This window comes from Saccoglossus kowalevskii, chromosome 3 (genome assembly GCF_978046115.1).
Source record: "Saccoglossus kowalevskii chromosome 3, keSacKowa6.1, whole genome shotgun sequence".
NCBI classification, from domain to species: Eukaryota; Metazoa; Hemichordata; class Enteropneusta; family Harrimaniidae; genus Saccoglossus; species Saccoglossus kowalevskii.
In genome coordinates this window covers 21362254-21434342 of record NC_140643.1, presented here as the reverse complement: position 1 = coordinate 21434342, position 72089 = coordinate 21362254, and the positions used below count along the sequence as shown (strand labels likewise).

The 72089-nt window shown below is 35.8% G+C and overlaps 3 protein-coding genes across 6 annotated transcripts; 1 reads left to right on the top strand and 2 right to left on the bottom strand.

Moving 5' to 3' along the window:
• Positions 1-19844: 19844 nt before the first annotated feature.
• LOC100375641 (uncharacterized) lies at positions 19845-32151 on the bottom strand. 4 transcript variants are annotated; one of them, XM_006823430.3, is made up of 11 exons: positions 31992-32151; positions 30517-30774; positions 28398-28615; positions 27579-27746; positions 25338-26207; positions 24692-24828; positions 24140-24292; positions 23157-23256; positions 22528-22704; positions 21908-22291; positions 19845-21771 (listed from the first exon to the last, which is right to left on the bottom strand). In XM_006823430.3, exons 2-11 carry the CDS (start codon positions 30749-30751, stop codon positions 21649-21651), a joined length of 2565 nt encoding a protein of 854 aa, XP_006823493.1. In that variant the 5' UTR covers positions 30752-30774; positions 31992-32151; the 3' UTR covers positions 19845-21648. The 4 variants fall into 4 exon arrangements, with proteins under 4 accessions (XP_006823493.1, XP_077870081.1, XP_077870082.1 ...); XM_078013955.2 differs by having other exon boundaries at positions 30517-30771; XM_078013956.2 differs by having other exon boundaries at positions 32002-32151.
• A 13942-nt stretch (positions 32152-46093) lies between these two features.
• On the bottom strand, positions 46094-49517 carry LOC102804990 (histamine N-methyltransferase-like). Its single transcript, XM_006823458.1, has 3 exons — positions 49313-49517; positions 47114-47458; positions 46094-46443 (listed from the first exon to the last, which is right to left on the bottom strand). The coding sequence occupies exons 1-3, from the start codon at positions 49515-49517 to the stop codon at positions 46094-46096; spliced, it is 900 nt and encodes a 299-aa protein (XP_006823521.1).
• An 8181-nt stretch (positions 49518-57698) lies between these two features.
• On the top strand, positions 57699-71869 carry LOC100376081 (ubiquitin carboxyl-terminal hydrolase 15-like). The gene is made up of 20 exons (XM_006823429.3): positions 57699-57827; positions 59271-59398; positions 59580-59840; positions 60084-60229; positions 60689-60843; positions 61652-61839; positions 62168-62301; positions 62434-62592; positions 62764-62988; positions 63100-63183; positions 63607-63701; positions 64607-64672; positions 65195-65323; positions 65679-65755; positions 65848-66096; positions 66361-66431; positions 68555-68670; positions 68780-68929; positions 69609-69807; positions 69944-71869. Exons 1-20 carry the CDS (start codon positions 57700-57702, stop codon positions 70094-70096), a joined length of 2913 nt encoding a protein of 970 aa, XP_006823492.3. The 5' UTR covers position 57699; the 3' UTR covers positions 70097-71869.
• Positions 71870-72089: the final 220 nt, after the last annotated feature.

Below are 72089 nucleotides of genomic sequence, written 5' to 3'. Positions count from 1 at the left end.
AAAATGTCACACATGCAAAGAATTTCACTCCCAAGTGCCCACAAACCTTAATGCCAGTGAAAATAAATGGTTTAATAGCATTTTTTATTTCTCAATCACAGGGAGCGAATTATTGTAAAGATGTTTAATGTAAGAAATGTTATCATGCAGTGCAATAAACTTTTTCTACATCTTCTGAAATGAAAACATACTAAAGACATCAAGCCATGCATGGCAAAGTCCCTGTTAGTTATCAAATTTAAGATATAAATATATATATAATTTTGTTTATAGTAATATAGTTGGAACATAAACATGTCAGAAGTATGGATCTAGAAGATGATGCTTGATTATGATGATTTATTTATTTATTTATTTATGAACAATTAACAGTTACACAGAAAGCATGGCACAGTTGGAGGCGTGGCTTGTTCAGAATTTGTCAAGAGCCAATCACATGACCACGCGAATTTCACCCACCCCTCCCCTTCCAGGCTGAAGTAACTGACTACATATGGTCAAAAAATTCACATGTCAAAAAAAATAGATGACAATTCACCTTTATTTTCGATCAAATGAAAAATTTCAAAATTTAGTTGTGTTCTTATTTGAGGTACCTACCCTTTGATTGGTGCAGCAGATGACGTTGATCTATCCTCAATGCTACAGTACTGGACTGTTTGGAACACGGTTAGCGCCGTTGGTGGATTTGCTATATGCTCCTTATATTCTTGCAAGGTCTTGACCCGGTGAGCGGAGGAAACTTTGATTTTTGTGTGTGCTTTAATGCAAGTCTCGCAAAAATACTGTGGACAGTCTAAACATACGTGGGACACAATTTTCGTTTTACATACGTCACAGTTACAGGCATTGGGAGAGCTGAATTTACTTCTTTCGTTGACAAGATCTATGACAGACACCATGAAATGATTCGCCTTGAAATCGTTGATGTCAAAGTTGCATCTTGATTGACATATCGGACAGCAAATAATTTTAGTATCCGTTTTTTTCACCAGATCAACTAAACACTGCTTACAGAATGTGTGCAGACATGGTAGTTGCGTTGGTATTCTATATTGCTCAAGGCATATTGCGCAGGAGATGTATTCTTCGTTGATTTTCGCCAGGAACTCGCTCATTTCGGTCGAGACCGCCATATTGTACACTATACTACCGGCCTCGTCCCAAGTTTTAGACGCGAACTAAACTTGGATACAGTTTTTTAGTTGTTTTTGGTGGTTTTTTTTCAATAAAATATAATATTATATCGGAGCGGTTTTTCACAAACTATCGAAAAGAATATTTGCGTTGTGTCGTCACCGTAAGACGCCGAACTGCAGCGTCAATGGAATATTTGCTTCAATCTCCTTCCCAGAGGCCTTTGCGCTTTTCGTATTTGCTTATGAAGTTTTGATCTTGACGCTGATTGGTTAAATATTGCATCATGCACTGAACCCTTCGCTTGTTCCCGGCGTCCCTTGCGAATGGCAAGTATAACGCATTTTGTGGCTTGTACGCCGTGACACTTGAGGCGGAAACCAGCCAAACTGAACCCCAGATCAGTGTCGCAAGAGGGCGTCTACAAAGAACAAAAGTCTCCTGACTCTTGTTTGTTGCACAGTAATCTCGTGCGGACATCCGGGCATTTTCACCGCCTGGCAACCATCACGGTGAAAACAAAGACTAAAACTGTACTTTGGAATGGTTGTTACGAATCCCCTGAACAGTAAAACAAGATCAACCTTAATAATAATAATAATAATAATAATAATAATAATAATAATAATAATTGTATTAATTGTATAATGGCCTCCGGCCCATTACAATCATACAAATTAATTATTGACAAGAAATAAATTTATGTTACAAAATATGTATGAAAATATAGATGTAGAGGGTGTCAATAGATAATATAAGCACTATATAATGTGATGGGGATATTAATATATATATATATATATATAAAGATTCCTCTCATTAGTAAATAGCGCCCTCACTCAACAAATTTTAGAATGAGTGGTTGGTCAAAAGTTTGATGAGTCAGGTGACATCTTTATAAATACTTTGTAAAATTACATACACTTTTCCGTTGATACCATTATTGACCAGTCTAATCAATAAAAAATCCCTGTTAACCGAGTCGAATGTCTTCTGGAAATCTATATAGAGGCAATACAATTTCCCCCCTTTCCTGGCTAACTGTTTCTGAATTATGGCATATAATGTAAATATTTGATCAATAGTTGAATAGCCCTCCCTAAATCCAGCCTGTGTCTCTGGAATTATATCAAAAACCCTTGCCCATTTTGATAGTCGTGCTTCAATGATACTGGTGAAGATTTTTCCAAATATACTCATGAGTGATATAGCTCTATAGTTACCGGGATCATTTCGACTGTTTTTCTTGTTGATAGGAATAATAATACCTTTTGACCAACCTTCTGGAAAAATACCAGTTTTAAAAAATTAAGTTAAAAAGAGCATTCAAAAATGTTATCGACACATCACATGAAAATTTAAAAAATCAGCGATTAAAAGGTCAGGACCTGCAGATTTGCCATTTTAACTTCAGTAAGATGCTCTCGATCTATGTTATTGTTACATGAATCCTGGTTATACAGTTTTTCAAAGTACATGACCCAATCTTGTAATGGGATTATAGATGTCTGATTTTTACTCTTATTCTTTCTAATAGTGTTTCAGATACATTTTTCACTTGTTATGTTTTCTATAATTGTATCCTGCAATTTTTCGTTATATGTATGTTTCTTTTTTCTCACCAGTGAGCGAACTGAATTACGGGCACTTCTGTAGTTATTAGTTATTGTACTTGCATAATTTCTCCCGATTCTTTTAAAATATCTGTAAATTGGGTAACTGTTTCGTTTAAATTATGAGCCCCCCGTTTAACATACATACAGACATGTGTTTGCACATAGACAGAAGTGAAAATTATTACGGAAAATGTCCCTAGAATGGCGTGGAATATCAAAATCATACTGCATATAATTAGGATCGATTCCAATGCTATAACGAGCATCATCATGTAACATATAATCAGGGTCAGATGCGGTTCTAGCATTGAAATCCCCAGCCATTATTATGCTAATATCACCAGCATTACATTGTAACAAAGAATTGATACCATCCATTACGTCATCATTCTGTAAATACCACTTTGAGCCTTCTGGAGGGATATATGTAGAAACAAGCAAAATGTAATTTTCAAAACCAAAAAATAGACTATCTAATAACAAAATCACCGCCCCCGTGGTTTCAGGAAGCATTCGTTTAACCCCCTTTGAATAACTTTTTTTAACTTAAGTGACGACACCACACTTGCTTTTCCCCTGTTCTTAAATTTCACAGCGGGGCAATTAAATGCTACATAACCAGAAAACAAATTTACATCATCTATATCAATACACCATGTTTCAAGTAAACTAAATACATCAAAAGTATTACAAAAACAATGAAAATCTGTGTCATCTAGTTTACATAACAGACCATGCACATTCCATGACATAAAATACATTGCTGCATGTGCACCTCGTAAGTTTGAGCCTTGGCCACATTCTTAGTTATTGTGTTGGCGTAGTTGTTTAACAGCTTGGCTAGCTTCGTCATAGATGTAAACCAATCGAACACCGGATGGTTTGTATACAATTAACTTATCATAGCGTACGGAAACTTTATTACTCCGGTCATCTTAAAAAGTAACAACGAGTCGCGATATGCAAATAGTTTCTTTTCATGCGAATTCGTTTCGAAAAGTCTTCCTGAATAAAAATATCAGACCCTTTCAGTTTGTATGCGTTTTTCCTTATTTCTTCTTTATCTTTATAATCATTAAACTTAGTTGCAATTAGCTTTGCTAACAATACGATGCTCTCTTTCAATTCCTATCTCCCTGTCTATTCCCAACCTGTCTTTTATAATTTTCCTCATCTTTATCTCGGATTGTTCCCATGTTTCATTTCTCTCATCTTGCTTAACACCAGAGAAAATCAAATTACATCTTCTTGTTTTGTTATCCAAATCATCGTAGTCATCTCCCATTTCCTTCATCATGTCGTGCATCTGTTTTAACTCCGACCCTAAATTTCTGCTCATTTCATGGCCACTGTTCCTCCTTAATCTATCAATATCTTCACGCATAGTAACCATGTCATCTTCTATATTATTCATTCTCCCTTCAAACAGCTCAAAGCGCTTATTTATGTTTTCTAATACATTGGAAATGCCCCGCAATTGAACTTCCATTGTGTCCTTTAGTTGTTTAATGTCCTGTCGTACTGGGTCGTCTAAATTCGATTTACTTCTCAAATTTCTGGGCACAGATCTAGAAGCAGTACCTACACACGAATTGGTGACGTCATAAAATACATGACCTTCAATCGGGGTCGTTTCCTCGGTATATACGAATTGGTATATACAAATTACAATAAAGATACTTAAGACATTACACATAAGGTAAAACAAATCACGTGACAATATAATGATAATAACGGTAATAAATCCTAGCTTAACAGTTGAAGAGAACGCTCATATAGTCAGTCGGGTGACGCCGAGGGTCACGAACTGTGTTGCAAAATGGCCGTGTGGTTGAAACTGGGTCATGGCGTGACGGGTGAGGAAGACATCATTAAACACTCAAAATCACAATAAAACGGGGAAGTGATTGCATATTACGGCGTAGCTACCATGAGAAATAAAAAAACGCCCAATACAAACGACATGGGTTCGAATCACACTAGATACACACTCACCAGAACCGAAGCAATCAGAAACCAGCAATCGTTTTGGCTTTTCCGTTCAACTCATCGGAGCACTAGAGTAGTTAGAAAAATGAACACCACTTAACGACCAACGTCGTAGCGTGGTACACAAGCGTGCCATCAAAATAAAACAAAATTAGCTTGAAAAGACAGTGGGTTCGAGTCCCGCTCAGAGCTACCGTAAAAACGTAAATCAAATAAACTGAAATCTCTCAAACCGTAAACAAGTAAACAAAGAACGTCGCAAAAAATAATAAACCTCACAAAACTGCACCATACAAAACTGAATGAATAAATAATAAAATAACTAACGTCTTAAACTGGACGACGCGCAATTTGTTCAACAGTTTCCAGATTGTGACAAGAGATAAACAAGACCCAAGTCAAGGTAAGTTTTGTTAAAGTGTCGATGGCGTTCCCTATATTACGAAAACAATTCAGGCAACAGACGAATATCTTCTGTGGTGTTGTTGAATTTATACCGTGTCTGCGGAATTGTTGATTGAGGGTTCGAAGCCAGCAGTTAACGTTTTGTTAGAAAGTTTCACAATTAAATCAAATATCCAATGATACCAGTATATTTATTTCATTATTTTAACAACTTGCAATGGTGGAAGTTGGTCAAACACGAGTTCTTACACCTAAATAAGTATCAAATATTTGTCGACACATTTATTCTCTCAACCTTGTAGAGGTGGAAATTAATTAAACAACAGGTATTTACTCACAAATATAATGGTCAATATTTGTCCATACATTCATTCTGTCAATTTAAGAACTAGTAATTGTTGGAATTAATCAAATGAGAGTTGTCTACACCAAAATAAGTTTCAAATACTTGTCCATACATTTATTCTCTCAATTTAACAACTTGTAATGGTGTAAAATAATTAAACGAGAGTTGTCTACACCAAAATAAGTCTAAAATATTTGTCCGCACATTTATTCTCTCAATTTAACAACTTGTAATGGTGTAAAATAATTAAACGAGAGCTGTCTACACCAAAATAAGTCTAAAATATTTGTCCGCACATTTATTCTCTCAATTTAACAACTTGTAATGGTGTAAAATAATTAAACGAGAGCTGTCTACACCAAAATAAGTCTAGAATATTTGTCCGCACATTTATTCTCTCAATTTAACAACTTGTAATTGTGGGAATTAATCAAACGAGAGCTGTCTACACCAAAATAAGTCTAAAATATTTGTCCGCACACTTATTCTCTCAACCTTGTAGAGGTGGAAATTAATTAAACAACAGGTATTTACTCACAAATATAATGGTCAATATTTGTCCATACATTCATTCTGTCAATTTAAGAACTTGTAATTGTTGGAATTAATCAAATGAGAGTTGTCTACACCAAAATAAGTTTCAAATACTTGTCCATACATTTATTCTCTCAATTTAACAACTTGTAATGGTGTAAAATTATTAAATGAGAGTTGTCTACACCAAAATCAGTCTAAAATATTTGTCCATACATTTATTCTCTCAATTTAACAACTTGTAATGGTGTAAAATAATTAAACGAGAGCTGTCTACACCAAAATAAGTCTAAAATATTTGTCCGCACATTTAGTCTCTCAATTTAACAACATGTAATTGTGGGAATTAATCAAACGAGAGCTGTCTACACCAAAATAAGTCTAAAATATTTGTCTGCACACTTATTCTCTCAATTTAACAACTTGTAATGGTGTAAAATAATTAAACGAGAGCTGTCTACACCAAAATAAGTCTAAAATATTTGTCCGCACATTTATTCTTTCAATTTAACAACCTGTAATTGTGGGAATTAATCAAACGTGAGTTGTTTACATCAAACTAAGTATTAAATATTTGTTGAGACATTTATTCTCTCAATTTAACAACTTGTAATGGTGTAAAATAATTAAACGAGAGTTGTCTACACCAAAATTAATCTCAAATATTTGTCCACACATTTATTGTCACAATTTAACCACTTGTTAATAGTGGAAATTACTTAAACGCGACTTGTTTAATCAGTTGACATCAATGCAACTTACTCGCAGACAGTGCACAACAGAGTATCATTGTTGAGCAATTATAAACAGGAACGTGTCTTGGCATTAGGGTAAGGGTCGGGTCAGGTATGGGCAACGGAATTATTAACAGGAACGTGTCTTGGCATTAGGGTTAGGGTCGAGTCAGGTATGGGCAACGCAAATGGCAAACACCCAATTGGCAAGATGTACACTAACGGGTTATGGCATGCATATAGTTTACACAAGTAAAAACACAAAATTGGCAATTTTTTGGACAATTGTAACTCAATAATAGAAATATGTTGTATTTCTATATATATACACACTATATAGTCTTATCAAATGCAAATACATCCAGTCAATCCATTGTGGTCTTGTGGGTCAGTTCTCTACATAGTGATCAGGAGGACCTGGGTTCAATTCCCTTGCCTGCCCATCTTTTTTTCGCAAACACCATTTGGCAATAAAGCTAAATATGACAACAAATTATTTAATTTGCATGACTACCCACATAGCTCAGTTGATTTATACTATGTCAGCAATGTGAGCGATCGCTGGTTCGAATCCAGTATGTTTAGTTAGATTTTTGAATGCTAGTGAAGACAGTGTCCTATGAATAGGACTTAAATCCTAACTCCTGTGTGAAGACACTCGTGGTACAGTGGACAAGACAGTGCGCTGGGAACTCAAAGATCGCAAGTTCGAATCACGGATTGGACACTCCTACAAAAGACATGAAAGACGTTAAAATCATAAACAGCGGATTCAAAAACTCAAGTCAGGAAAACAGAACACAAGAATACTACCCCACGTGGAAGCCAGCCGAAGTCGTCGAAGAACGAACACAGTTGACAGCTGTAGGTCACGTGCAACAACAGACACGATGAGCATGGCTGCTCTCCAAATGGGTCCCTTCTTTTGTATTGACCCCCTAAGGATTGCTAATCCCCCTTTCTAACTCTTCCCCCAAAAATAATATATCGCCCCTTTTAAAATGTAATGACCCACAAATTAATGAATATTCATGAGCACAGAAACTGCTACGTCATGAATAAATTAGCATAATTTTTAAAAAAATTTGCATAAAGTGTAGGTACTCCTTCTGGAGCTCTGCCAATTTCTGCGTGTACCCCCACCGACCTCATCCGAGTCACCATAGTTTGGACCAGGGTTCACTTCCACATTACCAATTACTAAGAGACAGAATAGGCATGTCCGAACTGCTAATGTTGTTTTACCACATAACAATAGAGAACAATAGGTCACTGCCAATATGGCGAAAGTACCGTCACCTTTACTCAGTTTCCCGCCACTAAATCTGCCTATTCTTGTTCTATAGGTAATCACATCCACACCCATCATCAAAACATGTCACTATATACCTCGTTAGACGGAAACGTTGTCAGATCCTACCGATCGTGTCTCAAATTCGGCAAAATTCAGGAAAGATGCGGAGCTCCAACGTAAACGATGCACTGCCACTCACGCCCTCAACACCAACCCAGATCAACCTTATTACATGTAATAGTACAGTAATAATATCTTTATTACACCATGTAATGAGAAAACAATGTTAACTTTATCTTAGGCACCAAAAGTAATAGAGGAATACTTAAAACAACAAGTAACATGTAGAATGCTGTGTGGGTAATATTTTTATATTGATTTTTGTTGCATTTACAGCAAATAGTTACCAAACAATGAGAAATCTATAGGATTGGATATACTTCTGTACTGGCATACTTCAAGCCTGCCTTACCGGTGCTTATACCATGATTTAGTTACAGCTTTATTAAGAATTATCATTACAATAGAAAACAACAGACTGGCACTCACATGTTAATACAGAGTGCAATTCCTGGGATTGAAATATTTGGTTAACATATATTTTGAAGTCACTTATGTAGGCAATGAATAACTTGGAATAAAGACAAGGGAGTTAATTTAATTTTTTATTTCAATTACTCTTGAAGTTACATAGAATATTTGGGGTGGGGATATAGTGTATATAGTGGGCAGGTGTTGGTGTCATGTGATTTGTTTATTTAAATTTCTCATGAATATCTGAGTTACCAAATAAAACTATAAAAACGTTAGGCAGAATTTAACACAATTAAAGGGCCGCGGTGGCCGTAGCACTGCGCGTGTTCGAATTTCATATACACTATGAATTTTACACGCGTTGTGTGCGTCGCTATGAACCCGATATCGAACAGGACGCGGCGCGACGACCACCGCCCGTTAAGGTAGTTTGCTACCGTCTACCGAATATTCAGAATATATGGTCACCGAACTAGGCTTTCTGCAAAACGACCACGAAAAATGCGTTTTTAAAAAGTTTACAATTGATTCCTATGGCTGAACCATTCATCATATCTTAAAATTTTGTTCGGGGACCTATGCTAAAAATGATATTTAGGGTTATGAGAATTCCGAATATTAGTATAAGTTATCCATGGAATAATGTGTTTATGTGGAAGATGTTCCAAAATGGCAGCTTTTTAGATTATTGTCGGAGTAATTTCTTAATCATTTATCTGTGAAGCATTGTAATTGAAACATACAATATTTGTTAATCGCTGTATTCATTTTGTTTTATACAAGTTCAATAATACTGTATTGTGACTTATACATTGTTTCAAAATACGGATTCTGAGGTGAGACGACGACATGAATACGAACGTGGTAGAAACCACTGCAGTGTGTTCTTTTGTTTCAATTGTTTACACGGCCAAGAGTTTATCGATGTATATCAAGGGCATACTGCCAGTTCTGTATTATTTTTACAATTTGTGTTATATCGTTGATATCAAGTTGTAAGTCTCCGGATTGCCAGCGGGTTTTCCGTTAGTGAATAAATTCTGAGTTTTTATTAAGTCGTTCCTCTGTGGTGATTGGTGCTGGTTGTGTAGCAGATAATTGTGCATACTATATTTCGTTATATTTCCATAACCGCAACGTATCGTCCACTACAATTATTTTGTATATGTGTTCTTGGAAACACGTCCTTCTTTCTCCATAAAAACGTTATGAGTGATGTGAACCATCACACACTTTCTACAATCTATTTCGGGTGCAGATATGGTGTATTGATAACAATTTTTGTAGAAACGCATTTTAAAGCGTGTCTCTGATACAAACAATTTTCAATATGTAGATTGTGCTGTGATAGTAAATACTTCATTAAAACATGTTTCCAGTTGAATTGCAATCTAAATAATAATTGTGTAGACAGATTGGAATAGTTTTAGTACTCTTCATGATATGAAAAACACATTTCATATATTTTGACCCGCATTTTGCCCCACCCACCAAACAAGCCAAAAGTTATATTAGTTACACTAATTAAATCACACCCAGACGTGCTGTGACTGCTAGATACGACAACACTTGGCGATTTTAATTGAGAAACATTATTGAATGGTCAAGATTAAGATGAAAATTAGCAAAGTATTTTGACGAAGTCAGACAACCAAGGCTAAATACAATAGTACTAGCTATGCTGTGTAAACACGACAGATTTTCTGCATAGAAGGAATATATTACTGTCATTAAATGTAGTGAGTGGAAAACACTGACTTTATTTCTAATTCATTCACCATACACAGATATAGCTAGTTTACACGATGCAAGGTGAAAACAATTTAATCGAGAGTTGCCTAGATCCGCAGCAAAGCTTCGCAGATGCATGAACTAACATAAGTACGCCCTCACACACTGGGTTTCAGATAAAACTCGATGATTCGGGTTACGAACGCGTTATAGGGTAATTGACAGTATAAGACCATCAGATGCTAATGTCGCTCCAAGTGATACTTATATATATATATATCATAGGATGAAATCATCCTCGTTGTATTCTACATTAATCTTAACCAATTTCTTTCAACAGATGCCAAGAGCGTTATTTAAACTATGACAAATGTAAATCGATTATTGGACAGCTGCGATTACTGTCGAACTATACACCAGTCATTTTGAAATCAGTTGCCAGTATTATGAGGTCACATGATCTGGAATGTCTGTATGTCGCATACCACCGACGAACAGGTGAGAACACACATTGTCTACTGAAACAATATTACAAATGATCTGTGTAATAAACGCACTATACTGCTTGGGTTATATATCATTTTCAGCACAAAACGATGGCGTGCCTATGTAACAGTACATAAACACTGCTCAGTACGACTCGAATAATAACACAATCAATGTGGTGCATTAATATGTGGTATATTAACATATGGTATATTACTATGTGATATATAACATATGCTGATTGTCCCAAGTTGCCATGATCACTTGCGGATCCAGAAATTCTGTAAGGGGCGCTCCTATTGACGTGGCTGGGCTCGTCGATTTTTTTTTGCGGGCTGAAAGGGAAGCCTGGCGCGCCTCCCCCTAAATCCGCGCGTGATGATATCTTTTGTTAGATGTCATATCATTTGTTGATTCCGTTTCATGTGTCTACAGGGGATTCTGCCACTTTTGCGAACAACAATTCGTTTGTATACTCGAGATGATATTATTCCAGTAAAAAGAAGATACTACAAAGGAGATACCTATATATGGTCATTGATTGAACATTACATTACATTACATTACATAATTATTCTAGTATCATGAACATGTGTGTATGTATTGCTGGGTTTTACTACACGTATGTTCGTCTCTCATACAGGGGCGCAGTTGTTTTTTGCTTGTGCCATATCGAATTGGTCTCAGTTTGTAAAGTACTGTCGATCAGATGGAACAATTGACATACGAGACTTAAAGGGACTACTGATGAATTTTCGCCTACCAGTGTGAACTACCAGGATGACGTTCAAGTTATCCACTAAAGTAATTATATGTCAAACACTGCATTTTTGAACAATTTGGCAGACTTTGACATTCGACGTCAGTGTAGTATATATACATAGCAATAATTATACAATCAATGTTCTTACAATTCGATACACCAGTTTTAAATTTGGATGCACCATGTTGAATGATATATGTTGAGATATCCCTGAGTTTTATCACGTTTACAATATGTGCATCCAGACCTTATATAGCCATTAAATGCTCTGATACATTATCTGGGGCAATCTTTAATAATTCTTTAGTACAATTAACTGGTATGTTGATTTGATACGTTTGTATGTGCCATCAATCAAACTAGAACGTCTTTGCTAGGGACATTAAACAAGTGCTCCAAATAACAATAGTGGAATCCTGTTTGGCTGTCTTGTGTACGACAGTGATAAACAATGGTGTTAGTATGAATAAAACGTGATGTTATAGTCATATTAATTTACTTTCTTTTCTATGAGAAGACATGTTGTCAGCTTACATAATGGTTTAATTTATTTCTGATATAGTAGTATCAAAAACCATAAAACTGCCAACACAAAATGGTTACCAAGTATGGATATATTCATTCCAGAGTAATATGTTGCTAACATGTCGATTTTCCAATGCGTAGAATGTCAATAATTTTGTGAGCGACTACTTACCCCACGCTGACCATACATAAGTTGGTATAATAGTCGTTATGAATTGAAATGTACGACTTTTCAGGTTAAATTTGGGTATTTACATACTCAGTGATACAGATCGATTTCACTGACTATTTCAAGTCATTGAAGTGATGGTGATGGTGGTGTCTTCGATAGGTTTGCTATGTATGTATGATTTTAAATACTTGTATTTTTTCGATTTTGTTAATAAAATCAATTGTATCTTTGATGTACATGTGATAGATCAATTGTGACACTTTATATGTGGGACCAGAACATCCATTGAGTAATCATTTGGTCTTCCAACGACTATATCGCCCTCTAGTGGCGGTTTATGGATTTTACAGCTAATGAACAGTTGTGCTAACTCTGTAGTTATTAATAACACCGTGTTCACGTTTGTTGTCACATTAGTAGGACACAGAACAATGAATATACTAAATGTGTTAATTACTGTATTTTTTATACATAACCCGTGTTGAGTCATATTAAGTGTGGCAATGTCTGTCATTACGTGTGATACGTACATTTCTCAATGCATTATACATTAATAATCAGAGCGCAATAGTATTTAGGTTCATTTTTACTGTTCGACATAATGAGAGCAACATACGCAGCCAGTAGTGTGAACTTATAGTGGAAGGAAAAAGTAGTAATACATATAGCAGTGAAATGAAAATAGTAGTGACATGCATGACAGGAAGAGTAATTTAATTCTGTCAAACATACTTCCTTCGGTAAGGAAATTTAATTGCATAACATTTTACAATATGCTTACACCCAGACACCATTTTTCACATGTCACTGAATGTAGGACTTTGTCCCCCGCCATTAGAGGGGGGTATTGGTAGCTACTTTTCAAATTGTAATTTTTGAGATACAGAACAATAACCCGCCACAGATAAACTATGACAGCATTATAAAACACACAGTGATGGGTTAAATTAAAAAGAAACAAGAAATATAAAGTGTCTCCTACCTTTGAAGGAGTGCATTCCCATACCTGTACATGCAGCAAAACATGTTACCGGGAGCCTTTTTTCTGAGTTCCCCTCAGAAAAAAAAAAAACTGTGAGGGCGGCCGACTTAAGAAAATTATTTATTGTCATAACACAATTATTGGTCAATGAATAATATAATTAACTACATTGGCCACTGTTTTGTGTTACAAATAGGACAATCCATGCAAGATTATTACATATTGATAAATGTATATTGTATATCAGTGTTTAAAGTCTTCAAAATTTGATATTCTCTAAAATGCAATGAATTTTACGTTATTAACCGTGAAAGTGTTTATATTTGTATGTCTACTTTGCGATATTCCAGCTGTAATGATAGAGGTACTCATAATATACACACTTGCACCATTGGTAACTTAATAACCCAAATAGTTAAGAAGATAACTCGGTTGGCTATGATATTAAAGGGCAGTGTTCGTCGCACAGCGCGTGACAGCGTTTCGTGTAAACAATGTATTTTAAATGCGCTGTATAGGTCGCAATGAGTCATATATCAGCACGACGTGGTGTGACGACCACAGCCTTTTAATTAGAAGCTATCCACATTTCAAAATTGCATTCCAATGATGTCTCTGTATACACACAAAAACAAACGATTTATAAAATCAGCCTGTGGTGGCACAACTCTCGTGCTAAGAAGCCATTCCTTTGCAGACAAGTTGCGGTATTTGTCCATTCTATTAACGCAAGGTTAACCTTTCAAAACGTATGCACGAATGCTTGCAATGAGACAATGCCCAGTACAGCAGCATTATAGAAATTTGTCTTCGGTCACCAAAATAAATCTCATTGTAAACATTTGCCTGTACTATAAGCGGTGAGTGGGATTTTAATATAGTATACCCACAGGCCATGGCGATCTATTCTTGTCAATAGCGGAACGACTATGTCCCAGTACAGGACCTTACCATTGCTCAAAATACTAGAAATTATATATATAAATATAATACAGTTAGTAATGTAAAGCAAGAATATGTCATTAATTTTGAGTATTCACGCTCAGAAACCCTGAAAAATCGCTAATACTTGTTTCAGAGTCCTAATGAGTAAAACCACGAAAAAGCACAAGTGTTGATATTGGGTCACATATATTCTTAGTTCAACAAAGAAAAAATTTAGTTATGTGTATACGCGCATGTTGAAATCCCGTTGGCTCTCATCCCTTAATATACATTACGACAACGCAAGATGAGATATGCCTTAAGTGGATTAAATCATTAGCCCAATATGATCTCATAGTTCAGGAGCACACGCCATTGGTGGGAGAATGATGATTAGACTTGAGAGAATATGATTGACTCTGTATGATGTTGTACTACATTAATTCAGTGAAGTTGAAAATATTTCCAACTTGTTCTTCCCGGGGCGACTAAAACACATATTGAGGTTGGCCATGATAGAACTTTTTTCTTGGTATGAGCTAGATTACATTTTAAAATGCTCAGTAGTGATGTTTGATTGTCACAGTGCAAGGCCTGCTTATCGCAATGGAGAGGGCCACCCACAGAACTCACTGGACAGGGTTTCTTTCACTGCTAGAATAGGGTGACAGGGCAATAGTACTGGAAATGAAATGCATCAAAATATAGAGTTAAAGCTCCTGGCTTTAATACATCTCAAAATAATTACAAGAAATAAAGCACAGAAAAATACAATGAATAAAGTCATTGGGGGGTTGCTTAGGAAAGTGTGCATTGGTGGGCGACAGTCAATGGCTTCGGCAACACAACGACGAAGAAATACAGTCTTGCTTGCAGAGACACGCTGCTATTCTGAAGGGCACCGCTGAAAGCAGGAGATCGCAGAGCAGTTCATACAAGTCTCACAGAATGATGGTTGTAGCCTGTATCACTTGTCACACAATATCGTAGCAGCACACACAGGATACCAAGTTGAAATGATGGACTCCAACTGTCCTGAGTCTGTCCAATTTATAGGCACGATTCAGTGTCACCACCTGGGTTTCCACATGAGCCAATCAGAATGTGATCTTGCTAGCAGCTGTGTCACGTAGGCAACTCAGTAGATCATAAACATCATTTGTTATTCAAATAACAGCACACCCGGTAGATTCATATTCTGCTTCGAAAGTTGTAAACATCCTTTGTTATGAATATCACAAGCACACCTGGTAGATTCCAACTGTTCAATCAGTTCAATCACCTTTATCACACAACAATGCACATCGTTTCTTCTTATGATTCCATGCACACTTCCATTTGCAGGGTTTGAGGTAATGTGACAAAAACATAAAATAAAGGATGCTGACAGGGATGTAGGGTCATAGGATGAGAATGGTACGAGTGGACCATTGCAACAGGTGTGCATGGATTCCCTGTCACTGAAAACAAGGGTATCCCAACCAGAAATCTAACTGTCAAATTAACAGTGAATCATTTTTTGAGGGATTAACGTTTTGGCTAAATGTTAATCAGGGACCTAACTCTGAATCAGAAACTTTTCAAGATCATCAGATTTGAGGATACCACCTAAAGCAAATAGAAGTTTAAAAGATTCAACTAAATCCTTCTAAATAAACATGGTACACTAGTCTAGAAGAGGAAGGATTGAGCAAAAGGAAACTACACAGGTATGAATAGACACAAAGCAACTAGGCATATCCATGCGAATGATCACAAAATTGACAGTTTGATGTTGCGGCAGATAGATACAGGGAAGGAATATTTGGAAGATCACTGCTAAAGCTTACTGGTGCCTACCAGCGTAAATTATGCATTTCCCATGGAGTTCAGAATATTAGCTGTGTTTCTGCGAGTTCGAGTATACATGTGGTGGGTGCCTCCAGTTTTAATAAATTTCAGTTTCCTGATGAGAAAGTATATTGATTTGAAACAGATCAATTGAGAATATTTTTGGACAGGGAAAAACACAACACAACACAAACAACCTATAGTGTTTAACTATACACATATATGCCTTGTATTCACGGTTCAGTGTAGCTACTTGTCTTATTGTTCTCAGGAACCAGCAGAGACAATAAACTGAGGAATTGTAAATCATTACACGCAACAAGTAATGTCAGACAGCTTAAATCAATTGCAGCAGCACAGTCTATTCTACCAATCGTTAACTTGTTTTACTGCGATTGTTGTACATTTTCCACAAATTTTCTTTCGTGGCTCGATGCAGTGCCGTACGTACATGGTTAATGTTGTAAAACATGAAGAGACTCGGAAGGCATACCAGCAACTATCATTTACCATTCTCGCAGTTCTGCTGACCAATCATCACAAAACATTTTAATAAAGTATTTCAAGTAATTCACCCTAATTGCTGCAATGCTGCCATTTCAATATTTAAAGCAATATCGAAATTTTGAAATTCCACCTGCTGCACGTAAATGTGTCAGTAAAATTACCATCGTTTCTACACTTGTCTTCATATTCAACTTACAGCATTGTCAGTTATATTTCTGTCACAAAATAACAATTATTTCTCTAAAGTTAATGGTTATTCTAGAATATATATATATTACTAGGAAAGTTGAGGCCAACAATTATTTATGAGTTATAAAACACTATAGAAGCATATATTTTACACTGACATTTAACTTCACTTTTTTGGTATTTCGCAAATTTATATTGTTATAATACATGTTCACATGAATTTAATTTAGCGGTTTTACTTAGCGAAAAATATAATTAAAAAACAAACAAACAAGAAATAAATAGTTTTGTTTGCTGTTGACATCCTGTTCCCATTGTTTATTTACGAATTGGAACTTGGTGGGGGTCTTTACATTGTGCTTGATGTGTCATGAATTTGTTTTTGCGTATCTGTTGGTCGACTTAATTAGCTGATTATTAGCGAATTGCTGTGTTATGTCTGTCATCGTTTAGGTCTATTTGAAGTTTTGGACGGAACTTAGCTCAGTGATTTGGAACTAATTACCAGATAACCGCCGCTTTTTAGACTACTCATTTTGACAGTTTATATCCGTAGTTATTAATGTAGTGAACGATTAATCAAAAGATATGACGTATGCAGTACTTAGTGTGATTGGCTTTATGATTGAAGGTTACGCCCTAGAGTCTTTTACTGTTTTGTAATTGGTTAGAGTTTTGAAAATGAATAAAGAGAGTTTGAGTTGGTCTTGGCGAATACTCCACGACAGACGCAGTCCGAGAGAGTCCAGGGGCGAGCCTTGAGGCAGTCCAGTCTTGGGCGAGTCTTGGTTCAGCCTTATGAGAGTCTTGGGGACTTTTCCCCAGGGCGCTGTGTCTTATAGAGTGCTCCAAAAGATCGACTAAGACGAGAGTTGAAACGTATTTCGTTTTGTGTGTCTTATTTGACTGTAAAGTATAAGTGACTTTCCCGATCCCGTACCTCAAGGGGACGAGATATAGAGACGAGACGAGTTTTCCCCCTGACAAGTGTGGAGACCCCGAGAGAGAGATTACCCCCGTGATAGATGCATCAACAAAGAAACGTGGTAGTTGTGTGTGGTGATTTGTGGACAAACTATATTGTGTGTGCTGCGCTTTAGTTCAAATATTGAACTGGATGGGATTGCTTGAACTATTATTATTTGTATACAGATATTTGAAGAATGATATGACGATATGTTCTAATAGATATACCCTGTATGTATATAAGATGAGATACAGTATATTTTAAAGGGCAGTGGTCGTCGTGCCGCGTCCTGTTTGATATGGGACTCATAGCGACGTATACAACGCGTGTAAAATACATTGTTTATTTACATGAAATTCGAACACGCGCTGCGCGACGACCACCAGGCTTTAATATAATATATTCGTTTTACTTTATTCATGTATCCGTTGCTGGGATAAGCATATAGAAGAGAAAATGAAATGACTTCACAATTGTATGATAAAAATATGATGTAATTAGAAACTGAATGACGTACTGATATCAAATAATAAAATGTTGTTGTTTCTATACACATAAATACAAGCGTCCATATGTTTTGAATGGGAAAGTCTGACCAATGCTACATATGTAAAACCATCCAGCACAACAGTACAATCACGTGACTCACCCCGCCTGATATCTATTAATAACCATAGTTCACAGAATTCGTGACACATTTCTACCTAGAATTCATCAATCATTGATGCTTACAATATAGAGTTGACGAATCTTGTCATGTATTATAGTTCAATGACACGGGATTTGTATTTTCAAAAGTCGGCAACTCTTTCGTTCAAACCATAGCATTCATTTTACCAGCATGTCACCGGGAATGTTCTCCAACGTTTTTTTTATCAGCTTGCATACTAGCTTGTTGGCATTTTCGAAACAATTCTCTTCAAGGAAGCAACACATGTGAACCTCATAATCACATTGACCTTCAACACCAGTATTACTGCATATATTTACTGAATGCTGTAACTGGATATGTTTGTTTAACGGATTATGCTATCATTGATAACGTCATAATGGGCGTGTAAGATGGCGAACTAATGAACTATGCCCTGCTGGCATTATATTATCTGTATTTGGTTTCAAAAAAAAAGCAGAACAATATAACAAAACTACTCTAATCGGAATTGAATCTTGAAAGTGAATTCATAAAACAATTCTCGTGACGTAATTTGTTTGTTTGTCATATTGAAGAACAATTGTGGACATTCCAGTGCCCTAGCTTGGGTATGCGATACGTTCACGAAGACTCCTTTCTTGTTGACAAATACTGCGTGACATATTCCGATAACCGAATAATGTTACAATATATGCAGTGAAGTACAGCAACTAGAGTTTGACATAATCAATTAAACACGACGTGGTTAGTAATTAGTCTCTCTGGGCTATGGTTCCTAACCAGGGCTACCATGACGCTGTATATATTGCAAAGTATTCCTAGTTCATTTTTGAAAAGGGGCACTGAAGATCTTTCAGAAATACGTACATATACAATTTCACAGAAATACACAAGGATAGTTAATGCAAGACTCTACTTATTTTAAGATAAATTTTAACACACAATGTAAATGAATGCAAATTGTTAGCTACTTACTAGTATCTTGCAGTTTGCTGGCCAATTACGCATAAAACAAGCAGAATGTAAAATTTTTCCAAATATTACAATCATTGAGCTCTTTAAGCCGAAATAATGCACCACTAACGCTTGAAAATTTGTTGTGATGCAGCTTGTGCTAAATTATAGGTGCTCAACATAAAGTCGTACATTGATATAGCGATATTGAAAAAAACATCTTACTGTAATTATGTAAATTGTAATTTGGTAAAATGAAATTCCCACTTTACAAATAAAATAAATTTAATTTATTTATATTACTAATTTAATTAGTAGTAAATACAATAAGTAATATTGGTTACAATAATTAAATCACACCCATCATTTCATGCTCAGACGTTTCGTGACTGCTAGGCACGACAACATTTGGCGATTTTTATTTGAAGCATTATTGAATGGTCAAGATTTGTAGTATACAACTATTTTTGACAAAATCAGACAACCAAGGCTAAATACAACAGTACTAGCTATGCTGTGTGAAAACGACAGACTTTCTGCATAGAAGGAATATAATACTGTCATTAAATGTAGTGCGTGGAAAACATTGACTTTATTTCCAATTCATTCGTCATACAGATATAGCTAGTTTGCAAGATGCAAAAATAAACATGCCTTACAAATTGTAAATGATATAGAAATATAGACATGTTGCGTTTTTTGCATACCCACATCATGAATTGAATCCTTCTCGGTTGGCAGTAGATGGTATAGACTAAATGTAAGTTGTACATTCTGCAGATTTACCTTAGTACAGAATGGTGGAACAGTGTTCATTTGGAATGAATCATAAAATGACTATTATTCGATTTTATTACCAATGTACAAGTAGGAAATAAATGCCTTTCCAATGTTTACAGCTTCTGACATTTGTTAAGTAAACACTTAACATACACCCATCTAGGCTAGTAGGGTTACTGCTACTTTACTTTTAAAATTACTTTTGAAACTGTCTTTTTTTCGTAATTCACAAGAATTATGTGTGTTTTTTAATAAAATAAAACAAATAACTGATTACAAAACTTTATGAATGACAATATCACTATTTACATCAACTAACTTTAAATCATTTGTAACTCAACTATTTTACACACGAAATATTTAAATAGTTGTGACACAAGAAATCAAGCTAAAACATAATTTTCTCACCAATTAACTGCAATTGAATATAATGCATATCTAATTTGAACTACATTCAGTACAACTTGATTACTATGAATAACACCCTTATATGACTATGAACTATGGTATGTTTTCTACAATGCTAAACTTTCTTTTGCAAAAATCACACGTGTATAATCTTACTCAAATATAATTTATATTAGATGTATCATTGTGAAGTGACCTAATTACTGATAGAAAGTTTTTGCAGGAACCAAGGCTTTATTGAAATGTATTAAACCTTGATATTTAGCAATTGATTCTAACAGTGCAATGTCACATGTTATAACACATATACACTTACAAAATACACTTCACTAGGTTAAGTTCTCATAAATTCCTATATCAATGTGTAAGCCAAAGAGTAAAAACACTATGATTACAATCAAAGTCAATTCAGCTGGAAGGAAAAAACTCCAACAACAGTAATTTGAATTATGTATTAAAACGTTTTATGCTACACCAGTTTTTCGTTTTGAATATTTAAGCATTTACCACTTATCAACAACACATGTATCAAGAACGTTAACGCATTGCACCAAACTTTCAGAGCAATGCATTCATGCTGCTCTAATGACTTTGATTGTAAATACACATAGGATTTTCTCACATTCTCCCTAAACCAAATGCCATGACAGTTTTTAGGTACCACAAATAACATTAAATATATGTTGCATGCTGGGAACAGGTGTAAGATTTAATGTGTTAACACACATGTCTACTTGTAATGTGACATATTGCTCAAATATGTTGATATCTCATTGTTAAGATAACAGGGTACAAAGATCCATTGCACACACTTGTATAACTTGTAACTTTATTGGGGCATGCAGTGTTTCGCAATTCATGTCAACCTTTCCTATTGACAACCGCTTTCATACCAGACATGTCACTTATAACTAAAAATTAATTAATTTCTATTCGTCTTGTGTGCCAATGAAGACGCCAATGAAAACGTTGTCCATACTGTTCTATTCAATATAATATTGATGTGCCTTCCTTGTGGTTATTTTTTACTTGCCTGTGTACATTTTTATAATATTATAAATAAAGTCCCAAATATAAGATATTTATAAAACAACATAAGATTCAGTTTGTTACACTTGCTGGAAGGTCTGCTGAGATGATTAGATAATAATCTTCGGAAACAGGTCTTTCCCTTCCTGTTATCCACTGTTTAGTTAATACAATCAAGTATGTGTATCTGCAGCGTGTCCAAGTCTGGGAAGCCAGCTTCACACTTAGGACATGTAAACTGGTGTGGTACTGGTGATGCTGATCTATCAGTGCCGCTGGAAATCTAGAAGAAATACAAATTTGGTGATCAACTAGAAGTTGTTTTATTTTATGTTGATTTCATGTTATACACACACAATAGGTATAAAGATAGTGCACTTGTGATTTATTTCAACAATTTTATTGGTATTTGTTTTTACCTGTTCTGCAGAATCTCCTCTGGCTAGTAATCTATCGCCCTGGCTACCTCCCATGCCATCTACAATACCCTGTGGTGCGGGTTCGTTCTTTCTCTCATCAGCGTTGTTACCATCAGCATAATATCGTGGATAATAAGGACCAGGGTATGGATATCCTCTCCCTGGCTGTGTATACCCTGCGGCACCAGCTGGCCTTGGTTCATGTTTACCATGGCGTTTCTGCATTTCAGCGATCTGCGTTTTAGATAATGTATTTAAGTCATCTTGAAGTTGCTGGTTCTCCAACTGTAGATCCTGGATATCCTGCACCAGCTTCTCCTTTTCACCATGAGCCTTCTCTCTAGCTTCTCTCTCAGCCTGGAAGTCAGCTTGGTAGATGTCAGCCTACACATACAATTTCAGATTGTTATTTTTGGTAACAATATACCCACACAAAGAAACAATGAAACGATGTGGTTGAAAAAATAGGATAGAAACTTATAAATGATTACACAGTAGATAATGATTACTTTAAATGCTTGAGAAAATTCTAGATATTTGAACTGATAAACTTATAAGCATAAACATTTTGAATTTTGCTGTTTATCATGAAAAGAGAACTAGTTCTTTCTAATACTCGCCTGTGCCTTTAGTACTGGCACAGTCTCCAGTTCATTTTTCATTTCTCGGATTTTGTTTCTTAATTCTTTGACCTCATCTTCCTTGGCAGCAATTGCTTCATCAGCTGACACTAACTGAGCTGTCAAGTTGTCTATCTCGTTATCTTTCTCTTTTAGAACTCTTGGATCAACATCTCTCTGAAATGGCAAATTTTATTCGACATACATTATATCAAAAAGAAACCATTTTACTGATTACACAAGTACATATATTTAACTGCAAGTGATGTGTAGTAAACAAAACTCAAATCGAGACATATTTATTACATCTTTATATCATACGTCAAGTGTATATTTCACCCTTGATCGTTCATGATGCCCACTGCAAATGCAATCTGATCAACAATATCAGAAAACGTGACATACATATCAAAAGATATTTGATTTGAAAACCAGTTAATCATAATATTTTCCCTATATATTTATTGTATACATGCTTGCAACCACATTTAGTTCCTATGGAACAGCGAGTCCTATCACTACATGCAACACTCATCTCACTTTCTAAAAATAAACAACAAAAATATTTCTGGAACCATAGTATCTAGAATGACTACACTAGCTTGCTTGTATTTTTGATTAGCACTCACCTGTCCACCCTTTCCACTGAGATTGTTGTACATTTTCCACAAATTATCATATTCAGCACACAATTTCTCATGGCTTTCAGCAGTTTCCTTCAAGTTTGATCTGCAATACATTAAATGACATTGGTCAACGTTTGTAAAGTACCGGTATACAATATTTGCTCTATTAGAAATGCATCTCCAATAGATGCGCCTATGAACTGAATACTGTATGTGATTAATATTGAATCATTAAAATTAATACTATTGCCTGTCCACCCTTCTTAGTAAATATTGCCCATCCAGCCCTTAACTCACCCTTCTTGGTAAATATTGCCCATTCAGCCCTCAACTGATATACTATTGCTCAACTCTTAACTCATCCTTCTTGGTAAATATTGCCCTTCCAACCCTTAACTTACCATTCTTGATAAATATTGCCTGTCAAGCCCTTACATCACCTTTCTTGGTGTAACATTACCCTTCCAGCCCTTAACTCACTGTTCTTGGTGTAATATTACCCTTCCAGCCCTTAACTCACTGTTCTTGGTGTAATATTACCCTTCCAGCCCTTAACTCACTGTTCTTGGTGTAATATTACCCTTTCAGCCCTTAACTCACTGTTCTTGGTGTAATATTGCCCTTCCAGCCCTTAACTCACTGTTCTTGGTGTAATATTGCCCTTCCAGCCCTTAACTCACTGTTCTTGGTGTAATATTGCCCTTCCAGCTCTTACCTCACTGTTCTTGGTGTAATATTGCCCTTCCAGCCCTTAACTCACTGTTCTTGGTGTAATATTGCCCTTCCAGCTCTTATCTCACTGTTCTTGGTGTAATAAAGCCCTTCCAGCCCTTAACTCACTGTTCTTGGTGTAATATTGCCCTTCCAGCTCTTAACTCACTACCTTTCATGTACTATATATTGGCGTTATACCAATTACCTAGGTCTTCTTGGTTTATAAAAAAAATTTACTACATGTATTGCCCCTTCAATCTAACTAAACTCACCTTTCTTGCTGCAATGCTGCCATTTCAGTGTTCAATGCAGCATCGTAATTTTGTAATTCCACCCTCAATGTGTCTATAATATGACCATCTTTTTTACACCTGTCCTCATATTCATCTTGCAGCATTGTCAATTTATTCTCAGCAGTGATACACCTATGGTAAAAGAAAAACGAGAATAATAAATAACAGTTCCATTTTCAGAGAGACCTCAACAAGGAAGCTGAAATAGATATTGAATAACAATTATGTAGTATTCAAAGTGTTGTGTAACATGTCCATGCTCCATTGACGCGGAGCAGTGTTTCGGTAGCCACCTGAGATGCCAGTTCTGATTGAATATTTATACGTAGTTTTTTAAGTAATCCAATGCTCTAAATGTTCTGCAGTCAGCGCATATAAACAATTAGAATATCTCTTTATTTGTAATGTCTGGAACTCTGTGAAAATACATTTCCATTTTTGCATAGACATTTTCTGCATGACGTAGAACTGTAAGACTATAAAATCTGCATAATCTGTGAAAGAGTATACAAAAAAGCACTGATTTATTACCTATTTCTATATTTATTAATATGTTCCCTGGTTGCGTTCAATTTAATTTCAGTGTCTCTCAATTCATTGACGAGTGACATAACTTGAGACTTCAATGCTTGAATATCGTCACCAGTACTTTCCAAACTTTCATTGTGCTGTGGAAGCAAATTTATTATTAGAAACAAGGTTGTAAACCACTTAAGACGCCTCTTTATAAATAATATCTACTTCTTTGTAGGTGTTTTCAAAACCAAGTAACAATGATCAAATACTAAGAAAGCTAAAATTTTTTATTTTGAAACCCAAATATTTGGTAAATTATTTTGGGGGATCTAAACCGAACTGTGTCAAACTACTTGAGAACAAGTCATTGTAAATAAAGCTTCCATCAACAATACATTTATTGAATTAAAGGAGAGGGAAGCTATATCCACCAGGAACTCAACTACATGAAATACAAAATGTAGTTACTTCAAATAGACGAATTGGAATAAATCCAACATAATATTTTGAGGAAGAGAATGAAAACTGAATAGATCACCAATGAAAACAACATTATGTATCAGATTGTTAATCTATTAAACAAGCCTGATCACAATGACTTATCAATTTTTTATTTGCATGTTATTAGATTTATTATGTTGATTTCATGAATGGTATTTACCTGCCGCTCTTGTGCTGCCTGAACCTGGGCTGACATACTATCAAGTTGCTGCATTAGGTTTTTCACTTTATCTTTATGTTCTTGCTGCAGCTGAGAAACAGTGGTATCCAAATGAGAGGTACTGGCTTGTAGTCTCTGCTTGGTGTCTTGCAGATTTTGCTCCAGCCTAGTAACTTTACTTTGTTCAATGTGTAGCTGTTGCTGATATTCTGTCACCTTCTCTCTTTCAGACTGCAGCTGAACTAAAAGATCATGAACAGTTAGCTCGGATTTTGATTTCTTATTTTGGGTATCGCTACTGCTCCGATCTCGCTGATCAAAGAGGATCACTTCACTGTCCTCTCGACTTGCAGTGGCAAGATCACCCTTCTGTTCTTGTGGATGTTCAATTTCCGAGACAGCTTGTTGTCTATTGTCATCCACAGTGGCTACAGGATTGCGTACGGATCTCTCAAGTTCCTTGAAATTGTTCAAACAGCTTTCTGGCCCACTACTACCCGAAGTCATGCTGTAGGACTGTCGGGATTGCAATTCATTATTCATAGCTACCAAATCCTGTTTCTCAATAACCAGTCTGTTGTTTGTTTCGCGAACTCGACTAAGCTCATTCTTCATCGTGGACATAGCTAAATCCAGTTCTTCACATTTCCTTGATAGCTCTTTATTATTCTCTTCAACCTGTGATTTTATCTGTTGTATTTGCTTGAGATCCTCCATCATCTGATCAGACAATGACTTGTACTTCAACACCTCATGACTTAGTTCATCACATTTAGATTTAGATTCTTGTAACTCGTTCATTGAATCAGTGCACTTCTGTTGAAGGTACTTCATCTCTGCCTCTTCAGTAGGGTCTTTACTCACAACAACCTAGCATGAGAAAAAAAAAACATAATTGTTGTTGTTGGAGAGTGTAGTAAAATGTCAAGTACATATGGATATATTAACTAAAACAAAGAACTTCACACACCCTTACCTACCCCGGCACACCATACAGTCGGTTTTGGGGCATAAAACAAGCCATTAAAATTAGAGATGACACTGTGAATTAAACACCATACACAATATACTGATCATATAGCCTATCATGCAGTGTAGTAGCAATAACCAACTCCACACAATGCCGTAGAGGATCTGAGTCGATTCCAATTCTCAAAGAATCAACTACTCATCCAATATGATGCTACAGTTATGTAGCCAAGACAATGTCAGTTTGCAAGTTACCGGTTTGTACAATTATCTGTAGCAATTCCACTCAGCATATAAATAATACTGTATAAATTACATTCTGCATATGAATACAAGTGTGACCAGTTTACAATCTGCTAAGAACAAAATATTCACAGAAATGAACCAAAAGCTAGAACATGTCACATGACCAAGAGTGGCATAATTCCTGTAAACACGCACATGGTCTTTTGTCCTTATGTAGATTAGTAAACTGCCACACTTGCATATTACCGGTAGTACACCCATATTTTTGGCTCATCCATATGTAGATTTAATAATTCAACCATTTCTGATATTAGAGCTCGGCTAAGTTCTACGTCAACTATTGAAAAAGTTGGCTAAGCTCAATTTTTTGGAGTACTCAGCACCTATAACCTGTACACTACAATGGATTTGGTTGGCATAGTTTTATACATTTGCCACCATGTGATATGTATAACAAAGTGAATAGAATAAAGTCTCTGGCACTATTGATGTGAATTACAAGTTTCTGCATTTTTTTTTCATTTTCCTGGTATTTCAGTCTCTATAATTTGTTGCAATGAAAAAAAATTCTGAGAACCAATGACTCGGAATGATAGTGAATTTAGTAAAATTTTTTCTTCACGGATGCCATAAAATTCTGAAATTGTTTCTCCTTGGTGCAGCGATTTTCATCTACTCTGTGAAAAGGACGACTTAGGTGTGGATCAGGGTGTCATACTTAGCAGAGCAGCCACTTTGCTGAGATCTATTGAAAGTAAGCCTCCAAGACCCGTTGGATTCCTTGTTTTAATAAAAATTAATTAAACAGTAACGTCATCTAAGACACTGACATACATGCATGAGGTTCTAATAGGACAGACAGAGTGTATGGTTTGAATCAAATATTGTAACAATTTGTTTTTAAGTCATTATTTTGTTTATTGTTTACATTCTTCATTTACACATTCTTCTGCATTTACACATTACAAGCGATATCAACAAAGACAATTCTACCCACATATATATACGTGTATATACACAATGTACCTGTTCAATTTCACTTTCTTTTTCTAATAACTGTTCTTTTATTTGACAATGTTCTTCTGTTAGTTTCTCAATAGATTTCTGGAGTTTCATATTCAGATCTTCCAGTGATTGCTTATCACCCCTCAGTGTGACTATTTCCATTTCAAGTTGTGAACGTTTCTCCATTTCCTACACAAGGCATAATATCAAGAGTGAAATGAGGTCATAATGCATTATATATCAACAAATTGATGTTTTATTTCAACCTTATTATTACCACACTGGTTACTTTTCGTAACAATCAGCGAAAATTCTCATTCAAACATTTCCATTTGTCAGCTGATATAGCTCCACTGTATAGTAGAAAATAGCATTTTTTTACCAAAAAATGACAAAAATATTCACTAATACTAGAAAATTTAAACAAATCTGTTAGAGCTTCCTCCATTATGTCTACATAAAATATCAAAGCAATTGGCTAAACATTTTGAATAAAAAATTCTAAAATAGTACATCTTAGTAAAAATGACAAAAATAGTCACCCAATGTACGTATATACAAAGTATTAAAACCAGCTGACTCTCCATTTTCAAAATTATGTCACAACAATTTAAAGTTGATGCAGGTGGACAAATCAGTAATATCAACAGCAGAGCTGAAAATGTGTTTCAAAATATTCTGCCATATAATCTAAAAAAAATATTGAACAATCCTGATTCAAAATTAACATCAAATTTTGATAAAATTACAGAAAAATTTAAAGAATTGAAAAGAATTATTAACTTTCTATGATAATATTTATCAAAATGCTAAAAAATAACAATTTGTCAGTATTGTTACCTGCTGCTTCACCTGCTGTATTTTCTCTTCCATATCCATGGCACCTTGATCAATTTTATCCTGCAGTTCTTTTTTTGTCTTTTGCAGACTCAGAATTTCAGTTCTTGTTTGGTTGTATCTTTCGAGATTCTCTTGGAACGTTTCTCTGTGCTTATCTCTGATCTCTGCAAGCTCCTTGCTTTGGTTTTGCATTAATGCATTGGTTTCTGCCAATTTCTCTGTCAAAAGAAAAAGTAGTAGAAATGAGCCTATTGATGGAAATAATGTACATTTCGGGCTAATCTGCACTGGCTCGGAAGGTTGTAAATGATTAGCTAGTTTGAATTTGCATAACAATACTGACAATGAACGTGCATTCAACGCCACAAGTTTTTTTGTTTTTTTAGCCAATCAGAATTCATCTTCCGAGCCAGTGCAGATCAGCCGTACATTTCCAACTAATACAATGCTTCATTTAGTCTCAATTCTGCATTGCTATATTAGCTCCTTTGATAAAAAATAAAATTTTTATGTGACACCCCTCAAGGGTCCTCCCCTGGGCATTGCAAAGTAGGAGTTCCCAACTGTTAAAATTTTGGATAAACTATAGACCCAATTTAGCATAACAATAAATACAATAAAGGTGATTAACATATGTTATTGTAATGTAAATTAACCGATACTGTACGCTATTGTTCTGGGGAGGACGCTGATGCCCATGATGCCAGACACAATCTTAATTACAATTAGTGTTAGTACAGACGTTATTATATCGTCTAAATAATTGTGTATGATCAAAACATACAACATATTTCAACGATATAACATACAATAAATACAATTTCGGGTTTAGGTGTGCTTCTCTTTGTTATAAAGTGATACTGAAAGAGCAAATGTGGTTACCAGTAATATGAAAAGTACCAAAGTCTGATAATGAGATATGCACGTATTCTAGCAAAGCCAATATCTCAATTCCAAATTGTAGTCCATAATGGGATCGTCCAAACAGAATCAAACCATGATCAAAAATGACTCCTCCGATAATCACAAATCACACCAGCTTGTGCAACCTGAACTATAAACTGTCCCACAATGCACTCAAATTTGGAATTGTGATATGGTCTATGCATGGTGGCAAGTGATAAGATTCTATTTGAATGCAATTTTTTTTTATCCTTGTATGGAATCGATACAAGTGACACGTGTATGTTGGTTGAATTTATCACCGTGCATACATTTTTATTAAATTTGGAAAAAAAACAAAAACGAGCAAAATTAGGAATCTACAAATACAGATAATAGGGGAAAAAAATGGGAGAAACCCTAATCATCTGTTCCACAGTCTTGTTCTAGTATATCTAGAAATTTGTGATCAGTGGAATTATCTGGCTCATTAATGAGATGCATATACCCTTTCTCTAACTCACAGAATTTGTCAATTGCATTAAAGCGGATTATAGTATAAAATGTAATTGATAACTGAATCTGAAACCAATCAAGAATTTCCTAACAAAAAAAATATCAACTGCCCATTATATGCAGAAAAGAAAAAAATTGCATAGATTAGTATGAAACATACATGTACAATGAAAAAACACAATATTTATATATCAAAGGAGGAAAAAATCTCTCTTAAAAATATTTAATGTTTAATTATTTTACATACACAGTAAACAGTCACACCCCAACAATGTTGAGGAAATGAATCATACCCCAAAAATTCACTCACATTTTTTTTTTCAAATCATACAATAATTAACTTACCTTATTCCCACGAACAAGCAATAATTTAAAACAATTTGTTAATTCAAATTAAAATTAGTGACTGATATTATACACAATAAATTCACTTGATGTTTTATGAGGAAGACTTTACCGTATATATGTCAACTATTTAACGATTGCTACCTAAAATGGTTCAAAACACAATGCTGGGGAAAACCCAGTGTTGGGTGTCAAAGGTCATTGAAATTCACCAATGACGATCCAGAATCCAGTTTCTATGTAAGTGGTTAATTCCAAACTAAAGATTGGAAATACCCAACAAAAGCAATAAAACTGAGAATGCATTTTCTGATAATTTAAGAAAAAAATACATAATTCAGAAAATTAAAATATTGAAAAATAAACACTGACATACCAGTGAGTTGGTTGTTCTGTAACTGTATACCACGAATAAATGTAATTAGTTCTTCATCCATCACAAACGACATATCATCATTTTGTGGTGATAACAGTGGGTTAGATATGTTACTTCGTAGACTTTGACTCGAAGGCGGTCGAGATAACACAATAAATTCTGATCCAGTTGAAGATCCAGACAACTGGGGGCTTGTTGAAGAAGTGCTCGATCTGTTCGAACTTTGCTGCGACATGACTGATCAGTATTGTAAAACTACTGAATAATAAAGTAAATACGATTACAGTAGTGGAAATAACAATTATCAAAATTGGCCATGACATATTTACTAATTATACTGACCAGTAATAGGGGAAACACGTGTATATGAGTCATGCGCATGTTTAGGGAAGGCAGGATTTACTGACCTACCGCCTCTAGTTTGGTACACATTCAGTGTTTTCGTTTCTTTTAAATTCACCACATATTTCCCAATGGCATATATTTTATTATTTAGTCGCGATCGACCTTCATAAAAATCAATCAACAAATGAATACACAGCAATCATTACTAGTAGAACTTGGTCGGAAATTTGAATAACAAGGAGTGCCAAGTATAAAAAAAATTGGGTTAAAAACTAAATACGACCATGCATGCACATGTATGTGGCAGTAAACAATTACATTTTAACTGTGTTTTAGGTTGCTTGAAATGTCCGACACTGACCACGGACTCAGGTACCAAGTGTATGTTTACGTGAATATATGAAGCGCCCTTTTTTCAGTTATAATACAGGGACTGTGGTTATAGCCTGAGATATTTGCCACACGCCCTGTTACGGCGTCCAATCATGGGTGACCACCGAACTCGGCCAGATTTCTACTCGGCCAGTGACCGTACTCGGCCAGCATATGTGCATAAGGGTGTCAATGATGCAACAGCGAGCGCTGTATTACAGACTGTCAGAGTCATATCACAACAAAATATAAAAAATGTACGGGCGTCAAAGGGTGTCGATTTCAGTGATGCCTATTGTGCTTTGTTAATAAAAAAAGGGTTGTCGATTTCAGTGACGAAACAGCCAGCGCTGTGTCTTTTGTCATATCACAGTAAAATGTAAAAAAAAAATAGACGGTCGCCGATGTGATGTCTGTGATTCGATGTAATGTCTGTGTTTTTCCTTTGAAAAGAAAATTTGCGTCACTGAAATCGACAATGTTCAGCCAATGTTGAAATCAACAACATGTCGGAGAACCAGTAGCGTTTGTGTGTATGTGTGTGTTTGTAAACTTGCGTTGTTGAAATCGACAACAAAGTAGTCAAGGGAGTTGGCGACTGGCCGAGTTGTGCATTTTTCTCCTGGCCGAGTCGAAATCTGGCCGAGTTCGGTTGTATTCCAATCATGGACGTATAACGAAAAAATCATTGAGTAGGAGTCACTCGGTGCTGTCGCCATTTTCCACAGCAAAGTTAAAACATAAAAGTCGTAACCTACCTTCACTCACATTAAAAACTATAGTGATTTTTTGAAAAACCATTACCACGAGACTAAACACAATACTTGACAAAACTAGAACAAAGCGCAGTGACCTTCGTCGTAATAAAGAGTCCTGGGAAAATACGTCGGCAAGACAATGACCCCATATCGGGATTTACAGGGAAATCCCCATATTCAAATAACTCGTTGCTCGTTGCTCGTTGGTGGCGCTGCTTATATTGGTAGGCGCGGCTGACGAAGTGACTAGTTTGCGAAATAATGTCAATACGTTAGTTATATATTATTATACCATTAGTCGTGCAGAAAGAGAACACAGTAACGTCACAGGGATAACAAAAAGATTAAGTGAATTACATTCGAAAATTAAATTATCCCTGTTTTGATTGGTTTCTGTGAATCCATTACTAGAAATTTCGGACTTGGACTGAAAAGTTGAAGTCCGCGTTGTCACTTATATAGAATTCCTAATTTTGTTTCGTGTTCAGTTTATTGTCGTTTTGAGATAGACCCTCGCAAACAAGAGAATACCACATATAATACATGAGTTCCTTTAGCGGAAAATCATTGTTTTGAAACCAAAGCTTTAATGTTTTTTTGTATTTCATTGATTCGATATTTAAACATTTTCAGGAGGAAATAAATGCGCAACTTCTGCCGGGAAGAAAGGGGAAGGGGGGTCTTTAAACATGCTATTTGTGTCAAAAAATCAGATATGATTGTTTTTCTTTTTTTAGATGATGATAGACATTCATCTAAATATCCACGATTATATGGAGGCACTTTTCTTACATGTAGGATGTTGTACCTTGACATTTAAAGATAGTCGAACTGTTATCCTCGAATTAAACACGCATCATACATATTCTAGAGTGTTATTCTGAATTTAGAGGCGGCTCTTCGATCAATGTATCGATTGGAATGTTTTATTTTAACATTATTATGTGATTCTACCAAGTAATCGATTGTACGATGAACCAAGTATGAAGTAGTGTGGCCTTTACTGCAAATAAAAAAAAAATGAGAATAAGAACATTTACTTCAAGATATGTCAATAACAATAATTACTCTGAAGTTTATATTGGAAATAGAACATTTGCCTGAAAAATACTCATAATGGAACCTCTCTCCACCTATGTACAGTTTACATTATTGTCAGTTGGATTTTTTTCCTGGTCGGTGAGTACAATATTCAAGTTAGAGTCGGCAAGGGGTATTTTCGTAAGCTGTAATCAATTGTTTTTATTTACGTACTATGTAATTTAAATAAATAAAAAAATATGTAAAATGTAATCAGCTATTTTATTCGTCCATAATTTGTACAAAGATCTTATTTTTTGTAAGCATATAAAACACTTTCCTTATTAAATGTCGTAATTCTTACGCAATTTCCAATTTTGATTTTTAAACACAAATTATCAAATATATTATAACAATATAAAATGTAATTAGGAATTGCTTTATCTGTAAAGTGTAAAAACCTATTTTTTACTGTAAATGAAACTTTTATTTTTATTTCCTGTAAAACGTAAAATGCCTTTTTTATTTCCTGTAACCTGTACAATGAATCCGCATTCATAAGAAAAAAATACCCGAAGCCGAATCATCCTACAATCACCGGCTGTGCACGAGTACATGCAGATTAACAGGAAGTAGAGTTTGTCACATTCCTCTAGCACGGAAATGATCACATCCGGGAAGAGCCGGACTTGTACTTTGGCTGTAATTGAGGCCAAGTCCAATTGATAATAATGTCTGTACATGGGTTTACCATCTGAGTACGGCGCAATTATATTATTTACTAAAAGTTCATACGTTACATGCACGGTGTAGGTATATTTAATTACTAATAACTCGTACGTTGCAAGTACGACTTAATTTGTTTTCACTCATTTGTAATTATTTACCAATAACGTATGCGTCACAAGTAAATAATAAGAAATACGTCGTGCTTGTTACGCACGAGCTATTAGTAAATAAATAAAAATACGGAACTTCCGTCCGCCGTTCTGAACAGTAACCCTAGGATTTGTCACCAAACTACTTCTCACACTACAATCTCCCCATGCACTCTAAAGTAACACAAACACACAAAACCCAAATGTGAAATAAAACAAGACATGATTTGTATATTTATTTCACCATCTTACATTGTTGAAACAAATAATAACATATAGACGAAACACATTTCATATAAGAATGGCAGGGAACAAGGAAGTAGTTCAAATGCCTGGGCCAATGAAATTACATAGTGGAAAATTAGATATGTATGTAAAAAGCAAAAACAGAAAAGTAATAATTATAAACGATTTGCAACTGAAATTGACAAAATAAAATACAAAAGAAAAAATGCTATTGTAAGCAGTTATTACGAATGTTTTTTCCAGTTTAAAAAATACGAGCTCGCTGGAGCCTTCATCCCTTGTCTATTTCTTACACAAGATACCAGCTAATACCCCCCCCCCCCGCGCTCATAGGGACTTCGTACAGTTGATTATAGTTCCTGGGTTCCCTGTGGAATAAGGCAGATCGTTTCACACGATCATGAATTAATATGTTAAGGAACTCTATTCTGAGATTGACAACATGTACAAAGAATTATCGTTGGATTTTGACCTAGTGCTTAGCCTGACATGTAGACGTGAGTGGCGCCCTCGCCGGCCAAACTGCATTAGACTCCACTAACGCCTGACAGAATAGTGTGTCTCGTCGGCAAGATCAATACTGCGAATTCGCAATGTCTACGCCGAACGGCATCAGACCTCAGACCTTGGCTGCACAGTCAGCTGGCGCACATCTGATATAATAAAATAAATGCCATATTTACTATATGGGGGCCGCCATCTTGAATGACGCATAAAACTAAATAAGAGATATAGTAAATATCGCATTTATTTTATTATATCAGGTGTGCGCCAGCTGACTGTGTTGGCTGGTTCCCGCCTCAAGTATCACAGCGTACCAAGCCATAAGGGGCCTCCTACTTACCATTCGCAAGGGACGCCGGGAACTAGCGAAAACTCAGACCTTGGGTTTAGAGCACCGCCGAGGGCGCGACTCGTCAGGCGACGCCTTCTTGCAATGAGTTCAATGAATATTCATTTTGATGGTATGGTAACACCGTCAATCAAAGTTGTGTTTGCATCTTTGGCAAAAAATCTGTTTTCAACAAGACGATAAACATTGGGCGGCAATTTGCCAGCACCTTATCATACAATATGTCAACAAACAAACACAATCTACCGTGAATGTTTACTCTTTGATGGCTGTCATAACTTAACTTGGTGAATGCAACATATAACTTGGTGAATGGACTACGTAACTTGGTGAATACACTACATAACGTGGTGAATGGACTACGTAACTTGGTGAATACACTACATAACTTGGTGAATGGACTGCGTAACTTGGTGAATACACAACATAACTGGGTGAATACACTACATAACTTGGTGAATACATTACATAACTTGGTGAATATACTACATAACTTGGTGAATACACTACATAACTTGGTGAATACACTACGTAACTTGGTGAATACACTACATAACGTGGTGAATGGACACGTAACTTGGTGAATACACTACATAACTTGGTGAATGGACTGCGTAACTTGGTGAATACACTACATAACTTGGTGAATACATTACATAACTTGGTGAATATACTACATAACTTGGTGAATACACTACATAACTTGGTGAATACACTACATAACTTGGTGAATGGACTACATAACTTGGTGAATACACTACATAACTTGGTGAATGGACTGCGTAACTCGGTGAATGGACTACATAACTTGGTGAATACACTACATAACTTGGTGAATGGACTACATAACTTGGTGAATACACTACATAACTTAGTGAATGGACTACATAACTTGGTGAATACACTACATAACTCGGTGAATGGACTACATAACTTGATGAATACACTACATAGCTTGGTGAATGGACTACATAACTTGGTGAATACACTACATAACTTGGTGAATGGACTACATAACTTGGTGAATACACTACATAACTTGGTGAATGGACTACATAACTTGGTGAATACACTACATAAATTGGTGAATGCAACATATAACTTGGTGAATGGACAACATAACTTGGTGAATACACTACATAACTAGGTAAATGGACTACATAACATGGTGAATGCACTACATGACTTGTGAATACACTGCATAACTTGGTGAATGGACTACATAACTTGGTGGATACACTACATAACTAGGTAAATGAACTACATAACATGGTGAATACACTGCATAACATGGTGAATACACTACAAAACCTGGCAAATGCACTAGATAACATGATGAATACACCAAATGATATAATGAATGCATCGCATACCATGGGCGAATGCACTAGAAACTCGGGGTTGAATAGTTCATCTCTCCAACCATGCTTGCGCTCCATTTTCTGGGGGCTGAGCAAGAGGGTGACTGGCTTCTACAGCAGTACTGTCCGGAGACAATGTTACCATATTTTTGCTGCGGGACATAATCACTGTGCAAGATACATCAGCTGGCACCTGCGTGACATGCAGCATCTACCACATGATGCCAAGAAGGATCTACTTGTTGATACCATGTTGTCACTCACAAGTTTGGAGAACAGACATTCATAAAACAAGGAAATCAGGCAGGGGGTATGAAGGGTAATTCCACCAATCCTGGACAAGTCGCGGTCTCGATTGAGTATTTTGGTGTTTGCTACCATCTTTCCATGGCTATGGATGATATGTCCAGCCATGATGGAGAATCTGCTCATGTGAAACACAAAGAACAAAGGGAAAGAGGTGGGAGTTGGACAAAAATTACAGACAAAAGATCTTGGATAAACTTCAGAGGCATTCTCATCCACTAACTGATCAATCAATGTCTCTGTACAATTATATTAATGGACTAGTGACATTGGAAAAAGATCGACCAGAAAACGCAGAAATCTTTTGCTACATATTTTCCTGGTGGCTTCCACAATCCGATACAGAAGAATGTTAGGACCATGCAGGTGTTGAAGCATGGTGTGAGAGTTAAAGACAAAACTGCCTATAATCTGGAAGCAATATTTGTGGGTCTTCTGGTCATTGGTCAAACAAGGAACCTCGATTTATCTGCTCTCTTCCAACATAAACTGTGTTCAGTACCTCCATCACTTTTTGACAAGTATGGCTGCTTCCGGAAGGAAAACAGTGTGGTGTCCAATGACTTGGTGTCTTCATAAAGAATCACCCTCCTCCCTGTACTCTCCTGGTGGACGCCTCTCGGCTGCTATACCATATTGTCTGGCCATCTTCAGATACAGTCGGTGATGTTGCAAATGGAATGAAATCTCGTCTCCTCAAATGCAGACTACCTGAGACATATGTATTCTTTGATTGGTATGATGGAATCAGTGCAAAGGATCATGAGACAGAAGAGAGCTGGAGAGAGTTCAAACCAGTATCAGGTGTCCCTAAATTCCCTAAATTCACCTCTTCCTGGTCATGATGCCATGATGATCATGAAAAACAAAGATAATAAGCGACAGCTCTCACAATTGCTCTGCACATATGACTTTGGTGGGAACATTGAACTTGTAAGCCGAGCAGACAGTATTGTGCGACATGATGAAGCAGACATATTACTCATCAGCTACATGTTACATGCTACACCAGGAGATCAGATTGTGCGCATTCTTAGTGATGACATAGATGTGTTTGGCCTGCTTGTATATTGGTGCTGGAAAGCATGTACATTGTATATAATATTGTGTTCAAATGGAAAAGTGGGATGGGTCAACAAAACTGTCTCCCAGCATGCGCTATTGTAGTGGAAAGGGGAGAGTGTCTGCCATTAAAGTGCTCAACTGTGCTGAAATACATGTAGCTCGGCTGGATTAAGTTCTGGGAGAGAAAGATGCAACTCATAATGAATTGATGGCACATGGTACTGGCTCTCTATGGCCAGAAGAATAATACATCAATGATTGCAGCAAGGTATGAGATTTCCCGCAAGTGAATAAATCCCCCACCTCTGAAATCCCTTTGGCCAACAGACCAAAACCTAGCATTTCATATCTAGCAGGCACATCTTCATATGTTGTTGTGGAAGGCAGCAGACAAGATTGACCCTCCTTCTGTTCAAATCACTGACTATGGATGGGAAGTTCGCAAAAATGACCAAGTAATGCCAGTTATGACCAAGATGCTGATTGCACCAGATCTTCTCATGGATGTAATTAGTTGTGACTGCAAAGTCAAGGGAAAAGCATGTAGCAGGAAGTGTAGTTGTACAGCAAGTGGTTTATCATGTACCAGTTACTTCATATGTGAAGGAGGGGTGAGTGTTATAACTTGCTGATGCAACAAGAAGATGATGAAGGCGTTAATGAGCAGAAGGAAAGAGAAGAAGATGTAGAGAAATAAGAGAATGACTTCGAAGACAAATATTATTAACGATTAGAGTGTGTACCTAAGTTTTGCTCAGACAAAATGCATTATGCCGTCATTTTACAGACAGGTGATTGTGCACTCTGCCCATGCAGGGACTAGGTGTATCCTGAAATTTGAGTGTACATAACAGTTTTAGTAACTGCTGAACTATTCAGTGTCACAGAGTTTGTTGTTTGTGGTTTTGCATTTTTTCATTGTCAGTCTGTAACATATGGACTGAAGATGTGTCGAAAACAAATAGTTTATTATATAGTGTAGTTTAGTGCTTTTATCACTCTCTCCTGTAATAATTATAATACTTTGCAGTTTGTACAGGATTACTAAAAAGTGATGTTAAATGTTATTACAATATGCATTATTTTATTGTATTTTAGAACTTAACCAAATGAATCCTTTGATGAGATCATACATCAAAACCATGTCAACATCTTAAGCCGATATATCTTTGACTTAATTCATTTAGCTACATTATGGCTAGCATGTTTTAATATAGAAATATGTGTTTGAGAACATGCTAAATGAAAGGGACCAAAACATAGATACAGATACCAAAACGTAGTTTATATGTTTATCGGTTATAAAAATATGCCAATTTTATGTCATTCCTCATTATGCATGGTGGCCATTTTGATTGGCAAAAAGGGTCGTATGGATCTAAAAACCATGCTAGATGTGTTCATTGGGGCCAACAACATGGGTCTAGACACAAAAATGAAGTCTCTATGTGATTCACTAAGGAAGATATTATATAATATGGTAGTTTTTCTGATTTGACCTAATTAATATGCTAATTAGGTCAATTATGCAAAATGCTACGCATATGCAAATTAGCATCCGTCAGTTTCTGAGTCCTTAGGACCTGTATATTATATTTCCACCATAAAATCTTACAGTACTCACTATTTCCAAGTTTACTGAAGATATACTGATAATCTTTCTGGGAGCTCGTTTCCACAGAGGAGTAAATTTGAAGGGAGTCGCTATTTCGGAGTGTGCTTTGATTTCTGCTGTGATCGAGTCAACATTAAAATGGAGCATTTTATCAGTTTTCCTTGAAGCAACAAAGTACCGCACCCCAAATCCATTTGCCTCCCGATGAGGCGAACACCCTATCACTGATAATGGCTGAATAGTATTTTACTTAAAGCGGGGGAGGAGGGGGTCGCACGCGCGGGAATTAAGTCCCAATTGATGATAACAACACACAATAAAAACGAGGAGACTCATGGGTGGATGCTTGTTTGTAAACAATGACACGCTATGGCCATACGCAAGTGATGACTCCCCCGCTTTAAACAACGGTTTCAAGGAGTGTTATCTATCTATCATCACAACAATCTCAACACACCTACAGTAATTATACATTGATTCACTGCGACTTTGAAAATGAAACAAGAATTACAACAACAGCAAACTTCTACATGATTTGTAACATTGGAATCACCAGCCAGTTGATAAATATGGGAATTTATTTATAAGTGGATGATCTTTGGTACTGACGTTATGTTTTACAAGATTGTGTTGTGAACACAAGCGTTGTGTTCAGGGATCGGGGAACTTTGTCTCACTTGGCTGATGTCACTGTCATGAATTAGTTTTTGCGTATCTGTTAAACGACTTAATTAGCTGATTACGAGTGAATTGCTGTGTTATGTCTGTCATCGTTTAGGCAGGCGAGGTCCTGGACGGAACTTGGCTCAGTGATTTGGAACTAATTACGAGATAACCGTCGCTATTCAGACTACTCTTTCTGACAGTTGGTATCCGTAGTTATTAATGTAGTGAACAATTAATCAAAAGATATGACGTATTCAGTACTTAGTGTGATTGGCTTTATGATTGAAGGTTACGCCCTAGAGTCTTTTTACTGCTTTGTAATTGGTTAGAGTTTTAAAAATGAATAAAGTTGTTTTAGTTGGTCTTGGGGAGTACAGCAGAACAGACGCAGTCCTGGAGAGCCTTGGGGCGAGTGTTGACGCAGTCTAAGAGAGTCTTGGGTCAGCCTTGCGATAGTCTTGGGGATTTTTCATCAGGGCGCTGTGTCTTATAGAGTGCTCGACTGACCGACTAAGACGAGAGTTGAAACGTATTTCGTTGTGTGTGTCTTATTTGACTGTAAAGCTTAAGTGGCTTCCCCAATCCCGCACCTCAAGGGGACGAGATATAGAGACGAGACGAGATTCCCCCCTGGCAAGTGTGGAGAACCCCTGAGAGGAAAAGAATTTCCCCCTGATACGTGGTGTGAGGACCCTGGGCATTGCGTTTTACGCACATTGACATCCTGTGAAGAATAGTGAAATGGCGAAGGTGTGTCTTTCTTGCGAACCAAACTAACTGGCTCGATCACAGAGACGAAACCGCGCTTGACGACTAACACTGTTAACAGTATGGCACCGATGAACGACGCTGAAGAGATGAAGACTTCTGAACCCCTTACGAAGGACGAGTACCGGATAGGTCTGTATAATTAAGAATTGAGCGACATTAAAGACAAGAAGATGATAAAGAACGACCCGGACTAACGCGACGACAAGAGAAGAGACGCTATATAGACTTTGATTAGAACTTTAGCTATCTGTGTATTGCTTAGAGAACTGCTCGCTGGACACTGTAACGAGCACTGTGTAACTCAAGACGTTGAACTCTTTTCAGAATCACAACACTATTGCTCAGTAATGTAATGTATTGCTTGCTTTTCCTATCGTTTTTACCAGATTTTTTTTGTGATGTTGAATTGTATGTATGCATGCGCCCAGATCTTTGTTTTGAAATGATATTTAGTAACGTGCGAGGTCCTTTATAACGATTTAAGCGCGTCTCAGTGGATAAGTATTTGCAACACAGTGTTTTGAGTTTTGTGAAGTTTTATGGTGTTTTAATGAGTTTATGAGTAAGGATTATGATGGGAGGAATGATGCCCCCACGTGTTTTTAAGAGTTTTGAGATTTGTCGATGTACAGAGATATCGACGTTTTAAGAGTTGTTTTTGTTTATGTGTTGTTTCCGGAATACTTCTGACGCTTTTTGAGTTGATAGCACCTTTGTAACGTTTTTTAATATCTTTTTGGAATGAGAGGTGGTGCGCTTATATACGTATTGTTTGATAACGCAAGCTTTTATTCATGATTGACAGGATTATATGTAACTCAGTAGTTTCTATCGTTTTGCTTTTCCCCGTCTTTTTTGCCCGAGGAGTAATGTATTATAGCAGCTTTATCTTTGCATTCCGTTTCCACGCCGTATGACTTGTGTTTAGATTAACGACTTGTGAGTTCAGTTGAAGTTTATAAGCGTATATGACAGGAGTTTGATTAATAGCTGTTTATTCATTCTTTATTAGCTACCGCTTTGCAATGCTTTAACCGAGAGACACATCCCTGGTAATCTCGTGATCATGATGTCGACTGCAGCGATTGGCTGATCGCTTGGTTACACCGCCATGCCTTAGTTTGTTTGACCTTTTGATATAGAGTTTGTAACCTTAGTAACGGAGACAGTGCCACGAAGGGTTACCTCAGCGAACCGTTTTGAGAAAAGTGTGTCGATTGGTAGCCTTTCCCTTGTTTTTGATTTATAACCATTGTATTTAGATTTTATAATCAGTTTATTAATCAGTGTGTTTTACTATTTTGATTTATGCTTTTTCTTAGTATTGTATTTAACCCATATGACGACGAGTAGATGACGGTATCTTTGATTTGTGAACGTGCAATGCCGGGAGGCATAATCTCAGTTTGGGTGAAGGGATGTGTCATGAATTAGTTTTTGCGTATCTGTTAAACGACTTAATTAGCTGATTACGAGTGAACTGCTGTGTTATGTCTGTCATCGTTTAGGCAGGCGAGGTCCTGAACGGAACTTGGCTCAGTGACTTGGAACTAATTACGAGATAACCATCGCTATTAAGACTACTCTTTCTGACAGTTGGTATCCGTAGTTATTAATGTAGTGAACGATTAATCAAAAGATATCACGTATTCAGTACTTAGTGTGATTGGCTTTATGATAAGTGGCTTCCCCGATCCCGCACCTCAAGGGGACGAGATATAGAGACGAGACGAGATTCCCCCTGGCAAGTGTGGAGAACCTCGTGGAGAAGAATTCCCCCCTGATATCACTCCCACGTAGGTAGAGATACCAGATTCGACCCACATAAATACACATAAGTTCATTACAGATAGTCCAGCTTTATCCACACAGGCAGTCAGCCGAGGTAACCCCTGGCTGCACCATTCTCTCTTTTTCTCTCCTCTTACAAAAGTTTACAAATTCTATATTAAAAGTAAAATCTTTAAGGCGTGGCAGAGTAACCATGCGACCAGCAAAATCGCTGCAGTCGTTGGCACGATCACGTGATTACCAGGGATGTGCCTCACGGTTAAAGCCTTGCAACGTTGCCACTACTAAATACAATAAGTAAACAATTTTACAATAAAATTCCTGTAATATATGTTTATAATCTCTACCCTAAACATGCATGTTGTTGATTCTAAACAATAGTCTAACGGCGTGTGATGGGAATGTGCGATCGTGAAGTTGCTAACATAACATAAGTGCTGAAAATCGATATATGACAATTTATAGTGAGTGAAACAGAAACCGTACAGCAAATGCACCGTGTCTTCCGCAGAAAAGAGAAAAAACAAACGACTGAGATACTTTCAGTTTTGCCATGGTAATAATTTGATGAAAATTCCTATAATTTAGACCAGAGGTACATTACATGGGATTTGCAATGCGCATATTACTGTATGGTGACATCATGTCAAGACCCCATTCAAGTCTCGTTTCGTAGATAACGAGACTGATGCTACGACCTTCTGACATGACATATATCAATGTTCAAGGTTTGTAATAAAACAATAAAACATGTCTCACCACTATCATAGTGAAAAAGTATAATACATCGAAAATGTACAGAAAATATAGTTCTCGTAATCCGTCATATCGTGAGCTTCTATTTTGATCCACCTGGACCACCGAGTATCCTAGTTACCTTGGGCATGCGCATTTGCATTGTTCTGAGTTGGGAATGCTTATGCGAGAGCGAGATTGAAACGGGATCTTGGTATCATGTCACGCTACTTGCAAACCCCAAGTAATGTACCTTTGTTTAGACTTGACTTGATATGTCGTTCTTGTTTTTTTATTGTCCTGTGACTATTCAAACCTCTCATAATACGATGGTCACGCCAATAGGAGTTTACAGCATCCTTGCCACATGCTGCTGTTAATTCAGTCTTACTTATCGCAACGAAATGTCCAAATAAATCACTTTATAAAGACCCTTAAGAAGAAACATTTGCAGAACCAGGGATGTGTTTGTGCGCTGATTACAAATATTGTACCAGGATCTTGATTTTTCTCAATATTGCCACCCCCCAAAAAATACAGAATATAAAATCTCAAATTGGTGTATAAAATTGCACAATAATGATTTGTGATGATAATACGCTTATTAGTATTGTCAGAAATGCTACATGGTGACATATTTGTGAGCAAAATGGCGCCAATAATCAAAATGGCTGACATTGATAGACCATAGGCTGGAACTGGTATTGGACATTTTTCTCCCTACCCTCAATCGAATTTAAGAAACACTGTTTTTTGTTGAAAGCTCACCATATGTCATGATTAAATAACCTTACTCTTCGCTCAAGCAACCATGTTATTATGATTTCTTCATAAATAATCACATGGTTGAACCATCCATTACCTAAAATTCAATAGTTAAATTTAACCATAGTAACCATGGTCAAGCATCGTCACCATGTTTCAATCATTCCGGATAATCAGCGTATGTTAAACACTAAACCCAGGCTAATGGATTATCGGAGTATTTGATGATCAACCAACAACAATAGGGCCATGGTAATGTATTGGAGTGACTATGAAGATAATATTCCATATATTTATTGACAATACTATACCTAATGTACAACTTGTAGGTTGTGTTTAAGAACTAAATTATGAATATGTATTTATCTCTGAAAATAGTGTACATTATATAATAGTTAATAGAGATTGAAATGTAAGTTATATACATGTGATTATGAATGTTGTGCACGTGATTGCTGGAGCAGAACTTTATAAGGAATTTAGACATTATAAATACAATTCAAATAATTTTGAGGTTTAAAATGAACTACAATCATTGGTTATTATTATAAAATTACATAAAAATCCTTGTAATAATGAGCATAATAGTAGACTACTAACCATAATCGTACATAATCATGAATTACCAATGGTCAACACAGGTCATGGTTAGTACCACAATCAGAATATGGTTAAAACATGGTTAAATGGTTATGGATGATAAAATGGCATAAGATTTGTATTTCTCCACGACTATTATCAGATGCATATATCGAGAACAAATTGTCAAGCACGGTATTCATTCTGATAGTTTAGACCAATCTGACACATAAATAGATAAACAATACCATATTAATTCCAAGGGTCTTCAGTTGAACAGTAGTGAACAGTGGTCAAGAATGTGGAGTTAACAACAGTCACACACTCCGCTATATTTGAGCAAGCCAGCACTAATCGGTAAACCCATGCACTATACTATACAAGTTACACTACGGTACTTCAATTTCACCATAAAATCTGGTCAATAACGGAATGCATAGCAGAATGGCTTAAAATACAGAGGTCATGTACAAATGTCACACATTTAAACAGTATAGGAAATCTGTTTGTTCACAATACCCAGATATGTTTACTAAAGCACCACTTTTTAATGTTACTGATGAAAATACACCAGTACTCCTGTTAATACATACACACGACTACTTTGGTATTGATCATATGTATATTTAAATTTCATATTAAATTGATATTTTCCCCATAGACGAGTCTTTCACAATATCAGAAAATATAGCAACATTGTCAGTATACAGCTACATACATAACCATATTATATGAGAAAATTTTCTTCCGATCACGAAGTTTCAAAATCTTCAAAATCTACAAACGATCATACAAAAAAAATTATAAAACATTACATTTACTTTGCGACTGTCTTTTGATGGTGCTAAAAATTTGATCCTCTAATAATTGGCAAATAGAATTTGCAGACTTGTTTCAGTTTTCATATTATGACGTCATAGTGATGCCATACCTCAATTATAAAAGTTGTCATCTCAATGAATATCTGGTTTAATATTAAGTCTTCCGTTGATATCAAGCACAGTTTTAGTGTCACAAGTATAATTGTATCCACATGCTCACTTTTACGGCCTTTCGGAAAGCTTGTACTATACTACACTACTTGTAATTAACAAACAAACGTCAAATACAAAACGAGAACACATTTGATTGGCCATCATCATTATATCATACTTCAATAACTGAAATGTAAACGAATGAATAACTTGAATGAATAATCTTTTCATTGATCTCTAACAGTATAATTTCTGTAATTATGATTGCATCCAGATCATATTTTATTAGACCAATTTACCCCTTTACGGATTTTGGGGTTGCGGTTGTTGTTTTTGTTGTTGCATACTATTGTATGCGAATTGTGGAGTATACATAAGACTTTTTGGGAGAGGATAAAATATGGCCTGTTCAATGAGAAAATTTCTTTGAAACAATGTGTCGAAACAGACTATTATTTCATGGCAATGCGGAATGGTCTACGATTTAATCAAAATGATATCCTCTTCTTTTTCGGTGCAGAAGGATCTCCTGTTATACATTTCACTCTCGTTTTTCATAAAACGTAGCATTTCATCCATTACAACGCGGGGCACAGTTGACCGTACGTCTTTCCGCTGCAATATAAAATCTAATAACATGTTGCCTATCTCAGAGGATTCATCAAAGATATCAGTGACGTCAACCTTAAAGCTGCGCGGACATCTTTCCAAATGAGCCCCTATCTCCTTAAGGTGATTGAACACAGCATCGGATGTCAGATGATGATCTGGATCGAGTTTATCGTTGACTTGTTTTCGATACATGTCTACAACTCTACCAAAGGTGCCTGTGTTTTTAGAAATAATAAAGATTGTCAAAGAATCACGGTGGTTTAATTAAGTTTTAAAGTTTGACTAGGTGTAACGAAGACACATATGTAATATAAAAATATATGTAATTAATTTACAAACTTGTAAATTAGAATAAAGTATCATTAAATAAACTGGATTAATATGAAAAGTTGAGCAAATGAACATAACATACATTACAATGTTCGGCATTTCTATTGTGCATTGCAAACAAATATGAAAAGAAAGAAAACGCTGTATGTACAAGTCATCTATGAATTAGGACCGACATATAAGAATATCATGGTTTGTAGCCTAAATCAAATATTGTCGTTGACTTATAGCCATACAACAATGACACAATGTGTACGTGGCACTGAACTAAGGCCACAAAATCTGGATTATACTATTAAACTGATTTTTTAACAAAACGGTTTATTTGTCATAACCTTCCTTTGACCATGATTTACCTAATTCACTATCGCGAATTAGGGAGTTTCACCAACTCAAATTGCCGCTGTGAATACGATAACCCAATCTGTTGTCAAATTGTCGCGTATTCGGAGTTCTTCTCATATGGTTATTGCATATAACCACGGACATCCTAGAATGCAGCAACGAATAAAAAGTGATAAGCATTAGACTAAAAACGTTAAGGTTCATACTCACCATTGGCTGTGGCCTGTGTAATCGCAAGCAAACCATTACACTTTAGTAGACCAAACATCTCATCTAATGCACGTGGCCAGTTATCGATATAATGCAGTGTGTGTGAACACGTGATCAAATGGAAAGATGGCGCTCGCCTGGCATCCACTTCAAATTGAAGAGCATTTCGATACTCCTGGTACGTCTTGGCGTGATATTCAAAACTAATAGCCGGATATAACGCAGTTATTTTCGACGCCTTTTCCCGAAACGACTTCATCTGATTGCTATCAGGCTCTACAACTTCACAATGCACACTTGGGTTTTTTTGTGCAATATAGTCTACAATCTGACAGTCTTTGTATCCTAAAATATAGATAGATTACATCACTAAGTATTGCGATCGCACGAGGGCGCAAAACGTGGTCAGCGGAATTGTTCATCTCGTCTGCCTCTAAATCGATATTCATGATCAATAGTCTGTTCAAATAAATTTATACTAAACAAGCAGCCTCTAGGCTGAGATAACTCCGCTGTTAGAAATGCACATTTCAATTAAAGAAATGAAGATATTATTAGAAAATGAACAAATCTGAGAGAGGTCTACTTGAGGTACCTATATGTATAGTGTCACAGCAATCGGACTTGCTATTTTTAACAAGAAGTCGAATATTACAGCATTCATATCGACGAAGATCAGTTGCCATGTGTATTTATTACTTTTTCCTAACCTAACTTCAATACTTTTCTTCGACATTGTAGCAATATATCAATTTTGCTATAACGCTGATAGTGAAATAAACATAACAAGTGGCATGGGACACACTCAACTTTGATTGCAGCCATCTTAAAAGCCGGTTATAGAATGACGAGCGCCATATACGGGGTCTTGACGAGTTCGCGCCTCGTGACCTCAATATCTGTATAGGGCGTTTGTCATTTTATTATATATGCATAGTAATTAACGTTAATTTAAATGATTAAATAGTAATATATATATTCTGATTAAATGTATAAGTTATGGTACAAACGCCTACTCACAACCAAAATATTTGTCAAAATCGCATTATGTTGTACTCTAAGCACAATACAATATGTTGGCCATCAAATTTATTTTGTCATTTGTTATAAATAAAGCTCGGTAGTCATTATAATTCCGAAACTGTTGTTAGTGTTTTCTCTGATAGAACAATGTATTCATATCTCATTTTGTGCATTGTGACACAGGGAGAACAAATTATTTGTCATAACTAACAGTGTAAAAAAAGGATGATTGAGTGGTATCAGTATAGTACACCAAAATTATTTTCTTTCATCATTTGGCCTATTCGGAACTATGAATATTTACAAATTGATAGCGGTCTGTTTTTATAGATCTAGTATGTGCCAGTGGGACATTCACAGAGAATCTCGTAAATTCAGTCATTATATGTTTTTGTGGCATTTGAAGTACTTTAGTTATACAATCGAGAGCAATGAGAATTGCGTAATGCGCGTACGTAGTGCACGCGATGTCGGTAACATTACAACAGTTCATGTATTCAGGTCACATTTATGCATTTGAGTAAATTTCGATAAAACGAAAAAAACAAAACATTTAACCAATTATATCTTGTCTTTGTACAACATTTAACCCAAATCATCTATGTAAAATGAGTAGAACACTCATTAAAAACAAAATGGCCACCAGCCACCCATTTTGAATCGAGTCATGAAAAAAATGACGTACATGAGTAACCCACCATGACTGATTAAAGTGTCATTTTTTAATGAAATTGGTCAAGGTATATCCAAGAAACGGTTGTTGACATGTCCAAATGTTGATTTTTGGTGTTGTTGGGCAACCTGGTAAACTCGTTTGTAGAAGAACAACTTGTGAAGTTGTGGAATGAAATGTGTACTCAATACGATACTGTGCGATGCCAATTTACTGGATATTATTGACACCGTTATCGTTGCAAAACACAAAAAAGCTGGTTCGCTCTGGAGAACAATCATGATTGGCGTGGGCGTGTCGCCTTCTGTGGAACGCTTGGCGCGAGAAATGTACGAACGAATGAATGCAATTAGCAAAGTAATTCTGCCGAATTGATTTGAGTAAATCATAGAAAACAAAGCTGAAAACATGTTTTCTTGTTAATAAGTGGGATTGCCTTTCCAGTGTGTTTGATTTTCTCATTATCGTCTGTTACTAGTACTTTATTGGAGATAGTTACTTACCATTGCCTGCGCCAATCATCAAGATGTGCACACTATCTGTACAATGAGTTAAATTCAGCTTTTCCCTAACGATGTCCACCCACTGCTGCTGCCAAGTCTTTCGCAATGAGTTCATGTCAAGAACTTGTGAATGTAGGTTGTGTAAGGCTTGGGAGTAGTAAATTGTATCTTCGGTTATACTCTTTGTCTTGATTTCAAACGCCATTGCTGAAATCAAAATAGTTCATCAGTTTTACGTTGCTAATTTAATAATAATAATAAATGATAGTATTCATTTATTCATAATTCCAATTAAAGTGATTGGCTGCCCACGCAAATATTGCCTACTCGCCTGGGGGGTCGGGTGGGGGGGGGGTTTTACCTGATACAGATTACAGGAAATAAAACAGACATTTTACGTGTTTACAGGAAATAAAATGAAAGTTACATTTACAGTAAAAAATAAGTTTTTACACTTTAAAGATAAAGCAAATTCCTAATTACATTTTTATAATACATTTGATAATTTGTGTTTAAGAATCAAATTTGGAAATAGCGTACGGATTACGACATTTAATGTGGAAAATGCTTTAAACGCTTACAAAAATAAGATCTTTGTACAAATTATGAATAAAATAACTGATTACATTTCACACCTTGCCCCTGTCTACGATTTTACGTTTTTTTATTTATTTAAATTACATTATTACGAAATAAAAACAATTGATTACAGCGTACGAAAAAACCCTTGCCGACCCTCCACCTAGTTATAATGACCATGATTCAACGGAGTAGAGTCTGCCCATTGTTGTCATGTGTGACCCTCTTTCTGTGGTATGAGATTTTTCAGCATTTTTGTAACGATTTTGTATTTTGTCGGCACAGTAGGCAGAGAAAGTGTCATGAATACGCCAGCAAGTGCCCCGATGTAAAGTTAATTTCCTTTGACGAACAAACATCATACAACCATTTCTGCCTCTGAGTCAACACTGCTCACAGAGACAACCCATGTTGTAAATGACATTTTCTAGGTCCATGAAGATAAACATGTTGATGAATGTGGACAAATGTTACAATCGACATGGCTGAGAATATTACAAAAGTTTCATTGAAACCGACTATCGGTTCTTGAGATTATGGTGTGACAGACATACACGTATACATACAGACTACCCCATATACTCCCAGACTACCATTGCGTGTGGGAGTACAAGTAATCTAAAAACGAATTTGTATGACGTTTTAAAAATAAAGAAAATAAAATCAGGAGAGGCCTGGTGACCCCCAGGGGTAGCAATAGGAACCAGGTGTTGCAATAAAACTAGGTACTATTTCAGGGGTGCAAATAATGGGTACAATTAAACAAGCTAACAAAATAGCGGATATAGCAAGCAAATAACACCGAATACACGACAATGTCAATGGTATCAAAAGTAAATACAAATACTGTACACAAACAAATTTTGTATCTACACGTCACAGCACGTCTTCTCCTCGATAACAAGGCAGGACCCCCCTCCCCAACACACAGACAAAAAGGGTGCTTAATACCCAAGTTGTTGCATGCACCGACCGTGAAACCTCGTCCAGAGACGCCAGAAATGGAATAAATTTCCCCAATGTGCTGTACAAATGGTGAAACAGCTAAGTACTAGAAGACCAACCTATGTACATATGAATTGACCCCACAAAACAATGACCTAATACAGCGAATAAGTGCTGGTGAATAATTGTAAACTCATAATAGTAGTTCATAGTAGTATTCATAGTAACTGCTGACATAGTAAGCAAGAAAATAAAACCGAACAAACGGCATGGTCAATACTACAACAAATAAAAGTAAATACTATATACGTACTGCATGCGCGACTCGAACCCAACGCTTGCGAATGACACTAAATCGCCTAACTTCAGGTGCCATGATATATAATCAACAACGCATGTTAATTATTAACATGTGGTAATTGACCCTGCACACACAGGAAGTCCTCGTTATGAAAATTATGTAACTTTGTTTACTTATACTTATAGTAGCTAGAGACAGTGTTCTTGTCAATTGCTAAGGCCAACGAATGAACGGCACAAACATGGTGGGCCTAACATGATATGTAATCAACAAAGCATGTTAATTATTAACATATGTCAATTGAGACTGAGATGTGTTCCTAGAAGTCATTGTAAATTATGGGACACAATACCAGAAATGGATTTTACTACTGAAGGCAATAAGGCTGAACGATGGAGTTGTATTTAGATGTTGGTATGGCAGACAAAACTGATGCTGAGAAAGGCATTCAGTACATCATAGGCCCTGAAGGTAGGGACATCTTTGAAACTTTTGAGTTCACTGAAGAAGATGATGACAAAAGCACTGTACCAAAAACATCCTAGACAAGTTTGAAAAACATTTCTCCTTAAGAAAAGCCTTGTATTTTCGCGTCACATGTTCAACATTAAAAATCAGTGACGAAATGAATCCATTGATGATATTGTCATAGCATTAAAAATATTAGCAAAGGATTGTGCATTTGGTACAATGCGTGATGAACTAATTCGTGATAAAATAATGTGTGGTATTTACTGTGAGCATGCTAAAGCAAACTACTGCAGAAACAATATCCAAACCTAGAGAAAACACTTACCATATGCAGTGCTTATGAAGAGTCAAAGGAAAATAGGAAAGATCTGGTCTGTGATTGTTTCAGCAGATAAAGCATCTAACAACAATATTTTTATCTGCAAGCATTATTATATCAAATGCTCAATTGATGACAGAGTGCTGCCTTGTTTGTATTGGATCCCAAACTGCACAAGAATCCATATAAACAACGTTATATAGCAGGTTCTAGCAAATGTACCACTAAACGCTTGTCACAATTGTTAACCATTATTCTGACTACCATTAAAAATTGCATTTTTCGCTATTGTGGCAAGGTTTATGAAACCAGTGGTCTTGACCAAATTTGGAACTGTTAGATAGCGTGCAAAGTCAGTGCAACATTAGGTACAGTTCTATTCATACATTTGATATATATCATAATTATATTTTAGTAACAATGAAGATGCCAGAAATAAATATACCGAAGATGATATTACTATGATCACTTTTCGCTTTAATAATATCTTTGTCAAATTTGGTGGCTCGACTTTTAGACAAACTGTTGGTATTCCTGTGGGTACAAACTGTGCCCCACTTCTTTCTGACCTATTTTTAAATTCATATTAGGCATAATGCATGCAGTTTCTGCATCAATCAGGGAATAAACAACTTGCAAAGCGCTTTAACAACACACACAGATACATTGATGATCTTTTGAGCCTCAATAATCAGGGTATTTCGAAATATCTAGACCTGATTTATCCTCATTAGTTAGTAATTAAAGATGCTACCTAGAACATGGATACTGCTTCCTACCTAAATTGTGTTTTCCAAATTAGACTGAATGGTCTATATAATAAACTGTATGACAAAAGGGATGATTTTGATTTTGAAATTGTTAATTATCCTTATTTGTCTTGCAATATTTCATCATCTCCAGCTTATGGTATCTATATTTCACAGCTTCTTGGATATTCTAGAGCTTGTGTATTGTACAGCGATTGTCGGGTAAGACACAGCACACTGACTTCAAAGCTGGTGAAGCAAGGATACTCAAAATGGGTGCTTTTCTGGATGATACAAGCATTTAATTTCCAAATTTGACATTTCTGTCTAGCAAATGATGAGAGACAGTATTCTCGGATATGACTCACTATAAACTATTTTACAACTTGCCCAGATAGCAACATGCTTATGGAGTTATTTGTATCATCTTGACGGGTGTAGCATGCTAGCATGGTACGCTTACAAATTCCGGACATCTGGTACCACCACTTGTAGAGAGACGTAAAGTGGTTCAAGATGGTCCATACTTACACTGTTGGTGAATTGTGCGTCTCATGGACCTGATGACTTTTGTCATCTTGCATGTTATTGGATAATGGATTTGTTTTGATTTTTTATTATTGCTGTAACGGGCTATTTCTTGATTGGTGTTTTGCCAAGTAACCTTCTGGAGAATTCCACAATGTTCTTGATAAAAGGATGTTGAGTAGGTGTAGGTAAACCAGGCTAAGTGTGCATCCATTGAATGCTATAGCATGCCGATTTTACACACTGTTTCGTCTTCTGGCTATGAATGGCGCCCTCAATAAGACTAGTTAGATATAATGACACATGGGAAAGAAAATGTCTGGAAACAACTTTCTTTAGCCCACCTAATAAGTGCGTTAAGATTGAATGTGGAGTCCGCTCTTGATGCTAGCAATATGCTTTCCAATGTTGACACAAGATGAGCATGTTCCTTATTCATTCTTAGATCTTCCCAGACTCCCAATTTAAATACATCCGTATCTGTTTATTGTTTGTGTATATAAACGTAAAAGGTTCAACTAAACTGAAAAGCAAAAAAACTGCTACTATGGAACGCATTTGATCACTCGAGCCAAGCACAATTGGCTAAGCCATTGTCATGGCAAACATTCAAAAAGCAAAAAACAGGCTGCTATAGACCGCATTCGATCACTCGAGCCTAGCACTATTGACTAAACTATTGTCATGGCAAACATTCAAAAAGCAAAAAACAGGCTGCTATGGACCGCATTCGATCACTCGAGCCTAGCACTATTGACTAAACTATTGTCATGGCAAACATTCAAAAAGCAAAAAACAGGCTGCTATGGACCGCATTCGATCACTCGAGCCCAGCACTATTGGCTAAACCATTGTCATGGCAGAAATTCAAAAAGCAAAAAACAGGCTGCTATGGATCCATCGATCGCTCGAGCCAGGTTCATTATCTGACGCCATCACAGCAAAAACCGAAAACCTGGACTACTTCAGTCATTTGAGCTCAGTGCAGTTACCTGTACTCGGCAAAGTTAAAATACATGTCTTTATGGCTTGCAAAGCATACAATACCCTCTATCGCTAGAACAAAAGCCTGCAAGGCAATGTTTAGACGCATTTTCACCTTTGAATTCTACATTGAAAGCCAGAATAGGGAAATTTTATGATTTCCCACCAAACACAGTGTTTGAGCGCCTGTCTGCAACAAAAATGCTCAAATCATTTGGCAGGTCCATCCAGTCTGCTACGTAAGCAGCAAAATGCACTCCATCTGGACAAATAAATGGCCAAAAATATGCCGATCTCCGTAATGGGATCATTACCCCTACCCCGACATGATTCAAAATGTCTCAGAACTTAACCAATGAGGCTTACAGGTGGTAACAACCAATTGGTATCTAATGACCAATCTTGAGTAAAATCATCCCAGCCTCTGTGTTATTTGACTTGTCTTGGATTGGATTGTTTTTCCTTCCTTCCGATGAATTTTACGTGTGTCAATAAACAGTACTGTGTATGCAAATTACAAATGATGTAAATACATACAGACACACACACACAGCAACCACATTAGGAGTATATGACAGGACTGATACAATGCAAACCAAGATTCATAAACGTTACACCCGTTAGTGAGCGAATCCCAGCCAAAACATTTTGGCGCACTCACCCAGGGTTACGTAGATTTTTTATACCTTGACTCTCAATTCCAGGTACCGTGATGCAATATCAATTATAATACCGGTGAACCTAAAAAGATATTTTCAGAACAGTGATCAAACTGTTTTCAGAAATAGATCGTATTTTCTGTTTCGTCACTTCGTAAACAAAGGTCACTGTGCAGTGGCGAATTTGGGCATTATTAGTTCACCAACTCAAATGCCATCTACTACTACATCTACAACGAATGTGTCCATAGAACGAGCAGTTTATGATTTACGTCGCACGTTCAAGTATTTTTTTGATAGAATTCGAAATTTGACGATATATTTTTAAAAAGAGGTGTAGTATTATATCTTTTAGATTGGTAGTACTAGCAAATATTGCATCCTGGGATTTATTTGCAAATATACTGCGTTGTATCGAATCGTTCACCATAATAACGTTTACTCTAATGACGTCTGCCATGTTTGTTTTGTCCCCCATAAGTTCCCATTAAAACTAGTACTGAAGCGTGATGGCAGTACACTACCGGTATGGTTGTACACATTTTATAGTGGGACAAGCTTCTATTAAACATCTATTAGTAGTCTATTCTTTTAATAATTTAATAGAAAAACAATAAATTCGACACCAATGTTAAAGTGTTACCAACGTGTATTGTTTTTCAGACAACCAAACAACCATTCTGAAATTCGTCTTGTGCAAATCCGGTTTACACTATCTCATGTTAGGCACCTTTTTCTTTCAAATTCCGATTTTTCATGATTGATTAATATTATTTTATTCATTTGATAGATCTATAATCTGTTTACTTGTTATGTATTGATTTTTGCTGATATAATTGTATTTTAGTCTTGTATAAAAATTTGGCAAAGTCAACTTCAGGGACTGCCTACAAAATACTATCGGTAACATCAGAGCGGAGCGAAACTACCACTCGGCTGAGTCACCAATGACGGTTGCAGTTGTGTAAAGTAAAAATATGATGATTGTTTCCCAGACACCGGAAGTAGTTTCATTTATAGTCTGCTCTTTTCCATTGAAAATATTAACCCCAAAATTATTTTTTTTTACCAAAAAACTAGAAGCAATGTCTCATTAGGTATATGTGTTTCAAAACTAAGAGTGAATTGAGCGGAAAATCACAACATGTGAACAAATTTACATCGTTTTGAGTGGGAAATTGTGACCTTCAAATGGTCAATGGGATAAAGCGTGTCACATTATCTACCCTTCAGGCTCAAGAACACGGCTTTCCGATACTTATGTCTACGTTTCTTTTCGGAACTTTTTGTATAACGTTTTTTTTTCGTGGTCTCAGATGTTTATTTCAGTTCATCTTGGGGGGGGGGAACTACTTTATTTATTTATTTGTTTGTTTGCTTGTTAATTTATTTATTTTAATGGAAGTCTGCAGTTTATTGTAACAATTTCACAGTGTTAAACCAAAAACTGAAAATAATTTACATTATCTGTTCTTATATTTTAGGAATGAAAAGTTACAATCAAAGCATTCACGGAATTGCATTAGAACTGATACATTTACAGTGATGTATTACAACTACAACAATTACTGGTAACCTTTTATTTTGTCGATAACTTGACAAGCTTTTCCATTTCTTCATATGTGTTCTTAATTTGTTTTTATTGCCATTTACAAATTCTGAATTTGGGATATTTTCTCTATAGGATTTTAGTTTCACAAAATGTGGGTTTTGCATCTAGCTATGTAAAATAACACGTTTTGCAGTCAATATCAAAACATTCAATAAGCATTTAACTGTTTTTGCAAAATACCGTGTTTCCGGCATCGATCACTGACTTTATTCCAGAATGTTTGTATTATTTGCATCATGGTGAAATACTGCTTTCTACATTTTTGAGCAACTACGTGAACATAGTATAAGGGACCCTGTATAGACGTTCGACAGAGTAATATTATGCATAATGAATAGACTGATTGCACAGAATTGCTATGTTAATTAGTTGTCAAACCACAGTTAACCGTAGTCAAATCGTGTTTTTTTAATATCTACTGGTTTTCAGTCAGCATCGAATTTTTCATACGCACAGCAGAACTTAAACTTGTTGCAGGTCAGTGTGGTTGTTTTCAGTATTAATTCCTTTTTAAGAGGCGCGTCTGTATTCTGTTCTTTATGTATTGTAATGTTTCTTCACTTGTATTGTTTCTTCTGAGACTGAGTTCTTTAAAAAGGCAAACGTAATAACGTAATATTGTAATAATATACAGCAACAATTCACCGTGACATTCGTTGTCGGAGTGGTATCGGTTTTATACGCTATCATCCACTCTTCGTTGCCAATGCTGTACCTAATACCAGACCATATATACAGATATAAAGATAAGGCATATCTGATTAACTCGTTCATTTTCACAATCAAATCTGTCCATGATTATACTTGTTTGTAAACGCTGATGATAAACAGTATAAGATGAGATACATTTTCTTTCAAAAGCGCCATTTTTATAAAAAGGAAATCTCAAAAATAAAACAATGAGACAATGTGACACTCGTGACTGAAGCAATGACTCGAAGATGAAGCATGCCATCGCTGTCTCAGAAGAGAACAAAGCGGTAAAACAGAAAAAAGTACTGGCTATTTGTTTAGTTTTATACAATGTTATGAATACCAGATATAGTACATGCGCAGCGTACTATTTGCTTATTCTCTGTTCATTCCACCAAATACTTGAATGGTATGAGTTTCGCCAGCACGTGACGTCCGACGAGTCGGATTGCGTACTATATTAGGACTGGGAGAGTTGCTGCTCAGCCAATCACAGGCATCTTTACGAAATGACTACGGTATGTAAGCCACGATGACGTCATTTACCATGATGCCTCGCGCTCGCAGTATTGAAAGAACATTCAAGATGGCGGAAGGTGGGCCACCCGAGCTCGAGACACAAAAAACGGAAATAAGTGAACTTCTTAAAACTTCCTTAAAAAAAGGCGACACATGGTAAGAACGTTAAACACCACAGATTGTTATCGGTCTGGTAGTATAAACCATTATTATAGAGTTTATTGTTGAACCTACGGCATTCCTATTCCGGAACTGCGAGCATGTCATTCATGTTTTTGTCATTTTGTACCCGGCTCCGTCATTTTACCGGTAAATGCGCCAAATGTTTTCGTATAGTAGTTAGTTTTATTGAGATCGCTTCGTGTAATGGATATATTCATTTCTGATAACGTCGACAAAAGCAATATTAATAGCTAGGCGTCTGTTCGTCGTCTGTCAAGTCTTTTGTTGCGCCGGTGGTGTAAATATTGTACCCCAGACACCGTAACAGTTGAAGAGACATCAAAATTCTTGGTTTCGTCGACGTCATCGTTTCGTTATTTATACCACACGACGGATGCACTTTATTTTTACAACGCAGAATAAAAGAAACTTCAGTACAACAACGATCCGCTTCAATGACCGTGACACCATGGTGACATGTCGACAGTCCCTGGTATACCAGGATAGATTGACGTAACGCTTGTCATAAAGAAACTTTTCCCGTATCTAGTATATTTGTATTCAATTGGACTATTATTAAGACTTTGATCGTGTTGCAAATCATTTTTGCTGATGCTGATTACCACAATAAATATATTTTGTTATTGTTTTTCATTTACAATTAAATGCCCATGTATTTTTTTATATGCGTCTTTGCTATGTGGGCAGTAATGAGTTAATATGTACAATGATCAAAGTCTTGTGTACACAAGAGGAATTGGGTTAAGTACACATAAATTTAATCTGATTGCAATAAATACAAAATGAGAAATAATAAATTTTAAAGACTCATTTATTGAATTTTTTGCCTAACAATATACATTACACGTAATTGATGTGTAGTAGGCATGTAGGTACGATTCACATTTCTTTTCATCATATATTGTACTAATTGGGAGCCATTATTCGAAATATCTAGTATTTTGACAATCATTACCAAATATTGCCTACTATATCACATATTTAATAGTGTAGTAAGTCGCATGTCAGTACCAGAGTTGCTGTGGTTATGTGTATCTGGTTTGCATCATTTGGTGAAAGTTTCAGTTGTTGAGCCACAGTCATCATGTGTGGCTATATTAAATTTAAACTAAATATCAGTAACAAAATAAAAGGCAAATTTGCTGTCAGTAAAGTTTGCATTGGGAAGAGCACTGTTTGTGCTTCCACTCATTGTTATCGATTTAAACTGATTTTTTTTGAAGATCTTGGTTTCTCCTATTAAATTAACCTAACAGCAACATTGTCAACTTCACACAGCTCAGGTGTAATATACATAGAAAAATTGTAAATGAAAAGGGAATCACAATTTTTGAAAGTTTTAAGTGTTTTAAGTGAAATAAGTGTTTTTTCCCCCATGAAGAGAGTTGTCATTTAATGCAATTTTTTTCCTTCCAGGTATCTTGTAGACAGTAGATGGTTCAAACAATGGAAAAAATATGTTGGATATGACAGTTGGGATATGTATGGCATGGGTGAGCAGTCGTCATACCCTGGTCCCATTGATAATTCAGGCTTGTTTAAAGGTAACATTCCTAAATTATCTTAGCTGTAGCAATGCCTGACTAGTAGTCCAATGTTCACTATCTGTCAAAGTTCCATAGTTATCTCAGTGTGCCATGTTTACAAAAAATTTGAATGCCTGCTAATAATCAGTTGAGCAGTATTTCAGTTATGTTAATGATCATATTATACATTTTTCTTTAGAACCTGCTGGAGTGAACGTTTTAAAAGAACATTTAATAGATGAATTAGATTACATATTAGTTCCGACTGAAGCCTGGAACAAGTTACAGTCTTGGTATGGAATCTCTGAAGGCCAAGAACCGATAGCTAGAAAAGTCATTGAAAATGGCATGTTTGTCAAACATTGTAAAGTTGAAGTTTACTTGATGGAGTTGAAATTAACTGAAAACAGTCAACTTGATAAAAGTGTTTCCAAACAGTTTAGCAAAGCAGACACGATAGGTAAGTAGGAGGATGGGTGGGAGGAGTTATGTTTCTAATGCAAGTTCCAAACTGCTAATGTCCCAATTACAGTTGTGAATATAATGTAATTTCTTTGCTGTGTAATTATAAAGAAGGACATGAAAGACAATGGGCTTCATGAATTACGAGCATTGTAGCAACTAAGTTATGATACATTTCTGATCAAATTTATTGTCTTAATTGTCTTAAGTAAAAATATGAACTGTGTTTTTATATTTTCAGAAACAATAGAGAAAGAGATGAGGAAACTGTTTAACATAAGTGCAGACAAGGAAACAAGGTTGTGGAATAAGTACATGAGTAATACGTATGAACATCTTAGTAAAAAGGATAATACAATCCAGGATGCTAATCTTTATCAGGGGCAGGTAAGACCTTGTAGAGGAAGTTAAAATTTGTTGCTTTCAAGGTGACATAGTGATATATAGCTTGGCAGATAGAACATGTCTAAAGATTGTAAATATTCGATGGAATATGATGATTTTATGTGGAAAATATTAAACTTTTGGCCCTGAATGGTTCTTGTATATTAGTGGGATTGAAAGATCTGTCGCAACCCCCCCCCCCCATTTTGCTGTCATAAGTGGTTTTAGTAAAACAAAAGAGCTTTTGTTGTACAAATGAGCAAAACCTCAATGTTTGCCAGGGTCCTTTTACTAACATGTGAAAATATACAGCAATTATACTTTGTGTATTCTTGTGTTATAATCAACCATAGAGACCTGTAATGCATGTTCAGTTTATCTCATGACATGTATTTACATACACCCAATTCTTATTGTTCTAGCCTTTCAGTTAGAATTGTACGTTTTATTTCTCAAACTTAGATGTTAGTTATAGAACAGAAAAATGAAGATGGTACGTGGCCAAGACAAGCAAAGTCTACAAACGCTTACACTTCAACAAATCACTCGTCAAGTAGTAGCAGTAGTACTAATGCAGAGAATAGTATGTATACTTCATCTGCTACAACAACGAGAAGGTGAGTGCCTCACATTAAGTGGCAGTGGTCGTTGTGTTCCGTATTGGATTCCTAGTGGGTGCACACAATGCATGTATAAAATACATTTTTTTTTTAAACAACAAAGTAGTTTTTGGCAGAAGTTAGCTAGATTATGATGGTATCAAATCTGTCGATAATGCTTCATACACAAGCAGTTTTATTTATTACTACTTGGTACTGTAAAATGACTAATTTTCACTGGGTTTAAATTTCGCTGATTAACTATTTCAGGCATATTCAGTGGGTTTTAATGCTGGTTCTGAGGCCAGTTTATATACTATGGAATAGTATACCACTTGATTGTGTTCAGAAGCAACTCTATATATAAATCTTGTTGGTGCTCATTTGTATCCTAGTATGATATGCTTCTGTGCCAAATCTTGTAGTATACCATGTAGGAAGATGTTGTATTGCTTAATTATAAATGTATTCTCAGGGGCAGAGCTACGTCACAGAACATTTTATGTTGCTGAGACGTGCATCACTGTACAATGTTTTTCTATGGGTTATGCATGAGCCGGTCGGAAAGCTGGTTGAAAACAGCACAAACTCAAATTTGAGGTAGTCCTGAACAACCAAATTTATATATGTTACACATGTAGGAGTAATCTTGTTACATTGTTCAGGAAAGTCTCAATAACTAGGAAAAAGTACTGTTTTCCCGGTAGTTTTTGCATTTGTTTTCATTAATGATGGTTGCCAGGTGATGAATATTTTCCAATGTACAAATAAATCAAGTTTAATTGAATTACAGCTGTATGGCATACATTTCTATCCCTATTTTCAGTGCAAGTAGTTCATATGGCGGCTCATATTCTGGTGGATATGGGTATGGTTACCATGGTTATGGATCAACTAGTTCCAGTGGTACACAGCCAGGCTTATGTGGTCTGAGTAATTTAGGAAATACATGTTTTATGAATTCAGCTATCCAGTGTATGAGCAATGTACCGCCGCTGACATACTACTTTTTAAGTAAGTTCGCTTTCATATTTTATACACGTCACAACACCTGTATTCATACAATAATCGAGGAAAAGTTTTGAGGTTTAGCATAACTCCTTTTGTTCATGTCATCTAGTTTTGTCGATCAATTTTAATTGGAATGGTAGCCATTTTTTTTTATGAATGCTGTTTCAGAGATGTTTTTGGCATAGCCAGTTAATTAATGGACATTAATGAATGGACACTAAAAACCAATGAGAAATGTGTCATGTCATAACTTGTTGATACATTTATAACCAGTCTCTAATAATAATTCGCAACAAGTTTTCTGAGTCTTTGTTCATTTATCCCCCTATAGCAAATCAATATATGGACGAGTTGAATTATGAAAATCCACTTGGCATGAAAGGAGAAATTGCCAAAGCATATGCGGATCTGATTAAACAAATGTGGTCTGGCAAATATAACTACACCATGCCCAGGCAGTTTAAGGTAGGAATATCTGGATTCCAATAATTTACTTTGGTGGCTTCTGTATATTTATACTTGATAAAATAAACAGATCCACATGTTGTCGTAGCTTCTTGTTCTTTTTAATAAGGACTTACTGACTGAATATTTCAGATGCAGGTTGGCAGGTTTGCTCCTCAATTTTCTGGATACCAACAGCAAGATTCGCAAGAGCTTTTGGCTTTTCTTATTGATGGATTACATGAAGATTTAAACAGGATAAAGAAAAAGCCATACATTGAAATAAAAGATGATGATGGCAGGCCTGATGAAGTGAGTAAAAGCTAAATTTGTCTCGCTGTTGATTCACATAACTCTACGTAAATGCTAGGAAAAATTGGGGCCACAATTATAAATGGAAATCAGCGTGTGTACATCACTGAAAGCTTAGTCTGTTTGATTTATTGCATATATACATATTGACTTGAGTATCTTCTGTCATAGGTTGTAGCTAAGGAATCGTGGGGCAACCATCTGAAAAGAAACCATTCTATTATAGTAGATCAGTTCCATGGACTATTCAAATCTACGTTGGTATGTCCCGAGTGTGACAAAGTCTCTGTGACCTTTGACCCATTCTGCTTTCTTAGCTTGCCACTACCTCTGCGGAAGGAGAGGAGTCTTGAAGTGTTTCTTATACGTGACGAGCCCACGCAGAAACCAATACAGGTTTGTAAATTGCTCTTATGTGTTCATGACTCAACATCTGTTACTAATAGTTTAGTTCTGTGTTATAAATTCTTGTCATTAAATAAATATTGTATTTTCTTTCCCTTACAGATGAAGGTGATAGTTCCTAAGATGGGGTCTGTTAGTGATATATGTGATGCTGTGTCAAAAATCGTAGAAATACCAACAGGAAATGTAAATGATATTCATTATTATCTGTAGTATCAGTATCAATCTGTTTTTAAAATATGTATGTAATGCTTTTATGAAATGTGTCTGTTAAAAAACATGCGATTGTCATGTGTAGTGAGTACGTTGTGTCTAACTTAATCTTAATCATGCTCTTTAAAAAAAAAAGAATTACCGTAAAATCTGTATTAGAAGCCGCATCCCTAATAGAAGTCGCACCCATTCTTTTTGAACAATTGAGAACCAAAAGTTCACCATTTCTCATAAGTGTAGATGCTCTAATAGAAGCCACATCCCCTCTGTTGCATTGTACCATTTTAATAGAAGTCGCGGTTTCTAATACAGATTTTACAGTACTTCTCAAGAAGATGTATACCTAAAATGTCCTGTCTATAAGTGCTTACATATAATTTGTGCTTCTTCTTGTAGATGGTTGTTACAGATGTGTATAATCATCGATTTCATAAAGTTTTCGGAAGAGATGAAGCTCTTACGCACATTCTAGATAGAGATGATATATTTGTGTAAGTGAATTGCATTTAGAAATTAAAAGTTTCAGACTCGAGCAATTGTGTCTAATCAAAGATGTAATTTCACACAGAGTGTCTCCTGACATCCATGGTAGTGATGTATTTTCAACCTTTCAACAGGCGCCAAAGTCATTCAAGCTGTCAGAACAATGCTTCCTACTTGCAATCGTGTTGACTAAGGAAATGTTCTAATTTATATGCATTGCTTTAAAACACTTTGTTTTTGCCACACACATGTCTGTATGATTATGTCGTCAGTGTAAGGGATTGAAGTTGGAATTGTTGCTGCTACGATGTGTTTAGATCTCCCGTCATTCCTATGTTATGGTGTTGCACAACAAGCATTGTCATGTCCCCCCCCCCCCAACACATTTTTTCAAGAAAAATAATTACCCGCCACTTATGATTTCCATACTGATGTTTTGCATAAAAAGTGTTATAGAGCACGAATTTAAAGTGAAACAAATTTAAAACTTTCTTTAAACATAGTTATTTTCATTTTATTTTACATAATTTTATTTTTTTAATGATTTGGTTACCAAAGTTGTAAATGTACATCAAACTACTGTATGAGAAAGCCGGCCTGTGTTAACACCGGGCATGTACATGAAAACATGGTTATTGTACAAACAATGCTGGAAAAAAAAGTCAAAAAGCATGTTTGAATGATAGATCTTCCTAAATATGCTCAATTGTCAAGAACATCGCCCAGGGTTATTTGTGGTTGTCAAATGTGGTTGATAGTACGTGTTCTTCTGCAGCTCTGTCTCAACATTGCTGCTAATTAGTGTATCGATAACTTGTATGGTCTTTAAACAATTCTGGCATGGCTGTATCACCATGCCTTAGAATGAGAATTTCTCAACATCCCATTAATATTGTCATTTATCATTATAAAGGTATGAAGTGACGGGTGCTGATGATGCGTCAACTGCTGTGCTGCCTGTCTACATGAGAGAGAAAAAGTGAGTTTTTGATGTATTCAATATGATTGCTAATACAAGCTAATTCTTACCACATTATTATAGATTTGTCTGATGTTTTTTGCTACTGGTTTTTTTTATGTAACTCCTAATAGAATATTGATATATTGTAAGTTGCACATAGGTTCTTGGAGCAAAATGTCCCAAATTAGTTAATGATGAATTAACTAAGACTGGTATTTTAGAAATTGAACTTACTTGAAATGTATTTATGCTGTGCTCATTTCGCATTAGAAATCAAAATTCTATTTCTACCTACTGGAAAATATTTTATTTTCGGTTAGAATTAATTTTTACTATTTCTTCTGAAGGAATGATTCAGTGAAAATAAAATCCAGTGAATATAACATACCTTTTTTTTCCTGTATTTCTTATTTAACTTGTCAAATATCAGTGAAAATAAATTTCATATAAAACACCCATAAAGTCTTTTCAGCAAAAATTAATTCCAGCTAAAATAAAGTATTCTACAATACAATTACAGATTATCTGTCCTTTTTTCAGACATCGTCAATCTAATTACAATTACAACTCTGTTAGTTCTACCTTATTTGGACAGCCATTACTCATAGCAGTTCCCAGGAAGAGTACAACGTATCAAACGCTGTATGAAATTGTACTACACAGGATGTCGTAAGTAACCATTATGAAGTCGGATATTATTAACCGTACTTCCCCGATCATAAGCCCAGGGGCCTGAACATGTAAAATCGGGGAAATTGGGGGGGTGGGCCTATACTCGAGGACCACCTCAGAAAAGATCCTTTTTGTAGGGTTTTGTGTGTGTGTGTGCGTGCCATGTCATAGTATATTATTTATCATGATATTATATATATTAGACAATGCTTATGTGAGCTGTTTTAGTTGTGGTGGATTTATGCTGATTCTGACTTCTCAAGAGGTGGCAAAAACTTGATAATGCAGCATACTAGTTTTTGATGAGCCATGGTTGCGGCTATGTTTTAAAACGTGTTTTGTTTCTTTGCAGGCGATATGTAGAAATACCTGACAATGAAGATTGGTGTGAGGATGACACTGATCAGACAGATAACATAGAAAATGGAGGTAATGTATTGATTGGAAAAGTTAACCATCACTTTTCTTTCTTTGTGATAATCTGTCTGTATCAATACTTGAAATTCTGTATTCTTTTTCAGAGGTTGAAATGAGTGGGGATGAAGATGACGCCCAAACGGAGGATAGTAATAACTCTGGTGGTGACAATATCAATGAGAATTCTAAAGAAGATCAGATTTGTAAGCAAACCAACAAAAATGAAAAGAAAACTGAAGAGGATGAGAAGAAAAAGAGGAGGAGACGATTATTCACATTTACACTGGTGAATGCCTATGGCAGTGCTGATTTAGCCAAGCTGAAAGATGACGATGTGCCGTTAAAATTTACAGGTTAGTATAGTTGAATATACATGCATAGGAGAATTTTTAGGTCTGTGATATGTATGTACGTATAGTAAAAAATAAAATTATGAAATGTCAGTGTCGTTTTAATATTGATTGAGACATGATCTGGGTACAAGTTGAAAACATGCAGGTCTTAAAGTTGTGAACATCCAAATAATTAAGTTTTTTGGCCATTACAGAGGCAGAGGCTGAAGATGACTTAAATGTATTCTAAAATTATTTCTTAAAATAATAATCTTTTTTTTTCAGCCCGCACATACCTTGCTGTGGATTGGAATATGAAAGCCAAAGAGAAGTTTTATGATGAAAAAAGTGCAGAGGTATTCAAGAGTTTCTAGTCTCTGTTTGAACATAGTTCGAAAACGGGGACTTGTAATTTCATCTCCTTGTGTCTGTGCATGCGTCAATCTGTCTGTGTGTGCATCCATGCGTCTATTTGCAAAACCCAGACATGTCTTGGCAAACTTCACACATGTGCATATCATACATATGCACTTGTATTTGTTTTTTGATTGATTCAAGATGGCCAAATGGCAGCCATTTTAATATTAAAAATGCATCAAAATCAGACATTTTCACTATTGTTGAACTAGATTCCAGCTGTGTGGGGGACGAATTTGGTTTAAGTTTAGTACATGCAATGAACACAATAGGACTTTGATGCATTTTTACCTTGCCCGTACCATCAAAGATGGAAGGGAAAGGTATATTAAGGGAAAGATTTTGTCCGGCGTTGTCGTCGTTGTCGTCGTTAATAATTGTTATTGTGTGCATGATAACTTTACTAATTCTATTCCAAACTTTATCAAACTTGGTCACCTTGTTCATCAGTATAAAGTCTTCCCTGAGTTTGAACAACAGATGTCCTGTATGAAAATATCATGGAAAAATTGAGAAAAACTGATAAAATATTTCGACTGTTTCTACTTGACTGATCACTGGTGATACACATCAAAGGTCACTGATCTCAGTGGAAATATGCATTGTTGTATGTGTTCAATGAAGCAAATGATTTATCTTGTAATAATATCCTTGGTAATGTATCTCAGAATCCCTTACTGGGTTTCAAAACCAACTCATGGAGAGATTGCACAGTCTGATACACATTTGCAAACCTACCAATAAATCTTTACAGAAAACAAGATGTCAGAAAATCAATATAAACACTGCTATGAACTGGGTGCCAAACTTTGATCAAGATCTGAAGCTAATAGAAAATCTGTTTAGTTCAAAGTTATCAAATCAAAAACAATACATAAAAAATACATAAAAAGCAAAACATTTCATCCACATTTTAAAAAGAAAATTGTTCTAAAATATATGTATTCTGTATTTGACAAACAGTTCATTCGACAAATGAAAACTCACAGGAATATGTTTCAGCTATTAGAACAGAATGATAGAGTTTTTATAATACTAGTTTAAAAACTCACTTCAAACAAAGATTGCAGTGTTTGAAGATGTAGGTTCTCAGGAGGCAACAGTACTGTTGACTTCTCCCTCCACTGGACACCAACTAACAATTTAAAGCAGAGCTTGCAACATGATAGCTATTCATAAAGGGTGTTTTTTTTTTTTTACTTTTCATATAATACAGTAGTCACACAATGAGGCAGTTCATATTTGTCTCAGTGAATCATTAATTTTTGACAGACACCTGTACAAAATACTTGGACAAAAGCCAGCTAAGATTTTCTGTTATCTTGCATGTTTTATGAATCTATTCACGTCTAAATGCAGCACTTTTTTTTTGCAATGAGGCATTTGTTTTTATACTAAAATATCTGAATTACTTTGAATAAAGCTGGAAATTATGTCCCTTAAAATAATTAAACAAATAAGGCACCAATGTTTTTGTAAGATATTTACATCTTTAAAGGACATTCGGTAGACTGATTCCCCACTGTTAGTTCAACCCCAAAACTTTTTTGTATTCAAAATTAATTATGACAATGTATATTTATATTGAAACAAACTATGTTAAAGGGAATTATATTATATAACAAAGGGCAAGGTCACCAGAGTTCAACTGTTATTTTTCTGATCAAGTTGCAAGATGGCAGACTGGTGGCCATTTTGTTTCAACAAATGCAGTGCTGCATCCATATATACAAAATGATGCTAAAAATGCATCAAAACATCGCACATTACACATATATATAGATGTTTATCTTGTGTCTATGTCTTTGGTAGTGATTTTTCAATAGAACAATGCTTGTATGTGAATTTTCTGTATGTTTTTCTACTTTGAAACGCACTACATGTAAGTGGAAAGTAGACTCGGATTTAAATGAGTTGCAATACTTAACTACACCGTTTCTTTGGTACGTGTTAACAGAATACATGTACCGGTAATTATATTTGCAATTTTCATAACGAATAGATATGTCATGTATTCATTTAAGGATACCTTATCTAGCTATTTTTTGCATTCATTTAACAGGAATATGATGTTCATGATAGCGTGAATACAAGGCCACCCAAGAAAACAAGTGTTAAATTAAGTGACTGCATTGATCTTTTTCTCAAGCGAGAAAGACTTGGAGTTGATGATCCATGGTGAGTGAATCGATTTATTTTGATAGTGTTCACTTATTCTGCAACTATGAGAAAATTTAAATCATAATCTTAAACATGAACTCTTCTCCTGCCTGTTTTACCTGTCTAGGTATTGTCCATCCTGTAAAGAACATAGACGAGCAACTAAAAAATTTGATCTGTGGAAACTACCCAAGATTCTTGTTATTCACCTTAAGAGATTCTCATACAATCGATATTGGAGAGATAAACTGGACACTTTGGTGTCTTTCCCAACTCGGTAGGTTGTTTTTCTGAATATTCATATTGAATGTTAGAATATACTCTCCTTGTCACTAGATACATTGATACAGCTGTCTCCATGAAATTGTCACTTTGATAAGTTTATACAGCACTGTATGTAAGAAATGTAATCGTGAAAACCACAATTTTGTTGTTTCCCAGCTTAATTTCACTGTGAACATTGCCAGCAATCTTTGACTTTGAGAGACAGTCTCATTTTCTCAAGTGGTATGGAAAGAGGCAGAAATTATGTGTAATGTGTATTTAAATTTAATCAGGAAATAAAAACAAATGTTAATCAATGGTCAATGGAACACAAGTTTGAAATTGAATAGTAAAAGAACTTGCCGCAAGTATATTACTTTATGCATCGCTCTAATTTAGGTGTCGGGCAAGAGTGAAAATCCTTATTTCCTTGCCTGATATCGCTACATAATAGTAAAATGATCTTTCGGCATTTATTTCGGTGGAATTTTTGAAAGATAAACTGAGCATTAAAAAAGCATTTATCTTGAATAGGCATCAACAAGTACAAAAAACATAATTTAGGCATCACAAAAAGATAGAAATGTTCCAAAAGTGACGCCAATATTAAAATATTTACACTATGTCATTGTACTTTCTCTCCTGAATAACCTTGACTTTAATTCTACTTGTATTCTGTTTTTTTTTCACAGAGATCTTGATATGAAGGATTATTTGGTCAACCATGGCATTGATTTGGATTCCACGTTGTACGATTTAATAGCAGTATCCAACCACTATGGTGGTATGGGTGGTGGGCATTACACAGCATATGCCAAGAGTAAAGACGATGAGCAATGGTATAGTTTTGATGATAGCAGCGTGTCTAGTGTTGGCGAAGATGACGTTGGGGTATGTGTTTGCATTCCTTCTAATACTCACAAACTAATGTCACAAACCCTCAGATTGCAGAAACTCAAGTTTTCTTGATATCGTTAAACCATGTGTTAAAAAAACATGTTTAACTCCTTTCTTTCTCCTTTTTTAGTCCAAGGCTGCTTATGTACTGTTTTACATGCGTCGTGATCCTGATGACCAGATTTATTCACCGACCCGACGTAACATGAAAGAAAGACCAGCAGAAGACTTGGAGGAAAGCACCTCAATGAGTGAAGATGACTACTCAATGGACACAAACTAAACTGGAATTGATTAACAATTAATTGCATTTCTTCTGATGTAGTTATCTGTATACAGCATCACATGATACTCCAATGTATTGTACAGATCTCCTATTATGCTGATTGCACAATTATTTATTAACTGAGATGTCTTGAAAATAAGAGTCCTGAGAGTATGTCTCAATTGTGAACTGTGATACATGTGGTATATGTGAAGATGGTGCGTCACTTGCACAAGGAATTTTTATATTAATGATGTGTCTAAAATGGAAGTTACAAAAATACACCTTAAAAGCTCTACTAAACGAGAGACGTCCACATCAATAGTATAATGGGTTTGAAGGGTAATAACACTAGTAAACATAGCTATATAACTGAACCATAACTTTGTATATTATCAGATCCAATATAATTTCAATAACCAGTTCTAAAATAAAGAATGATGCATGGCCAATAAAACAAAACAAAAAATTGTTGACACTACTGTGATTTATTTCAGATTCTGGCATCCAAAATTGAAATAAACTTTTGGTTTTTTTTTTTTTATTAAGTGTGTAATATTGCTGTATAAAACTTTTCAAGCTGAAAGTAAAATTAAAATTTATTTAGATGACCCAGCAAGCAAGCAACCAAACTAACTGTATTACCACAGATCAATCAAACACAACACTGATATCATGGATTGTGCTCAATATATGTATATGCTCTGGGCGGAGCTACGTCACAAGATGTTCCACGTTGCTAAAATGCGCACCAATGTTCCACGCATTTCTATGGACTCTGAGCGCGCTGCTGAGGAACGCCAAGCGAAGAGCCGGTGAAAATTCGAAAAACAGGATCTCAATTTTGAAGTAATCCTGAACATTCAAATTTACACGCAGGGGTAATCTTGTTACACTGTTCAGTGGAGTCTCAACAACCATCCCAAAGTACCATTTCCTGGGAGTTTTCGGCCTTTTTTCACCGTGATTGTTGCCATGCGGGGAAAATGCCTGGATGTCCGCCCCCGAGAATTCCATTTTTTAACCCATGTTCAGAAGTCCAAAAAGGGGACTTAATTTCATGTCTCTCTGTCCATGTATTAGTCCACATTTCTATCTCTGACATGCCTGAACTGATCATGTCCAAACTTTACTCGTACACACATACATTTGTTTCCCATTCTAATTCAAGATACTCAGATAGCATCTATTTGAAAGCCAAAAATGTATTAAAATTGAGTGTTTCTTCCATTCTGTTCAAATCCAACATCTAAAACAAGCTACACATCAGTCAAGTTCTGATTCAAAATGGCCGAAAGTTTTTAGTTGGTTTGAAGAGAACCATCATCTTAATGTCCTGTTTTTTTAAATTAAATGTATTTATATATTCAGTATAGCAGTGTTAAGATTCCCAACTGTAATTGATCCTCATTTTTCAGATAAATATTTTCCCTTGCATTGCAGGCAATTGTTTATGGTAGTTTTTTTTTTTCTACTGATGTTACAAAGGGACAAAAAGCTTGTTTTATAACTGTAAACCTCACAATGTATAGTGCACTCATTGTGCAATAGTCATTTTATGTTAATGTACACATATGTGGCATACTAGTAACAGTGAAATGGAGAAATGTCTATTTTTGTTGCCTGTGTCAGTATGAACACAGTGAATCACTGAAAGATTTCATTGTAGTGTTTGATTGTTCAACCATCTTGTCTGTGATGCAACACTTGTAATTACTTCATATTCTGTAAAAACTTTGATGCGTTGCTTTTGCTATAGGGCACTTTATATAAACTCTAATTCCAGCTAAACGAGTCCGCATTTTTTTTATTTACAAAACAAAACCTGTCCCATCAATTGTGATGTCACTTGTGTATACTGGAACTGTTTTTCAGATCATGGCATGTGTACTTGCATGGTTTTAGGTTAAAGCGCGGTAGATATATGGGTCTCGTATAAACAAAAATGGCGACTTTGACTTTTGCGCAGAATAACGAGTACGAACTGACACGTTTCAAAGCTTTAATTAGG

Bases quoted from the DNA above. Each gene is read 5' to 3' on its own strand.
- LOC100375641 (XM_006823430.3), bottom strand. From the start codon at position 30,751: ATGTCGCAGCAAAGTTCGAACAGATCGAGCACTTCTTCAACAAGCCCC. The intron at 24,293-24,691 runs GTAATAAATCAG...CTTTTACCATAG, and splicing joins ATTAATAAATATAGAAATAG to GTGTATCACTGCTGAGAATA. The intron at 22,705-23,156 runs GTGAGTGCTAAT...TTGCCATTTCAG, and splicing joins TCAGTGGAAAGGGTGGACAG to AGAGATGTTGATCCAAGAGT.
- LOC102804990 (XM_006823458.1), bottom strand. From the start codon at position 49,517: ATGGCGTTTGAAATCAAGACAAAGAGTATAACCGAAGATACAATTTAC. The intron at 47,459-49,312 runs GTAAGTAACTAT...TCTATATTTTAG, and splicing joins GATGATTGGCGCAGGCAATG to GATACAAAGACTGTCAGATT. The intron at 46,444-47,113 runs GTGAGTATGAAC...CTAAAAACACAG, and splicing joins TACACAGGCCACAGCCAATG to GCACCTTTGGTAGAGTTGTA.
- LOC100376081 (XM_006823429.3), top strand. From the start codon at position 57,700: ATGATGCCTCGCGCTCGCAGTATTGAAAGAACATTCAAGATGGCGGAA. The intron at 66,097-66,360 runs GTTAGTATAGTT...TTTTTTTTTCAG, and splicing joins TGTGCCGTTAAAATTTACAG to CCCGCACATACCTTGCTGTG. The intron at 68,671-68,779 runs GTGAGTGAATCG...TTACCTGTCTAG, and splicing joins CTTGGAGTTGATGATCCATG to GTATTGTCCATCCTGTAAAG.